Here is a 58,384-nt window from a genome sequence, read left to right on the forward strand (position 1 = left end):
GTGCGGATCACACAGGTCAAGATCTCTCCCAAAACAATGTCGTTCCAGCCCTATATAAAAACTACAATTTCTTATGTTTTCCTTAGAATTGTCTATCCCTTTCTTTCACTAAACTTTTTTTTCCTTTGCCTCTCTCTCTACCCGTCAAACCCAGGTGACTAGAAACTAGATTTTGTCATCGATTTCTAGAAATCTCATTGGGATCTAATTGAAAACTTCAACTTTGACTAAAAATTCAATTGGAAACTTTAAACATTTATCACAATTTCCAATTTTTTTCCAAAAAATTCAAAAAAAAAAAAAAAGAACCCAATCCTAGAATCCAAACGATTCTCTAGAAAACAACTCGAAAATCTAAAACCACAAATAAAATCTAAAACTAGAAAATTAATTCCTAAAATCAAAATTTTATGATTAAATCCTCAAAAACCCATAAGCTCTTCAAACCTTAATATATGCTTTAGCAATTTTTTACTTATTCTCCTCCACCATTTTGGTGTTGGTTTGAATATGATTTATAGGGTTTTTTACAAAAATTTTAGGGATTTCTTATTTAATAACAAAGATTGAATTTATATCAAACAGATTAATCTCATTTATTACCTGATTTATTCTCTTGATTGATATTACCATGTTCCATAACTTGATTTTTATTTTATTCAAGCTGAATTTCTAGAATTGAAACCCGAATACCAAATCAAACTCTTGATTCCTTTTTCTTTTCCTTTTTATTTGTTTGTTGTTTTCTTTTTTTTAATTAATTATCAATTTTTTTTATTAAGACAATAAACCAAAAATGGAATTATAAAACGCCACACAGACCTATGTTGGACTTAAAGCCCAAAATCATTTCAATGCCCAATTATTCAAAGCTAATTTAAAACCCAACAGGCCTTTTGAAAGCCGAACAGTCCTGATAAAATCGGACTCAAGAATTCGAATGCACACCAAAAACAAAATTGGATGTCTATGAGCAAAGCAGTAGATAGAACGGTTGATAGGAACAATTCTCTTCTTTTTTTTTTTTTGTCATTCCAAAAACTTATTTTCACTTTCCAACATACTAAATTCAAATTTTATTCTAAATGATTTGGAATTATCTTCTATAAAATTCACTTAAAAACGTTTTGAAAAGCATTTGTTATTGGTAATAGATATCCCCTAATTTGATTATGAGTTTTCGATTGTCCTAATTTCTTTTTTCAGTACAATTTTGATTATCTTGTCATGTGCAACTGCAAAAAATAATTACTAATGTCATTGTTTAAAGTTTTTCATATGGTAATCTTACGAAGGAGTAGCCCACATCTGGCTTTTGCCTTAATTCTTCCTTTTTTTGTCCAATCAAGATATTAAGTTCAGTATTGCTGCCAATCCCAATTTTAACATGATGCCAACCCTTGCAAACTTCTCAACAACTGTAAGTTTAAGAACAAAAATGCACCTTTCTTCTTACATAATTTGAGTGTAGAACCTACCCAGAAACTATTCCTCTTCTCTAGGCTACAATGAGAAAAGTAGTATGTACTAAAATCATGCAAAGTCACAATCGGAGGGCCAATAATATTTTTTTCATCTTTGGCTCTTCTTGCAGTTTTAGTGTAATGGATAAAACTGCAAGAGCTCCAAAAGTTGTCTTCCATACTTTTTCATCTTTGGCTCACATTTATAAAAGTAAAGTACTTTAATTGTTACCTTGATGTATTTACATGTATGAAGCCTACAACCTAACATCTGCTCCGTCTGCAAGCAAAAGAAGAAGCAGAATTACCCAGTACATTCTGGGCTTTCTGTGATTGGATTTTTTTTTAAATGTTTCTTGTGGTATAGTGTGAGGCTAATGAGCTGAAACTCATGAAGTCTACTGACCACCTTCAGGAATTCAACAAAATTCAAGCACATGGTGTCACCACAATATCAATTAATTCAAAAATAAACCAATTCCCCTTTTCCTCACAACAGTGTTTTCCAGGAATTATATCCAAAAATTGTTTTAATTCATAGTTCTCTTATGCTTTCAATCCTCATTCAAACACGCTCATCCAAAAAAAATAGGCATTAGTGTGCGATAATCTAAAAGGAATGATTCAAAATAAAAGATGCATTCAAGATACACATGCAAAATCTTACATCCAAGTTCAATCCGTCTCATAATTATTCAATGTTGAATATTAATTGTTCCAAATCAAACACTTGAAGATGATGATGGTGGTGATCCAGGATTTTGAGGTTTTGGTGGATAAAGTTGAGTTTTGGAAGATGAGGAAGTGAGGAGAAATGGAGAGGAAAAGAGAGGGCGAGCTTTCAAACACAGCATCAAAATCAACTTGTAGACTAATAGTTGGAGTAAAATTAACATTCCAATGTAAATATCAAAGTGGGATTGTGATAAAAGAAACTATAGTACAATACTAACCAAATTTGTAATGGAATATATGGAAAGAACAAATTAGGCAAATTACTTGATCCCTAATCCCTTGCATGTCTAGCACGTTCAAACTAACCACATGCAAATGCAGATGCCAATGGAACCCTCTTGCCCATTCACATGCTCATTGGAGCTAACCCAATGACTAATCTCTCACTCCACCTGCTCTATATTTATATAAGTTCAAATTCTATCCTACTGCCTATAAAATGATGCATCTGCCTAAGATTTCAACACTCACACTGATATTGGCAAATGAAAATGGCTCGTATCACACTAGTCATATTTGGTAATCAACTAATTGCAATAAATATTTTAAGATTAGCTGAGAATTATCCGCTGCCAAGATTATTTTACAAGATTAAACGTTTATGAGACTTTTTTTTTTTTTTTGGAATTATAAGTAAACCATTGATTTCAATACTGTCTCTTTCTCTTCTTACACTCTTCAAATGCTATTGCCCATTGCCTTAGTGAGTACTCTGCCAGTTTATTTGATCGATTATTCTTTGAAGTTTCTTCAGAGATATATAAATATATATATATATATTGCTTAATTTTTGTTCTGTGTTTATCATTGCTCCTCTGCAAATTGGGGTAACTGTTTTTAGAATGGCTTTCTTTTGTGTTCTTTTGTTGATATCCGTTTGTCTCATTTTTATTTATAGCCTGACTTGCACCTATCGTTGGGGTTTTTGGATTAAAATGGAGACATTTTGCGATGTTGATACCAAATGTTAAATGTTTTGTGATAGAGCAATTTTTGTTTGCTTGGCTGAAATGGCAGTAAATACTAAATACAAAGTTGTTAACAAAGCAATGGGTTTATTGGTTTTAGTTAGTTCTAATCAGTCAGCATCGCATAAGAAGATGCTCATTGTTTTAACTGTTGTTTTACCTTTGCTCTTTTTCATGCATTGCATTTAGAGAGAAAAGTAGCAGGATTTTCTCTAGTTTGGCTGTATAGCTGATGTTTAAACTTCATGATTTATCTTTGTACTGCGAATTCAAATGTTTAGCCGTAGGCTTCCTTGATGGTTTCAGATGTGATCCTTGTTTTTTATTGCTAGATAAATGATTCCTGACACTGGTTTATCTTTTTACTCACAATAATCAAACAATTTTGTAACTTCCTGGAATTTATTGCTTTCATTGCAGGAAGTTACTGATAATTGTAATAATTGAATGATCAAGGAGACAAATCATTGGCAAATTGCAAGTGAGACATTCTAGGACATCCATCATGTCAAATGATTATGGTAAAAGTTCAAAGGAGACCAATTATGGAGCTCTTAACATGCCCCCTTTATCCAAACCTTTACAGGGAAGCAACTACTATTTGAGCCTGCCTTCATACATGTAAGTTTTATTTCTTTGCAGCAGGTTTGCTATATATAGATTAATTGGAACATATTGCATCAGTTATATATTCACAACTGCATTCCTATATTTTTTTAAACGGTTCCGCTCTCTTCCAGATTATCATTTTATACTCTCCATTTATTACTAACGCTGAATAGAACATGGAGTTGTCCTATGTTATTTATGTTGAATTGATAACATGTGTCCTTTCTTTACTGTTTTCAATTCTTGCTGTTTTATTTTTGCTAGGGTCGTTGTCCCTTGACATTACTGCCATCATTTTCCTTTTGTAGAAATGACCATAACTTGCGGGAATTTTGCAAATTTTCCTCCGGGAAAAACAAGTGAAGTGGAGAGATCAATAGCTTCGCCTGTTAAAATTATAATTGCAGATGTGCTTTTAATGAAGCAAATACACAGCATCAAGATTTCAGCATGTAAAGAGAAGCCAAAATAATTCATGATGACCGGGATGTTGCTGGGAATAATCTTCATTCGAACCAAACAGCAAATAAAATTTCAAATGATTCTATAAATGCCATCAAGAAGCACGTATCATTCTTATTATCTCTTGATGCTAAAACCGTTTATGCATCTCATAGTATGTTGCATTACCTCGAGTATCTTTTTCTTTTGGTCTTTTTTTTCATGTATCAGAATGAATTGCTTCTGTTATATCTGAACCTATCTCATGCATTTTCTCTAAAATGATCAAAGAAAGATCCACGCTGGGAACATATGGCAGGCCATGAAGAAGATGAAACTTACAAGTCTATCTTGAATAAAACTAAGGTTAATGCACATATGAAGAGGACAAGGGCAAAGAGAAAGCCCTGCAAGTTTCTGACTGGCCAAAGAGAGGAATGTTTAAAGAATGGGACTGAGAAAGAGATGTCAAAACCTGGTACAAGTGTTCTTGGGAGGTCAATTGTTTCAGCCAATCAATGTGAAGAAACTGTATTTCTAAGGGAGCTTCCTGGTTATTCTCCACGCCCTGTCTGGTTTTGTCTGCTTGCATGTCAGGAAAAGTAAGAAACATTTGAATGACTAAGCCTTCATATCTTTTCTGGCTCAGAGTTAAAAATTTTCTTCTATTCCTGTCAGGAAAGGCATGGCATTGCCTCAGATACCAAAACCCTTTATCAGTACCAAGTAAGTAAAGTCTATTTACAGGAACACGACTGAGGAATATTGCATGGCAGAACAATTCATGCTTATTTCAAACGTCTTCAATCTTGTTATTAAACGTGATTTGGAAATGTCTGCTCAAACTTTTTGTTCGGGATGCTAGGGGTAACTAAATGAAGAAGATTTACACACCTTTGTAACTGTAAATCTCGATGACTACTGATAACTCCTAAATGCTTAATTATCTCAAATATGTAGCAAGACTAGCCAAATTGTTGTGCAGTTGAAACAGAGGGTAGCTTTCATGACAGGGTTTTGATATCAAAATGATGGCTGTTAGTGATGATTAGCAATAAAATTGCAACTGTCCTGGGCTGTTAAATTATTTCATGGTTTTGTTAGCCAAAGCTTATGTTAAGTCGTCATCTTTTCCATGACACTATAGTTCCTGCATATTTATATTTGATATTAATGGGGATTGCGGATTGCATATTAATTTCTCAATGTACTATTGATTTATTTTTAATGTGGTATCACAATTCCTGCAGTTATTTCAGGAATGGAGATTTAGTAGTATCCTACGTGGTCAAGTACCTTGCAAGGAAGCTAAACCTCAAACACGAATCTGAGGTAACGTGGTATTCCGGCATGCTGATTCATATTAACAATACATTCATAGCTAGTAAGTAGTAATTGTGATTTCTTCATACTATGTTACTCAAAAGGGTAGTGATCATAACAATAATCTTGTATAAGCCTAGGTTGGAATTTTAGGATTCTGGAGAGATAGCAACTTTGATTGAAGTTCCTAAAATGATATAGTAAGGACAGTCAGAGATCTGTGGCTTATGGACTTTGTCAGTTGTTTAGGTTGGATTGAGATACTCAATTCCAGATCCGCAAACACGAACAAATGAATAAGTTATAATCGTCTTGCTTAGACAATGGTCAGTTTTAGTTGTCCTGCAGATTTTGCAGGTCTACTAGCTGGTTAGATAGACTATTGATTTGGTTGTCACGTAGGACAAAAAGGGTTAGGGGAAGAGGTGGGCACGCCTAACTTCTCTCCTTCAAAAGATAAGTTTGGAATCATGCTTTTATGCAGGTGGAAGTCAAGTGTTTTTGTCATCCATTGGTCCCAACTTTAATGCTAAACAACCTGATAGACATATGGCTAGAGGCCGCATCAGATATGGGACCAGTGTCAATTAACTGTAGTGCAGAGAACGGTGATGGCAGAAACTTTGTGATGGAAATAACATATAGAAGATCCAAGAAGCAGAGCGCTTTGCAATAAAATTTAGATTTCATGTTACCTAGTATGTAAATTGAGAAAAAGATCACAACCTTGCTACCGGAGTTAAATACCTCCGGAATTATGTTACCTAGTATACAACTGTTTCCGTCAATAATATTTGTCATTTTTTTCTTCTGTTGCTGTGAGGCCTACTGATATCAACTCAGGTCATCTTAATAAGTGCAAACTCAGTAGTCAGTCCTAATGACAAGTAGGTCGGTTATATAATGAACTGGTTTGGCGAAAATTTCATTCAGTTCATTTCGTCTATTTATATCCAGGAAATATAGTGGAGATCAGTTCATTCTCATGACTATTCATAGTTCTTTTGCCCTTCACAATCAGTTCAGTAGATGCTTGTCTTCTGGTGACAATTGTGAAAATATATGAACCATGAGAAATGATTTAATCAAGTACACAGTGAATCCAGAATTAAAACAGAAAGGAGTTAAAGGAAACATGAAGATTGCAAGTATTTAAATTATCCAAAGCTGGAGTCTCAAAGGAGCAGATTCTTGTTATTATTGTTCATCACCAGAAATGAAACTAGATTTAACAGCAATTCAAATACAAGGATGAAGGAAACTGATTAATGTCGAAAAACTGATCTTGGCCGCAAAGCTTGGTCACTCACGTAGCAGCTACACCCTGCAACTCCTTCACTTTTTTGTTATATTCTGTTATTGCTTTTTCTTTGGCCTTCCCTGTGTGAAATACATTCAGAATTTTTTAGATTAAGATAAGCTTTAGGATACAATACACATCATTTTCCATTTTTTCCATTTCTATACCTTCAACTGCTTTCCATGCATCCCATTTAGCCCTTTCTGTGGGGTTGAAAATTCCTGGACGATCTGCAAGATGTATAATAATGATATAACAATATCTATCAATTTGACAAGGCAAAACTCGAAATCAGTAACCATAAGCCTGGGATGATATTTACATACTGGTATTAACATTGCCCACTGTTGCTTGCTTGTAAAGCCCATACAAAATCAGTTTATCTGCATCTTTTGTTGTTGGAGGTAAGGCCTTGGCCTTATCAGCATACTCTTGGAACTCCTCCTATAAAAGTCGGCACTGACAGCAATGAGAAAGAGAACCGAAGCAAAAAGGAAATGAAACATAAACCCTGATGGGGAGAGAAGGAAAAGAAAACACTACCAATAAGGCCATTTTTTGCTTTTGAGTTTGGACTGTTGCCTGGAAACTTTCTCAATCAAACATGAACTTAGTATAAATGGCAAAATGGGCCCCGGTGGATGGGATTAACAAGGAAAATCTGTCTTGTATTGTATTAATGATCACGCAACAGAATAGAGTGTTTGAAATGTAGATGATTACAATGAAGAAATGACCTTCCTTTTAGATGTTGCCGCGTGGAACCCGAAATTTATGGACCACATGTGGATTGATTGAGTCTACTTCCTTGTTTTCCTTGCCTCTTATTAGTAGAAACAACTTGTCATGAATAAATGTCGTGGTCCCAATAAGTATTTGGATAAAAATCAATTTTGAAGGATAAGAAGCCAAGAATAACATTAGAAATGGTGAAATTCAGAAATCAAAAATCTGAGAAAGTTGGGAATTCCTAGATTTTCATTTGATGAATAGACCAACACTACAAAGGGGCAAACCGAACAAAAGTATGGCAGGGTGGACAACAAAATCCAATCCAAATACTGTCTGATGGAGGACCTTATTCTGGCAATAAGTGGCGTCACAGTTTCTGGTCATGAAACTGCTGCTCCCATCCGGGGGCTCATCCTCACCCACTTGCTTTCTGTCGTCACCTTCCATTTTTAATTTTCTTCCACAAAATCCCCACGTGGGAACCCACCTGCATTCAAACGCTTGTCCTTTCAGTACCACTACTCCTACTCTAAATTATTCAAGTATTTCTCAAATTTTCGTTTCCAAATTTCACAATGTCTCCCAAATTTCTAAATTACATTAAAATGTCTCCCACAGAGACAACGTATTATGGAAATTACAGATAATCATTCAAATCATAGGGGTTTTAAATAGTGATTAAACAAATCCTTAATTCTCTTCTTTTTTTTTTTTTTTAAGCCACGAAGCAACCAAGAAAGTAAAATGCCTTTGTGATGAAAAACATAAAAAAAACACACACACACGCGACTCAAGGCCCAAATAGATTCTCCCTTGCTTGACCAAAATTTACTCCAAGACTCTAAGATTACTTACAATCCTTTAATAATAAGAGTGGCCCATGATTCCTAAGACAAGTCAATATTGATGGGTCTGTTACGTTTAATTTTGTTGACATAATAATTTTCTCAGAATAAGATAGGTCGCTTTTTTTTTTTTTTTTGTTCAATGGGCTTGCAAAATTTTGTTAGTTTCATAAGCTTGATAAATCCATTATTGAGATTAAAAAAAAAAAAAAGCTTACGGGAAAGAATTTTTAAATACTGTTAATTAATAATAATAAGAATTAAATTTTAATACATTGATAGTGTAATTTTATCTTCATAACTAGAATTAAAAATTACCACGTATTTTTTAATATATTATAAGAAATATATGTTGTTTTTTAATTTTATTTGTATAGTCTAAAATTTTATAATAAATTAAATAATTTAATTTATTAAGTAATACTAAATTTTAGATCTTCAATGGCCACATATTTGTTAATAAAATTATGAGTTTTTAATTTTAATAATCAAATTCAATTCTTAATAATTTTGCTTTAAAAAAATTTACATTTGAAGAAAGGTACGAGTATCCAATCCTCTTATCTTAATAAGATAAGGTTAGATAGAATATCAAAAGTGTACCCAAAAAAAACTAAACAAATACATAGTAAAAACGAGTAAAGTTGAATTTGTAAATTTTTTGTGGTTTATAAGAATCACATTTAATTACAAATGTAGGAATAGTAACCCATCTACTATACATTATGCTTAAGGACAAATTTGCCACTGTTAGGATGTTTTTGCCACTTACCTTATATGCTTTTTGAACACATTCGATGAAGTCCAAGGATCTACAGGTAAATTCAAGTTATAGTATAAGAATTTATACCAAAATGTCTTATATAGTTAATATAATATATATATGAATTGAAAATTTATTTCAATTGATTTATTAAATCATTTTTAAGATGTGATATTTAATAAATTTAAAACTTTATTTATAAATTTTGATCCTTTTATTTTTTAAATATAAGTAAAAAAAAATACATATCATTATCTTGATTTCATTTGTAAAATTAAAAAAATTCACTATCAATAAATGATAATTTTTTATACATATATTTATAAATATAGTTATTATTTTATTATAAAAATAAATACAATAATTTCACACGAACATAACTTCTTCTTTTAGTCGTGTTTTTATTATTCTCTCTGTCTCAATTTTTTTGTTTATCTTTTTTTTTTTTTTGAAGTTATAAAATTATGTTTTTTTTAATATCTAAAACTCTTACTTTTTGTATTTTAAAGTTATTTTTTATAACATCAAACTCAATCAAATATTTTATAAATAAATAATATAAATATAATATATTTATACTCCAATATTAAATGTATATGCCATTTATTTGAATAGAATTGAAGATTCAAGTTTAATATTTAACATTGTATATTTATTTGTATAAAATATAAATCAATAATAAATAATACATTTTATTTAAATAAAGAATAATAATTTATTATTTATCTCTTTAAAGATTAAATAAATGAGCGAAAAGCTACTAAGGCAAAGGCAACCAAGGACAATGATGAGGAAGAGGAGAGGGGCGGAGGGGTGCGTCCGTATAGGTAATAATGTACCATCACTCAGGGACTGATTGAGGCGCAAAAATATCAGCGTTGGATTGCGTGTCGCTATTTTTATTTTTACAAAGACAAACATTTTAGTATTGTAGTATTATGGCGTGATGGAGCTGTGGGACCCATCCCTTACCCTGGTCCTACCACCAGCAGAAAAAAAAAAATCATTTTAAGGCTTTGATTCGGGAATCTGGGTAGCCTCGGACCCGAACCTCTAGATCTCCCGAGGCTCTCTGACACGCGTCTGTCTTTGATTTGATCAGAACAGTTGCTCTTAAGATTTCATTGTTGGGTATTGATTTTAAATTGCATGTAACTTCCCAGTCTCAGCCAAAACGAAGATTCGTAGTCGGAATTGGGGCAGCCCTCAGCCCTCATTCCACGCCACCCCTCTTTACCTTTTCTTCTTCATTGTCAAATACGCACCATCTTGAAAATTACTTCATTAATTAATTATGTTCTTTTTTGTTTGATATTTTATTATTTCAAAATAAAATAATAATAAAAAATATGGGGTTATAACTTTTGTTTGGACCAATAGGTGATAGCTAATTTACAACATCGAAATTTCAGTTTAAATGTGTTGACGTTATTTATTGTTAAAAAAATTAGTGATTGCAAAATCATTTTCATCCTTTACCTAATAGCTCTATTAATGTCAATCTTTTCAGGCCATCCTCTATTGAATGTTTGGAAAAAATAAATATTCTTTGACAAGTACAAACTAACGGTTCATGACTTTGTTTTTAATAGTTTCCGTGAAGAAGAATTCCAATTTCATTTTATATACTTCTTATTTGTTAGTTTATATTTTGGTCAAAATTATTATTATTTATTTTATTTATTAAATTCGGTCCAAAAAGAGAATAAAATTTCTATAAAATTTGAGAATACCCTAATTATATTATGAAAAACTAATGACCTACTAATTATTATTAAAGAATGTGTCAATTTCTAAGCTTCAAAAGTTAAACCAAGTCTTTGGCTTCTTAGTTTAATGGTCAAGGAGGTGTTAAGGAGGACATGATATTTTCACCGACTTAAACCTTCTCCTTATCCTTGTAAGTTATGCCCTCTTACAAATAAATAAATAAACGCTTATAAATTACTACATTCTGACAAACCTATATTCATTGCATTATCCTAAGTCTAACATTAACCAACACAATCATGTCATAAAACCATAAAAGAGGATCGAGACATACCATTCAAACACCAAGTCTCATTTAAATACTCATTGTTTCTTATAATTTTTTTTTTCAGAATTCTTACAATTTGATGTTAGTTCTATTCATTAAAGAAAAAAAAAAAACCAATATCTTATATTTAATGTCAAACATTTTAAGATAGTTGGCAGAAATGTTCATAAGAAGACATTTTAGTAATTAAAACTTGAAATTTTAACTCAAAAATCTCAAATTTGAATTTGGAAATAAAATGATGCAATTGAAATAATAAAGAAAATATTTTCTTTTATTTTTATTTAATAAAAAAGGGGTTCGATAAAAAAAAAAGTGGAGTTTGTAAAAATGGGAGGAAGATAATTACTAAACTTTTTTTCTGTTGTACAATGAAATCACAAAATTAAATACAAAATTCACTTAAATAGTAATTACAAAAAAACAAATTTTTTTTTTCAAATGGTTATCGAAGTTGTAATAATTATATGAAAAATGGAGTTTTGACCCCATGGATTTAAGATACGAATTCATGAGATCAAAACTCGACTATACGGGTATACGTAAAAATTAGGCATTGCTAAATCCTTAATTTACCAATTTTTTTTTTTTTATATGAGACTCGTATTATTGTGATGTTTTTTATAAAAATCAATTTTGATTTTTTATTATATATAAATAATAAATAAATAAATGGGTGAAAATGACATTCGAAATATTCCTTTACAAATAGTAATAATCATTCAAAAATAATCAACATCAAACTCTATTATATACTATATTGTAATAGTAATTCATAATATAGAGATCTCCATCAACCAAAAACAAACGTGAATGTTGTAAAGTTGTTTAAGATATCTTGGATTGTGGGACCCTTCATCATTGATGGTAATTTCCATCATTGTTCAAGTGCCACGTGGTGAATAATGGATCTGAGCAAAATACACAGAAAGCAATCCCATCCCCCACTGAATCCAAAAAAAAAAAAAAAACAGTTGGATATATATTTAGAGAATATATGGAACTAAAATATTTAGACACAAAGGGGTCCGAGCTTGACTGTCAAATCTACGTATTCTCTCTTTCTCTCTAAAAACTCTCTCTTATAATTCAGAAAACTTTGTTTTTTCGGTTCCTGAGATTCGATTTAACGGCGATCTTTCCCTCTGTTCCTCGGGAATCCCTCTCGTCTTCCTTCTTTGAATCTGTGTCTCCTTCCCAGAATATAATGCTCCAGATTTTCAAGGTATGTATATAAAGAAACATTATGTAATAATATATATTTATTATTTATGTCTATCTAGAGGAAAGAATAAAACAAACATGTAAGAATATCTCTTTGTCTGTCTTTGTTTCCATCTTGTGTAATTAAATTAACGAGTTTTTTTTTTTCAGCTGATGGGTTTTCCTTTCGTACAAGACTTCGATCTTATCAGCTTCTTGTTTTTCTTTTAACGCTGTCTTGTTTTTTTTTTTTCAATCTGAGAATTTTGGAGAGTTTATGAAAGTTGTGTTAGAAAAGATCTTCTTTTCTCAACTGGGTTATGCGTGTTTATTCTTTTCTAACTTAAAGTTTTTTTTTTTTGAATTCCCAATTCAAAGTTCTTGCTTTCTTTTCTTAATTTAATTTAATTTTATAAATAAAAGCTATGTTTTTGTTTTTTATTGATATTTCTAATTTTCATTTTTGTTGTAAACAGATTAATAATGTTGTCTAGCTGCAGCAGGATAGTACTCTCTCATGAGACTAATCTTCTCTGCATCATTGACTAGTCTTTTTTTTTTTTTTCTTTTTTGGTCTTTGAGATTCTTCTTTGAAACTCTGTGCTTTAGGTGGGTATTTTCTGAGTACATTAAAAAAGGGTTCCCTTTTATGGAAATGGGATATGCTTTTTCACATCTCATCATAAATAATAGTAGTAGCAACAATAATATTAAGTACTGATATTAATTTCATGTTTGTTAACTGTTCCTTCTGTGAAAAGTAGAGCCCATGGAGGTCATGATTTCTACTGCAGGCCTTTGTCTCTTATGCCCGAAATGCCTTGAACAATTCCAACGCCTTCTTCATGTTTTGTCTGGGATTTTGCTTTATATGTTAAGAGTTCAGCTATGATTATGGTTATTTATTAAAAAATTAATAAATCAGTAGTGTATTTAACAACTTTTGTCTCATATTTTGTTCCCTCGCATATTCTTCTTTTCTTTTTGTATTTTTTGGTTCAGGACAGGTTTTGATTTGATAGAACTCCAACAAAGAAAGTAGGCGAAAAAATGGAGGATGACACATTTTCAGGGCTTGGCAATGGTACTCATATAGATAGCAAGGTCGTGCAGACATTTCAGAAGAGCTTCGTTCAGGTTCAGAATATCTTGGACCAGAATAGGCTGCTCATCAATGAGATAAACCAGAATCATGAGTCCAAGATCCCTGACAACTTGAGCAGAAATGTTGGTCTAATTAGGGAGCTCAACAACAATATAAGAAGAGTGGTCGACGTCTATGCCGATCTTTCAAGTTCCTTCACCAAATCCATGGATGCCTCGTCTGAGGGGGATTCAAGCGGTGCTATGAGATTAGATGGTAAAGCTGGTCACAAAAGAAACAGGCCTGCTTGATTTATTTAGAGAGAAAATTTGGGGTTTACTTTTTTTATTTAGTAATTCTTTTGCATGGTGGCAAATGAAGAACCTTCACAGCTTTGTTGATGAGGTAGTAGAAAATAGTTAGTTTCTGTAACTCCGCTTGTATCAGTGATGAACCGTCTTTACTTTCCAAACTTACTGCCCACATTTGTTAGAAAAAATAATCAGTCTAAAATTTCTTCTATTGCATTTAACTCTGTGTAACCCTGGATCTAATTGAAATGAAGCGTGTGGTGGTGTTCATTTCTGGTTTTGCTGTTTTCTTGGTCATGGGTAATAAAGGTTACTGCTTTTAAAATTAGACCTTCTCTTTGTCTTTTTCACTTTTCAATGTTATAAATGTCAATTTTTAGTTGTTTTTACAAGGAACTGATAATTTTCTGTCATGCAATTAGGACTTGTTAAATTTCTACTGATAAAGGAAAAAAAAGGCCTAAGAGCTTTTAGTTTATTCAAACTTTTTTCTGTTTGTCAAAAAGGCTGATATCTATAATGGGTCTTTACCAATAATTTCTCTCAGATTCTTTACCATGAAGTTTCCTTATCTACTTTTGGATGGAAACTCTCCATTATACCCTTTATTCCCTTTCCAGCCTCAATCAAAAGCATAATATTTCTTCTAGGACTAGACCTTAGCTGAGAAGCAAAACTGAAGAGATCTGAAGATACTGTTTTCAGTCCTCTCCCCTTCTTCCCTTAGCCGAGAAATCACTGCTCACATTGCTTTTTTTTAATATGCCTGTGGAAAAACTGAAAGCAGGTGCGTACATATCTGTGAAGATGCTCTGAAAAAAGATTGAAGGAAAAGCAGCTTTAGATAATCTTTTTGGTTCCCAATCACACACCACCACAGGAACAGAATCCCGGATAAGAGATGATGAGCTTTTGACTATTTTTTTCTAATTGTTGCAAAAATGGCAATCTCTTGGATGGTATTGGGTAAGGGAAATTAAAGTATTCTATAGAGGGGTAGTTTAAAACAAGGCACCAGAGTAGATAGAGGCAGACAGATATGTGTAAACAGTGACTCGCAACAACATGACAAGGGGCCCAAGGTTCTTGTTTTGGGATGAAACTGAACTTCTCCATGCTTATCCCTTCTCCTCTACTTGGGTTCTTTTTCTGTTTTACTTTTCTTCCCCCATTTTTTTTCTTTTTCCCTTTTATTCTCTTCATGTAATAAATGGCTTTTATGACTTCCTTCAAGTTCATGATTCCCCACAAGCAGCTCCTCTTTCTCTGATTGAGCAGGTGTCTTTGTTGATGGACCCACATTACATGGCAGCCTAATTTCCTGATCTCTGGAGAGAAAAAAAAGGTCCACACGATTGGTCGCTGGAAATGGCTTGTTTCTTTCTGGTTTAGATTTTTCAAATTGGTGGTGAGGGAATTACTTCATCTACCATTTGGTCCATTCTCCAAACACACGCATTCATGTCACTTTGATCTATTATTATTGTTTCTCCTATTATCTTCTATTATTATTATTATTATTATTTTGTGTAAAAAAGTGAAAAATCTGGATCCAAATTCACAACAAATGTACGATCACCAACATAAAAAAAAAAAAAATCTATCCTAAAGAGCATACGTTTGATTATGAAAATTAATTATGGCAAACATATATTTGATTATGAAAATTAATTATGGCAAACATATATTGGTAAAACATCTTTCTCAATGGTGACATAAAAGTACAATATCAAGTAAGATTGTTATTATCGTCAATAATAAGAGACATTTGTGGAGGGTTCACTGTTGAAAATGAAAAGCAAATAATTTTTGCATATAATCTAAAAATGCCACCCCTCATAGATTCTTCTTCTTTTTTTTTTTTTTTTTCTGTTTCTTATTGATAATTAAGTTAGAAAAGAGGACATTTTGAAGAACTAATTCTTTTGTAGAAGTAAAATTTGACTACCAAAGAATCTTATGATTAATGTAATTGGTTTGTACATATATCTTTAAGAAGTAGCATTAAATAGGTATAAAATTTAAAATTTTATAGCAATAAATTTTATAGCAATAATTAGATTTAATAATTTATATATTTATAGTGTAAAATACTAATAATTTGATTATTTGTATCGTATAAAATATTAAAAATTTTAATATTTATATTATATTTTATATAAAAATTATATGTCATAATTCATGTCGATATGAAATATATAAAATATATATTTTTTGTTTTTATTAAAATTTTAATCCATTTTAAATTCATGTATTTTTTATATTAAATTATTATATCATATTTTAAATTATTAGATCTACTTTAATCTCATAAACTATTCCCAATTTACGTATCTTTTATAAAACAAAAAAAAAAAAAACCACTAAATTAGGTAAAAAGATGCAACCACCACATTTGCTCTTTTTCATGTGTTATATTATCTACTTTAGTCACCTTAGGTAAATATAATAAAGCAATAAATGTATTTTTTATTCGAATAAAGAAAATTCAAACTAAGCTTTCTAAATTAAGAAACTATAGATATCTATCACTAAATCGAATATAGTCTGAATACTATCTTAAAACATTAACAAATGTTCAAACATTTTTCTGATAGACATCACATATGACAATGGACATAAGTTCTTGAATATGACATCGTGGCATAAGTTAAAGATTTACTATCTTTTAATTAAAATTTAAAATTTAATACATAAAAAATATATATACTATTAAATAGTAAGACATATAATAAATTAAATCTTTATCACATCGAATCAATATCCTATCTAACGCTTGCCGGCCGCCAAAGCCAGTAGAAGAAATCCCTTTGAATTCCACTGTATCAAACAAATAAGGTAGTATTACAAAATGACGTCAAAATACATTCTTAAAAAAATCACTAAGATAATATTAAGCTTCGACAAAACTTTAATTGACATGTGTCAATTTGAAATTTGCCTTCCAATTTGATGAAATTTACCAAATATTTATTGGCTGAAAAAAGTAATTTTCATTTTTTTCATTTTTAAATAAATATTTTCTAACGTAGTGATAGATTTGTTTAAGGATCAAAGTATCCGTTTAAATTTTAAGAAAATTTTCATAAAAAAAAAATAAAAATCATTAAATAAGTCTAGACATAATTTTTAAATTCGTTTAAATTTTAATTCAGATCTTGAATAAAAAATTTAGAGTTTAAGTTCGGCTCAACTCACCCCAAATATATATATATTTTTTATATATAATATATATATGAATTAAAAATAATTATATTAAATTTAATTTGATCACATTTTTAAAAATTTTTATTATATAAATTAAATTTAATAAATAAATTTAAATTTTTATTTTTTTAATTTGAATCGAGTTTAAAAAAATTTAAAAAGTTACACTGAATCAAATTTAAACAAATATATAAATTATTAATATTAAATAGATCCGATTTGAACTCGATTTGGCCCATAAACATCGTCACATAATAGGTATAATTCTAGTAATACTAATAATTTGGCATTGTTTATGGTAATTAGTCAAAGTGCTAAAAATTAAATAATCATGGTTAGGGTCTAGAACTAGAACCAAAGCCAAGAAAAAGTAAACATGCTATAACATTACACATGCGAGACTTGGAATCTACTTTTTCCCTTTATTTGTCCTTTACATTTCCAGCAAATAGGATGGAAAAGGCAGCCGAGTTTCCCACTCTTGTCCTAGAAACAAACAAGGATCTTGAAAGGGGTTTTATCAACATCATTAGTTGGACTTCACTTACCAACGTTTCCCTTTTGAAAAAGATTAATTATGGCCTAATTACATTTATTTATAATTGCTATTACCATGCGATAACTGGTAACATTAATAAATAGGGTTTTCTGCAAATGCCCATATTTAGTCTTCTGAAAAGATGCAGAAATTAGGGTCTTTTTTGAACATTTCTTTTGAAGGAACCTTTTGGTAGGTGACCCAAAAAGCAGCTGCTTTTATATCACACTTGCAACTTTGATTGGGCAATCTTAAAGAAAATGGATGTAACTGCTGGCGAAATGCATATGATTTGTTCTTCATGGTGTTTGTTGTACAAAGTTGGATTATGGATTCAACTCATCCAGGATAAGGATTCCATTTAAAAAGAGAGTTGAACAGAACCAAATTAGTGAATGGAATATGAGAACTTCAGCTTTGGAATGGATTCCAGTACTACTGAACTAACAGCCTACGAGTAAATAAGTGCATTTGACTTATTAATCACCATAGCTGAAAAGTTTTTAAGCAAGTGGTAAAAATCTCAATTAAGAAAAAAACCTAATTAAAACAATTCAATTGGGTGGACGATGCCATTGGATGTTGACAGATCAAAAATGAAAAAAAACGAGAATGAAGATAATAGGAAAGAAGTGAGAAATAAAAGAAATGTAAAAAAGAAATAAATTTTATGAAATTGTCACATGACAAGTTATGGCTATGAACTACACAATGAATGGTATTTAAAAAATAAAGATTTTAATTAATTATAATGTAGGAAAAATCTCAAACTTTGAGTGGGTAACTCTAACGAAAGACTTTCTTTTTTCTTCATGATTTTGTATTTGAAAAGGATAGGATTGGGATTACGAAGAGATTGATATTGCTAATTTTTTTTACCATGAAGAGAGATTGGGATTATGTTTCATTAAATACAGGAGTAAAATGCACCAATTATTCATAATTTTTAAGCAATACTTCATTTTCATCTATTAAAATTCATTTTGTCATTTACAATCTTCTAAAAATATTGTAAATTTATTCATTCAGTCAATTATTAATAAAAATTAAATGAAATACATCAATATTATGTGGACCGCATGACATGAATTTCAATAAAAACTAAAACAAATTTACCTTTTTTTTTTAACCATGTGAACGTTCATATTGTGGATGTGACGTTTATAATCCATTCCGTCATATTTTAATGCAATGCACAGAAATTGATTAATTGGAAATTTTTTTAAAAAATTAAATTTAAAAAATAGTAAACAAAAATAAAATATTGCATAAAATTCTTGAATGTGTAGGCGTGGCCAATAGCCAGGCAATAGCGTGAGTGGCTAGTGGCTACCATGAACTGCGAGCGAAGGTGTAGGCCCATTAATGGGTGAATGGACCATATTCTGGGGCTTGGTCACCAAGGACGATCATCTAACTTTGCTGAAATATTCGTCCAAAGCCCATCCACCGTTCCGCTGCTCATTGACTCATTTAGGGAGAATTGAATTCCAATGTATCAGAGGCGGTAAATATATCAAAAGAAAACATACAGTTTCTTACAGAGAAATGCAGTGGTTGAGGGAAAGTGAAGGGATGAATGGATGTATTCCTAATGATTTGATAGAGAGATATCACTGATTTATGGTTTGTGATTCTATGCCTAAAAACTAGGATAAATGAAATAAAATCAACAATTAATGAAACTTTAATGAAAATTTTTGACATTATGGAATTAGTATTTTTTTTTTAGTTAATATCATAAATGAGTCTTAAATTATAATAAAATATTTAACATGATATCTAAATTTAAAAAATTTTTAATGTGATATTTGAATTATAAATCTATTAATTAATATGATACTTATCCTTAATTTAATTTATTGTAAATGATAACATATGACGAGTAAATAATCTTTCATATATTATATTTTTTGATAGATTTAAAATTCAAATTCCATGTTAAAAATTTTAAACCAAATGTTATATTAATGTTTTACTACATAATTTAAGAATTATTCATTATAATAATTTTATTTATTTATTTATTTTTTGAAAACTTTCTTTGTATATTCTGGTTGGAATTGATGGGCTGCTAGGTTTTTAAAAGGATGGATTGAATTCTGGCATATCAGGCCTAAATTGTACCCTACTATGGGCCCTTTTCTTATCTTTTCCGATCTTTTAGCCCAAAACCCAACGCTAAAAGGAAGCCACTTGCACTCATACATTTTCCCTAGAAACCCTAGAATAAGGAATCAATACATATTTGTTAGACGCTTGGGTTTGCAGAGCCGTCATCAGATCTCATATCTCTGCCTATTTCCTTCCTTCCCCTCCACTCAAACATAAAAAAACATGGCAGCTACTCAAATCAGCAAAAAGCGAAAGGTATTGTCTACCATCTTTCTTTCTCATTTCTTCCATTTGTTTCGTCATTACTCCAACTGGGTTGTTGTTTCTTCGCGATTACTTTCAGTTCGTCGCTGACGGAGTCTTCTTCGCGGAACTCAACGAGGTCTTGACCAGGGAGCTCGCTGAGGATGGATACTCTGGAGTCGAAGTCAGAGTTACTCCCATGCGCACCGAGATTATCATCAGAGCTACCCGCACCCAAAACGTTCTCGGTATTTTCATAAAAACCTTGTTTACTGGACTGGGGTTACTTCTTTCTAATTCTCGGTTTTAGTTTGTGTTAATTGGGGATTATAGGTGAGAAAGGGAGGAGGATTAGGGAGCTGACCTCAGTGGTTCAGAAGCGATTCAAGTTCCCAGAAAACAGCGTCGAGCTTTACGCTGAGAAGGTCAACAACAGAGGCCTTTGCGCTATTGCTCAGGCCGAGTCTCTTCGCTACAAGCTCCTTGGAGGTCTTGCCGTCAGGAGGTACGTACTCAAAATTGATTTTTTTTTACACATTCAAAACCTGTTAATACTAAATTTATTGTTCAATGTCAACGTGGAGCTTTTATGTGTAATATATGAATTGAATCTAAATAATTCGGTTTTGTTATCAGTTTTTTATATAACGTCATCTACAAAGCAGATTGGTACTTCACTACCAATTTTTGTGTCGGAAGGTGACAAAAGTAATTAGATAATATATTTCCTCTGCTCCATTATCCTGCTGAAATGCATTTAGTTTTTATGCAGTAACCTTGGGGGAGGGAACAATGTAAAAAATTTCTTATTGCCATGTGTAATTAATTTTTTATGCCTATGTAATGTATTTTTTGACGTTGAATGACCTCGGAGTGCATATGTTTTTCCAAAATGAATGTTTGAATTCATTCATTGTTTGATTTAGGCAGCTGTTTCTTTAAAATTTTGACCATATTTTAGTGAACTATAAAGCAAATAGTTTATTACTATATCGATTTTGTGTCGGAAGATGACAAGATTCATTCAATCCTCTATTCTGTCATCCTGTTCGAAATTCACTGGTTTTCCTATAGTAACATCTGGGAGGATTTATTTCCATAGTTTTCAATTTCATTGTTCATTTTTTTTGCAACTATTTGATCTCTCTGTGTATGTGTTCTTGAAGAATCAAGGGGTAACCCTTAGCCATCATATTGAAAGTTAAATATAACTGCATTGATAAATCGGTGAAAGAGATTTTGGAAGTCAGACTTGGTTGATACGTTAAATAAGACTTTGACCAAGTTGCTTGAGTGTGGCCTCATTGTTACCTAAATGAGTGATATAAGAGTTATTTCCACTTGTCCCTCATGTCCTCTCCACAAGCAAACGCTAGTGCCAGACAAACAGAAAAGGCCATTATTATGTACGGTTCAGACACCCCATGAGCATAAAAATTTTGTTCTTTTTTATAATTAGTGTTCAAACACACCATTAAATAAGTGATATAAGAGTGATTTCCACTTGTCCCTCATGTCCTTTCCACAAGCAAGCGCTAGTGCCAGACAAACAGAAAAGGCCATTATTATGTATGGTTCAAACACACCATGAGTATAAGAATTTTGTTCTCCTTTTCTATAATTAGTGTTCAAACACACCGTTATTATGTATGGTTCAAACGTACCGTTAATTTATATGTTCAAGCCTGATACAAATCATGAACTTATGTATTGTCCTCACTCCTTGTTACCCCCCAACTCAGGCTCAGGCACGTGCCCATGCCCAACCAAACACTTGAAAATTTTCCTAATTTTAGCATGTAATTAAAGTCAAACAATTCTCATGAGAAAATATCTTCATTAGATTCTAATTTGAATTTGTGAACTTGTTGATGTTATAAATGGTATAGATTGTTGATTTTTCTTTTTTGCATTCAAGCTGATGGTTAGGATGTTTCTTACAGGGCCTGCTATGGTGTGCTGAGATTCATCATGGAGAGTGGTGCCAAGGGATGTGAGGTTTGTATATTAAGTTGATTTGGGAGTTCATATGATTTCTTTTCAACTTATAATTTGTACTTTCTTGTGCAATAGGTTATTGTTAGTTCAAAGCTAAGGTAACAGTGTGCTAAATCTATGAAATTCAACAATGGATATATGATTTCTTTTAAACTTATAATTTGTACTTCCTTGTGCAATAGGTCATTGTTAGTGGAAAGCTAAGGGCACAGCGTGCTAAATCTATGAAATTCAAGGATGGATATATGATATCTTCCGGCCATCCAGTCAATGAATATATTGACTCTGCTGTCAGACACGTTCTTTTGAGACAGGTTTGCTATCCATTTTATTCAATCTACCATGTCCCTTTTGATTGTCATTTCTGACAAATTTATTGGATGTTAAACACAGGGGGTACTTGGTATTAAGGTCAAGATTATGCTTGATTGGGATCCCAAGGGTAAGCAGGGCCCTACAACTCCATTACCTGATCTTGTCACAATCCACCCTCCCAAAGAGGATGAAGGTACCAAGATTGTTGCTGCTGAGCCAACTGATATTGAGATGCCGTTGGTGGCTTAAAGTTCGACCATTACTTTACTGATAGTCATCTAGTTGGCCCCGAAGACCTCTGCTTTAGTTCTTTTTTTTTTTTTTATGTTTCTTAAAATTTGTTATACTAAAGTTATTAGTTATTTTTTTGAATGAATTTTTATTTTTAAAACTTATAATATTTTCTTCTAGTGATTTGGTGTAATATTTTTCTATGTTGTGGAGCTACTTATATCTTCAAAGAATGTCACTTTTGTTTGAAACTCTTCCTGATTTGCCGATAAAAAGAGATCAGATCAAGAAACGGACGTAAATCTTTTGGGCCATTGGTTTTTTTTTTTTTTAATTTTTTATTTCTGGCTCAATATACCAAGTAAAATCTGCAACGCTGCGTTCAGGGTTCAAACCTTTTTTGAGGCGCCAGCAATGCGGGGTTATAGTTGTCAATTTGTCCTAAAATGAAAATTTTGGTTCCGGTTTCTCGTTTCAAAGATCCTCATCTATCGATCGACTCTCAAGTCTGTTATCTTTTTTATCCCGCCATTACCCTCCAGAAAAAATGGAAAAGAAAAATTCTCTATCGTATAACACGCTCCTTCTCTCCCTCCAATTAATTACCGTTAATCTGTATAAACATTCAAAATTCCTTCAAATTTTGTAGGCTTTTAGTTTTGCTGCTAGTGTTATTTCCTTTTTGGTGTGGTTAGGCCTTTTTGCTCCTGAGATCTAGCTTTAGTGACGAAGATGCCGGTCAATCTCACGCGCAACGCGATTGCCACGATCAACGGTGGCGATGTTAACTCCAAGCCGTTGGTTCAGGTGGTGGATATTAAGTTGAATGGCAACTCTCAGGAGAGACACCGGTTTCTATTAACCTATTCCGAATCCACTCAACACGCGATGCTTGCCACTCAGCTCAATGAACAAGTCAGGACCGGACGAGTCAAGAAAGGGTCTATCATCCAGTTGAGCGATTACATTTGCAGCACTGTTCAGAATCGCAGGTGCAAGTTTCTTATCTCTCTAATCGTTGATTAGATATCAAATTAATGAGGTAGCCGATTACTTTGGATGTTGATATAAGATTTAGTTTGAAAAATCAGTACGAGAAAATTTCAGAAACAAATTTGAGGTTAAACTCTGATTTTTTTTTTTTTTAAATTGAGACCTTTTCATTTTAATATCAAGACAGAGTTCGCCTTGGATTTTTTGGTTTAAGATTACAGAAATTCAAATTCTTATTTATAAATGGTTTAATTTGATTGGTTCCTCGAGCACAAAGTTGAAGGAACTTTTAAGTAGATGAATTATTGATAATCCTATCCCCTCCGAATAACTAAATTAAAAGGTAACGCTACGACCATTATGAAGAAGATTATTCAAATTCAAAATATTGGTTAAAGTAAGGAGGAAATTAAATCATATTTTTCATTCTTCAAGTGTATAATTTGAAATCAAATGTGTTACATAGCTTTCATTAAATTAGGTTAACTTTATATGTTTTGGACAATGATTACCTCTCATGCCTTAGAGTCACTACGAGTCAGCGGAAATTCTGTTTCTCTTAAGTTCGGTTCTTTTGATTGAGAGTTGGTAAAATGCTCATTGAAGAACTCTTGGATAATTTTTTTTTTGTTGTTCTCTCTTTGTGGGATTATTGTTGTGCTGAATATGGAGACTATAATTCCAGAGTACGAAATAATTGGGAGTCCAAAAGTTCTTACGGATTCTGATTCAGCAACTAACAAGTCAGTGCCTAATAACAATTTGGAGCCTTCTGTGAGGTCGAGCAATAATCGGTATATCGCTCAAGTTCCTGCTAATAATGTCCAGAGTTTCTGGTCCACTATTCAACCTGCATACCAGCCACCTCCAAATTACAAAATTCAGGGCTCAATAATGAAGAATGAGGCAGCCGCATGGATTATGCCTATTGCTGCTCTGAATCCTTATCCTGGACGTGGGGCTATCAAGGCTTGAGTGACTGCTAAAAGGGGATGTTCGTCACTACAATAATGCCAAGGGAGATGGGAAGGTCTTCTCCCTTGACATCCTTGACTCTGATGGAGGGAAAATGCACGTGACCTGCTTCAATGCTGTTGTTGACCGCTTCTATGATATTATTGAAATTGGTAAAGTTCTCTTGATTTCAAAGGGTAACCTGAAACCTGTGCAAAAGAATTTCAACCATTGAAAAACGAATGGGAGATATTCTTGGAATCAAATTCAACCGTAGAGCTTTGCCCTAATGAAGATGGCTCTATTCCAAGACAACAGTTCTACTTCAGACCTATCAGTGAAATTGAGAGTGCTGAAAACAGTTCTATACTTGATGTTATTGATATTATGGTAACTGTTAACCCTTCAGTTCCTATTTTGAGGAAGAATGGTATGGAAACTCAGAGAAGAATTCTGAATTTGAAGGATGCATCTGGAAAGAGTGTTGAGCTAACCCTTTGGGGCGATTTCTGCAACAAGGAAGCTCAAAAGCTGCAGGAGATGGTTGATTCTGGGTTTTTCCCAGTTTTGGCTGTTAAAGCTGGAAGGGTCAATGACTTCAATGGGAAATCCATTGGCACTATTTCTTTCATGCAGCTCTTTATAAATCCAGATTGTCCACATTCTCAGGGCCTGATAGACTGGTTTGAAAGAGGGGGGAGGAATACTGCTCTTATCTCTATTTCCAAAGAAAATATGCCTGGAGGATCCAAAAAATGAGATATGTAAAACTGTCTCAGATCAAGGATGATGGTCCTGGAAGATCTGATAAGCCAGATTGGGTCACAGCAAGGGCGACTGTAGTTTTCATTAAAACAGATAATTTCTGTTACACAGCTTGCTCATTGACGATTGGAGATGGACAATGCAATAGACAGTGCAATAAGAAAGTGACACAGTCAGGTAATAAAAGATGACTTTGTGACTGTTGCAACAAAGAATTTGAGGAATGTGATTACAGATATCTTCTCCAGGTTCAGATTCATGACCATACAGGACTGACATGGGTAGCAGCTTTCCAGAAATCTGGGGAAGAGATCTTGGGATGCTTGGCAAAGGAAATGTATTTGTTGAAATATGAAATGCAGGATGATACCTGATTTGTGAAATTATTCACAGCAGACTCTTTCACCAATAACTGTTTAGGCTTAAAATCAAAGAGGAATTCAATGGTGATGAATAGAGGGTTAAAATCACTATCGTGAAGGTTGATAAGGTAAACTACTCTGCAGAAAGCAGATACCTTCTCGATTTGATTACAAAGAATTTGCCAATTAAAAACCAATTCTGTACCTAAGTAATGATTTTAGGAGCTGTAGCTTTGGTTCTATGTAGTTGATTAACATTTCTTTGGCATTACCGGTTATATTATCACTTTTAGGGATTTGAATTTTGAATGTCAATCGATCAAATATATGTAGAGACCTTTGAAGATTGTATAGTGGCTGTAATTCTGCATATTCTTGATCTTGAGGCATAATTTTTTAGTTCATGTCAACTGTTTCAGAATTAAAGCTCAAGTGACTTGAGCTAACAGTATGGTATTTACAGTTTCTACAAATTGCAGCACAAAGTTTCAGTTTCTTTCTATGATTTGGCTGCAGGGGCAGGGGCAGGGCGCAGGTAATTTGGCATTTACAGTTTATCAATGCCTAATAATAAGAAAATGGTATGGCCAGCAACAATTGCATGGATTTGCTATGCCAACGTGGAGGTTGATTATTACTCCTTTACTAGATCAATCATATATTCATATTCATGAATCTTGAAAGATCAACAAGGCTTTGTGCCAGAGCAATGCATCAGGAGATTTGTCCTATTTCTCGAGGGGACAACCGGAAATAATATTCTCTTGCGAGTATTTTTCTTTCTAGCGAGTATAGAGTAGATATGGGCTTGTAGTTAGGATGTATTTGCAATTCATCTAAAATATATATATATATTATATTTTTGTTAAACTTATATATATATATATATATATATATGTCTATATGTATATGATGATCCCCTTTGTATTTTTTTATATTGTTTTCATATCGTCTCATTGTGTTTTCAATTGGCAGCCTAATTTGCTCCGCGGTTGCGTTAAAAGAAAAAGAATTTGTGAATTCACAGGGTCTCAGCCAAATTACAGCTATGGCATCCACAAATTACGCACACAGAAGATGTTCATTGCTGGAAACATCAAAAAGATACATAGAGATTTTTTTTTTCTTTCTTGAAAAATATAAATAGCAGCTCAACTCCGCTTGACAGGGTCGAAATTGGCCACACCAATTACTGCTCCAGCAAGGACAGTAAGCACAACACCACCAGCCACAATGCTAAGCAAGAAGTTCTTGAGAGATGGGGTAAATCCATCAGCAGCTTGAGCCACCTCAGGGAGCATCATGGATGTTGTCAGTGCAGCAGCTGTCAACCCAGTGATTGCCTTCTCCTTAAGTGAAGAAGAAGCCTTGATTTCAAGCCTTCCAGTGGGTCTTGTCATGGCCACCGCCCTTGATGGCTTGACTGGAAGTGGCTTAAAGAAAGCCTCAGAGCTTGGCACCCTCTTTTGGCTAGCATGAGTTAATGGCAGAGCCATTGAAACAGTTGAAGTGGAAGCCATTGGTTTTCTTGTCTCTTCACCCTCAGTCTAAAAACCAACACCTTCTCCTTAGTTTTTACTATGATATAAAGATGGGGGCGTTGCAATGTGTGTTTTTGTGAGCAGGGGAGTGGAGGGAGGGGAATAATGAGAGGTGGAAATTTGAGATATCAGGTGGCCATGTCATCTCTATCTCGGTCCTACGTGGCAGCTTCCCAAGTTGGATTTGATGGATAAGGTTATCTTATTGGTCCAATCCGCATCAAGTTTGAAAATTGCGGGAGAGTTTCTATGGTTGGCCTCCCACTGACCCCAAGAACACTGATTTCTCATTCGCTTATGTGGTTCTTAGCTATTTGAGATGATGTTGGACCTATTAGATGGGCTGTTGGTCAGTTTTTCAGATGCTTCTTTATTGGGCCAATGGTGAGTCTACAGCATCAGAAATTTAGAATCAGAAGACGAATAGGAAATTGAACCCAACCAACCTACCAGACAAGAATTTAAACCTTAGCTTAAAGAATTAAGAGTTTAATTTCGTTGGTTTATACAATTATATTAAAAAATAACATCTAATAACTTTAAAATTCAATTTGAACATCTGCATTACTTTTTTTTATTCTTAAGATGCAATTCTATTTTACTAAAAAAAGAAATTGAACCCAACCAAAACTTGAAATAATTGATAAAAATAATACAAAAACAAAATTTCTCAACTTGAAAAATGAACCCCAAAAAGAAAATATACAAGCATGTTGTAAACAGCTAGAAGAATCACATCAAACAAAAACATTTTTCCTCTATTCACTCGACTGGCCTTTTTCCATGCGTGGCATGATTTAATCAAATCATGCTTGCAGCAGAGAAAGGGAATTTTAGTAAAGTAGAAATGAGACCATCATCGAGTAGGTTGATGAATTGCTGATGCTGCTGACCCAACATAGGTGACCTGAACTTCTTGAGCCAGTAATTATATTTAATGTCTAGAGCTTCAAAAATACTCTTCAGTACTAAGACTAGTTCGGATCTCCGGCTGCTCTTATCCCCATAGTTCTGAAAGTTTATGGTGTGAGTAACATATAGACCCATTTTCATCTTGTTCACATTTTCAATGTCCTTAACTTGTACACTGTGTCCAGACCGCCAATGCTGAGGCTTACTTTCCGGGTACCTGAGAGAGAGTTCCAAAGTCATAGATGCAGTAGAGTTCGTAATCGACAACAAAGATAATCTAACAATAGCTTTAATAGGTTATAGCATTATATTTTACTAACATAGCAGTGAAGAAAGTTTTGAGTCAACATATACTTTTATTTTAGCTTTCAAAGCTCCAATTTGCTCGACTGACGTGGAAACATCAACGGTAAACTCCAAAGAATCACTCATCTCTGGGCTCCTGTAAAAGTTGCTGATTGGTTTGGTAGCTAGAACTGAGTTTGGATAGAATATTTTCTCGTTGTCATATCTAAAAAATACTGTTGTCAGAATATTCATCTCTTCGACGATCATCTGGAAGGGAAAAATATGTCAATCAAGGTGATATTGATATAATAGAGCTAGACGTTTTCTTGTATCAGTCATTCACCTGTACTCCATCAATGACACAGCGATCACCTACATCAAATGGGTGCATCACAAATACAAATATGATGGCTTCAAATACAGTCTTTGCAGTGTTACCAAACATGAATGCCACAAGTAAAAGCTGAGATGAAATGAAGACAAGTATTTGGGTTGTTAAGAATCCCATCATAAGTAGCCATACAATGATGATCACAAGAAGCAGAACCACTGAGGCAAGCTTGTTGAGCTCTTCAATTGCTGTCTTGGTGTCTTTTAAGGAATGCGCCAAAGATTTACGTCCAAGGTAAACATTTATCTGCAAACAAGCAGCATGTCACTCAATAAGCTTAAAGTGAATCCATCTAGTTTAGGTTTTAAGCTTCTAAAATGATGTTCTATAACTTTATGTAAAAACTTATAACAACTATTTATAAGCAAAAAATTTCAAGATAATATTTTCATTTTACCAATACTTGAAGCAAAACACTATTACACCAATCTAATATGCATATTTAAAGCTGAAATGTCGAAATTTGCAGTCAAACAGAGACCCAAAGTTGTTTGAAGTTTGAACCAATACTAGAAGAAACAATAATCCAAATCGTCCAAATTAATGGAGGATACAAAAAATATATGTATCTTAGAAAAAGCATAAGAAACATAAAAGAACTTGCCAGCCAATTCTTTAAAGTTGATCTCTTGATCTTCCCAGTTTCTACAGCTCCTTCAAACAGTGGAAGCACATCCTCCACTTGCTGCTTTTTTATGAAGCGCAAGAGATCCTCCTCTTCAATGTATCTAGTCAATTAATTCGAGAGAGGTGAGACAATACGGACCAAACAATATATAATTGAAGAGTTCCAATAAGTAAGATATGCTCACTTGCTACCAGGCTTTGCTACATTCTTGAATATCTTATAAGCAGCAGCCTTTGCTTCCCACTGACTAGTTATTTCCTTATCCTTTCGCTCATTCTCCTCCTCATCAGCGTCTTCAATGTAATTCACAATAGTAGACAGCCCTGAACCACTTATCACATCAATTAATCCTTCCATGGTCCAAGCAGATTTTTTCTCTTGTTTCAATTTCTTAAGCTTGTCTACATCAATCACATCTGTTTTTCCCCTCCCTTATCCTTTATCAAATTCTTGAAACTCAACTGGCCGATGCTTGTACTGCTCCCAACATTTTCTGCCACCTCCATCACTGGAGGTCCCGAAAGAGCTCGGAGAATGTACTGATGAAAAATCGATTCTTGAATCTTATCAAAGAATCTTGTACGTTGGAAAGAAGCAGCCAATGGCTTAACAAAAACCGTTTTCACCATCCATATAGCTGATGCAATGAGACAGGAAGCAAGAGCTCTAGTCATATAATTTAGAATCCGATTGGCTTCCTTCGATCTCTTAACTCCATGTTTAAACAACAAACCATACTGGAAGGACCAAACCCAACCAGACAAATACCCGAACACTCCCTTTTAATCGAAAAACAAAATATAAAACGTTCTTCTTAAGCAGATAGTTCTTTTCAATCAAGAAAATAACAATATTCATCGTCCATTCAGTAAGCAATCTACCACAGAAAATGACCAATATCAATACACACCATTTCCACAATTCCACACCCCAAATCTTACTTTTTTCCAGCTTGTGCACAGTTAAACTAGCAATCAGAAGCCCCATAATGCAAATAAATGCTACAACCTCAATCAAAAGTAAAAATTTCCACTTTTTACTTGTTTTTTCACTTACTTTAAGATAAGCAGTCTTGTAAACCTCCTCATCATCTTCTTCCTCTACGCCGGGTGAGATTAAAGGTGTTTTTGGGGTAATGGGAGCAGATCTCAAATTCTCTTTAGGAATAGTAGCCTTATTGCTTGGTGAAGCTGCAGCTGGTGAGTTCCTATAAGGTGATGAGCTTGAATTCACCACCTGGGTTCTCTTTTCTTCCACCAATTTAGCATCATTTGGATTAGGCTGGCTCCACCAATCTTGATTTCGGCTTAGAAAACGCTGATCTTCCAAGGGACTTCCTTGGTGTAAGCTTCTTATCAGTGGAAATTGTTGGCGGCTTATTGACTTATCTTTGCAATCTCACTGGAAGGAGAAGGTGATGCTACCGGAGTGGTGACTTGGACTCTAAGATTCTCAACTTGTTTCAACTCAAGATTCTTAGGAGAAGAGTAAGAGCCAGCTTCAGTCATTGAAGAAAAGGCTTTAGATTCATTGTTTTCTTTATTCAAGACAAAAGAATCTTCAGGGCTTGAAATATGGAGGACAACATCGTTTGTTCCTTTTTTCTCCACCAAGCCTTTTCCAGCTTCCATTTCAGCTTTTCTTTTACTCTTGAAATCTTAACTACCCACTTGATTTCAGTCACTCATACAAAAAGCCCGCCTTTGCATTTGCCTAGTGAAAGCAAAGGTTTTCACTTTTCTCCAGGATTAAATTGAAACTTTGCTGCTAATTCAACCAACAAAAATGAAACACAAATACAATTTTCAGTCCAGTTTCAGTCTATTTTGCAGGAAAATTGGAAGAGGAAAAAAAAAAACGAAAGAGAAAAGAAACGGTTAAATTTTTTTGCTTTTCCCCTTTCACAATTTTCTTTTTGAAATTAAGCAAATCATTAACAGAAAGACAATCAAAATACGTGCTCATAATTTTATTTACAAAATATAGGTTATATTTATAAAAAAAAAATTGATCATGATTTCAGATCCATTGATTTTCACCCTCAATTTTTCTTTCTGCACTTGTTCTAAATCTTTCATAAAACAAACTTATTTAAAGAAACTTTGATTCTTTTATAATATTTATGTCAACTTTACATCATTATCATTGAATTTAACTCTTTTAAACTCAATTTTGTTATAATCACTTTTGCCGATAATGATTTCTTTTATAAAATAGATATTCATCTAAAAAATTTCTTGCTAAAAGCCCGTGGAGTTACAAAGCTAAAGTTTTTGGAGACCAACGACGATGTTCTGTTTGAAGCTGCAAGCAGTTGACTGAGAAGAAATACTAAGAAAGAAAGTGGCAGACTTTCAGCTCTGGCTCTGACCCTTTGGCCTTCGCGGGCTGCCCTCCTTTTAAAATAAAACTGCGACATTCCCGACCAGCTATATAAAGACAAGACACAACTGTGTACTTTAAAAAAGTCCTCTATAACAGTAAAGTGATTGAGTAGTTTATTTTATTCAATTATTTATTTATTAAAATAATCATTATTATTAATAATTTTTTATTTTCAATCAATTATGATATTACTTTTTACATTTTATTTTGACTTTATATTAAATTTTTTGAAAATAAAAATACCAACCAAAAAGAATTAAAAAAAAAATTGAAGAGATTAAGTGGACATGGCATGGTCCGTACTATTCATTATCGATTCAGTCCAGATGCTTATGAACTAAGGGCCCAAAACCCTTTTCCCAGTACTTTATGCCATGGCACCACCCAGCTGAGTATTATGCCGACGTCACATATATCCTACTCTGCAGGTGCCCTTCACCTTCTTTCCACCACATGGTTCAAATGCTCATTCCACCACAAAGTTTGACAACAATATCTCAGGTCAGTGTTAGTCTACTATCTGTTTATTATTTTCTGCTGCTTAATTCATTTCTGGATTTAATATCAGCTTTTTATACATTTCCAAATTATGGGTTTGGCCTCTGCTAACTGATTTTTATGGTTTTCTTTTTCTTAGAGCTTATGTTCTGTTATAGGGAGTTCTATCAAATGGGCACTTATGTTATCGAGTTTTAATTGATTTACTAATGCTGATGGTGCTTTTAGATTCTTATTTAAAAGGGTTGATTGAATTTTGGAGTTGTTGAAATTGTGCTTTGATTTTAAGTTTTGAACGATATTTATATGGAAATTCATCTCAATATGATCTCTAATTAGTAGGTACATTGGACTTTTGTTAATTTTACTCCAACTATTAGTCTACTAATTGATTTTGATGCTGTGTTTGAAAGCTCGCCCTCGTTTTTACTTTCGATTTCTGCTCACTTTCTCATCTTCCAAACAACTCAAAGGACCTTTCATTTTATCCACCAAAACCTCAAAATCCTGGATCACCATCATCATCTTCAAGTGTTTGACAGATTATTAACTACAAAGAAAATAAAGTTTCTTGTTTTGTGGAAGCTTTTGGAACAATTAATATTCAACATTGGATAATTATGAGACGGATTGAACTTGGATGTAAGATTTTGCATGTGTATCTTGAATGCATCTCTTATTTTGAACCATTCTTTTTAGATTATTGCATGCTATTGCTAGCTTTTTTTGGATGAACGTGTTTGAATGAGGATTGAAATCATAAGAGAATTATTAATTAAAATAATTTTTCGATATAATTACCGGAAGACACCGTTGTGAGGAAAAGTCAATTGGTTTATTTTTTAAAGTAATTGAAATTGTAGTGACACCATGTGCTTGAATTTTGTTGAATTCCTGAAGGTGGTCAGTAGACTTCATGAGTTTCAGCTCATTAGCCTCACACTATACCACAAGAAACATTTTTAAAAAAATCCAATCACAAAGAGCTAGCCCAGAATGTACCGGGTAATTCTGCCTCTTCTTTCGCTTGCAGACAGAGCAGATGTTAGCTTGTAGGCTTCATACATGTAAATACATCAAGCTAACAATTAAGTACTTTACTTCTATAAATGTGAACCAAAGATAAAAAAAATATGGAAGACAATTTTTGGACACTAAAACCGCAAGAAGTGCCAAAGACGAAAAAATATTATTGGCCCTGCGACTGTGACTTTGCATGATTATAGTACATACTTCTTTTCTCGTTGTAGCCTAGAGGAAAGGATTAGTTTCTGGGTTGGTTCCACACTCAAATTATGTAAGGAGAAAGGTGTAACTCTGTTCTTAAACTTAACAGTTGATGAGAAGTTTGCAAGGGTTGGCTTCATGTTAAAATTGGGATTGGCAGCAATACTGTAACTTAATATCTTGATTGGACAAAAAAGGAAGAATTATGGCAAAAGCCAGATGTGGACTACTCTTTCATAAGATTACCACATATCACAAAACATGTTAACTCTGTTCTATCTATTACCAATAATAAATGTTTTTTTTTTAAGAATTTGTTTATGAATAAACTGACAGTAAAAATTTTTTTATATGTGAATTTAAAAAATTTTTACTATACTTTAGGAGATTTGTATCATTCTATTAATCTTGTTCATGAAATTTAAAAATTATACTCATTAAATGTGATAATTTCTTCTCAAAATATTCTTTAAGTGTTTTTTTTTTTTAATAAAAGTAAATTAGAAATCATGCAACATAAAGTTTGAATTTAGTATTGTTGAAAGGTGAAAATAAGCCTTTGGGATGATAAAGAACTAAGAGCAGCGGATTCCCCTATCGACTGTCCAGTCAACTGCTTTGCTCATCAAGTCTCACAGGTGTAGTTTTATGAAAAACAAACTATAGCAGTTCAGTGTCCTTTGAACAGCAGTCGACTATTCTCACTTAGTTTTCTCTCGATAAAAAAAATGCTTTTAACAATCGACTGTTCTCGTTGGAAAAGTTAATTTTCGATTTAGAAAATTAAAAAAATTAATTTGTTGGACATATTATTTCAATTTTAAAGTGATGATTTTTGTTTAATAAATATTTATTCATAAAAAGATGTTTCTAACACTATTTGAGATATATATATATATATATAATTCAACATACCTTTACGTATAATCTTTTCAAGAATCAAATCGTTCTCATTCACTTAATTTTTGATTTATGATTAGTGTATATTTAAGAGTTAATTTTTCGAAGTACAATCTTAATTATTTTCGTTAAAATATAATATACTGGAAATAACGTTTTTAAAAAATTCATTCACACTATATACATATCATAAAAAAAAGCTCCCTAAAAATGTCTTGAGTAATTTTTTTTCTTCAAATTGATTATATTAGTTACTACCCATAGAGCAACTTTAGGATAATATACAAGGGTTGGCCACAGGGCACAAGCATCGGGGTGAAGGTGTTAAATAGTCTTGGTCGGTTTAAATCCAACCGTCTATATATTACGTCAGGTTTTGTAATTATCATGATTCATGCATGTTCGTATAAAGTTTACCAAATTTAAATATGTTTGCTTAAAAGACTTCAAAGTCAATTTTTTTTTTTTTATTGTAACAAAAAAGCTTAACGTAAAACAGCAAACTACGTTATCTATGTTGTTGTTGTTTTTTTTTTTTTAAAGATTCATTTTTTGTCTTTAATTTGTCATATGTTATATATTACTGAAATGTTGGAGTTTTTACGTTAGAAATCTGGTTCCACATTTCCAGGATTCCAATGTAAGATTCCATCTCTCCCAATCATGCTTCTTGATCGTAAGTGGATCCTGCAGGCTTCAGCTTCTTAGTTTATCAAAAAGGAAGCAACAATTAAACCGGGAGCCAACAATTACTGACAATAATTTGAAAGAACGTAGATTCAAAGCTAGCTACTGTTATTAGAACTTGTGGATCTGTCAGTAAAAGGATAACTTTTTTAAGTCCCAGACTCCCAAGTAAACGCTGTTGATTAAGTGCCACGAACTTGTTGACTTCAAGACAGTAACCCTTTTTAATTTGCCCTAATTGCTTTGGTTAAAAATTTATAATAAAGAAAAAGAAAGTTTGATGAAAAAAAAAAAGTGCACAAAAAAAGAGTTCGAATGAATAAATAAGTACATATATTAAAAACATTTTACATATAGATAATTTTATTATTACGAAAAAGATTTCAAAAGTGTCTTAATATTAATTATTTATTTTTATACTTTTAATTTCCCTTTCCCCTCAAAATTTTTAATTTCATGAAAAGATATAAAAAATAAATTGTCAACGTGCCAAATTGCATATTTTGTAAATGGGTTACCTTAAACTGGAAGATAATACCACGCAAGGTAGTCATGCAACTTGCCAAAAACTTTAGTAATTAACTGTCTCAGATAGATTATTTTGATGAATTTTCCTGTCAACCATATGAATATTGTTTAATTTGCAATATTGTCAAAGGCTTTGAACACAAACCATCAGATACCTGGGGAATAGAAATGGCCCGCGATTCCCTAATTTTATGTAGTTAATCAAATTAGCCAAATTGTGATTTTATTAATTACAGATCCATCAATTAATGTTTCCTTTTTGCAGCCTTCTTTCAGCATCATAGTTTTGCTTTGTTAGGACTGTTACCTATTTATTAAGGAAATTTTTAATCTCTTCCCATGTTTCTATGTTTTGTTTTGGATTTGTTGACGTTTGATTTTAACTTTCAGACCTTTATTCGCACGTACGTTACCATCCTCGAAACATGGTTGGGGGGCGATGGTTTGCATGTTTTAAGCAAGAAATGATCCACTGATCATTTTGTAATTAATAATGCACAGCCAGGCATGCATGCGTCGAAGACTATCAATCAAAATTTAATTACGAGCTAAATAATTAAATTGTTTTGTTTAATGAATATGTACTGTATATATAGTATACTTAAATAGAGGAAGATTATATTTTGATTCATGTCCCTTGATCTGTCTCACAAGGCATTGTTGGCTATACGGGGACCAAAGAAATTGACACACTCAAAGTATTTTACAATATTACTGTGATTCTAACTTAAACACAAAGTAAATGATGAGATCAAGTTTATACATCCCATATCGTTAACGTTAATTTACATTTTGAATTAGTCAATGCTATAGCTATTGATCTCTATCTTTGTCTTTGGAGTGTCTCAGGATTTTAGCAGCTCAAAACTCTAAGGAGAGTTATCTTTTTATTTATCTTTTTTATTATACAGTAATTCTTATAGGAGGAATGACCTTAATTAATTTGTTCATAATACTCAGAAATTATTTGGAATTTTAGAAAATCTTTTGTTAAACATGCATGCTAATTATAACAGGAATATTAATGTGAAATTGTTGTTGTGTTAGTGAGTTTCGTGGTTACAAGAATTGAGGGGACCTTTGGGGTTGAAAAATATTATCGTTTTGTCTCCATAGGGTAACTGTGCAATTGTCACGGCTAAACATTTAAAGGAGGGAACGGGATATATTAATAATTGGCTAAGAAAAAAAATAAGTATTAATGTTACGCATTTTAATATATTTATTTTGTAGAGAGAAAGTAATAATTATGTAACAAGTGATATCATAAATAATCTTTGAATTATCTGATTTTAAGTCAAGCGTTTCGTGAGAATAGATCAATTTGACTATTTAACAAATTTTTAAGATAAAATATTATGATAAAATTTGATCATATCAAATACTTCAATATAAAAAAAAAAAAAAAATAGCGTGACGATAGTGATATAAGACTTGATAGAAGAGAATATCACACCGAACATTAAAATACAAAAAATAAAATATATTAATTCGCATAAAATAAAAAAAAAATCACTAAATATAGAAACTTTTGCGTTGTACATCGTAATATCAGTTTTGCCAAAAAGAGGATTATAGCAACGAGATACAATCAGGTGGATGGACCACCCTTTAAGGCTTTCACGTCAGTGATGTTAGTTACTCGCAATCTAATGCGGGGATTAGTGGTAGGTAAAGTCATGTGGCCATTTTGAACGATAGATAGATAGGTATATGCTATCCAGCACTGAGACATTCTCTATCATTCGTTAATTTTAACTCAAACTGTGACTTCTTTATCCCCCACAAATTTTTTTTCAGTTGTTTCATTTATCGTTTACATTCAGGATTGCCACAAAATTTTGAATTTGTGATTTGAAACTTGAATTTGTAACGTGAATCTCACGGGACTACGGTAATCAATAAAGGAAATCAAGTAATTGTTTTTTTTTTGGTTAAAAAAAATCGTGAAAAATATTATTGGTGTTAAAGATATAAATTCTTGATTTGTTGAATGTTATCTTTTAGAATAATTTATATTAATTAATTCCGTTAAATTTTAAAATAAAAAATAAAGTAATTATTATATGTAAGTCGCATGTATAATTAGTAAAATTACTAGTAATTTGTCCTCGTTTTGAATTAATATACGTTTGAGTCATAATTTTTTAATATAAATAAAAAAATAAATATTTATAAAATAATATCTAATGTCAACAAATTAATAAATTGATTCAATTGGAATTTCATTAATGCATAAACAAAAAATAAAAAATTAATTTTTAATTAATGATTCAAAGTAAATAATTTATAATTTTAAAAACACATTGAGATATAAAAAAATCAAACTGAACTATAATAATTTTAATTTGACTCATGTGTATATATACTATTCAATAGATATGTTAAATTTAAATTATATTAAATATTAAGTACATTTATCCACAGTTAATTGGGTTATGGATATTATAAATTCATGAATAGTTAAGTTCATTTTATTTATACTATAAAAACAAACAAAAAATTATTAATTATACTACTCAATAATAGATATGAACTTATATTTAAAATTTAAATAATATGAAATATAAAGTAATTTACTCACAGTTAATTGAGTCCATAAATACAATATATTCATAAATAACTAAGTTTATTAATAGTTAAATTTATATAACTTGAAATTAAAAATAAAAATCTTAATTAATAATAGTTTTAAACATGCATATCATGCAAGTGAATTGATATATAAATCGAAACATTAAAAACAAAAAAAAATCAAATATTATATTTTAGACAGTTTTTTAAAGAAGGGATACATGTCAATTAAGGAAAACTCTACATACAAAAATAGATGTATGTTATATTATTATTGTACTAATTCTAAAGGATATATAGACAGGAAATTTAAAGTTTCAAACTTAAGGTATTTATAGAAACTGTTAGTCGTAGATCAGCATTTTTATAGTGAAAAATAAAAAAATAAAAAAAGACATGATTCAAGTTGTCTTTTAGGACAAACAAAGCCGTTTCGATTCCTTGCTTTAGTCTATGGCAATAAATGCGTTCCGATTCCTTGCTTGAGTCTATGGGCAATATAATTATACAATAATTCTAAACTACTTAATTAGGTGAAAGTGGCTGTATGCAAAGTTCAGCCCCCATATACGGTATTTGTATAGAAGTGGTTGAGCTGAGCAGCTTCCCTACATTTAGTGTATATAAAAAGGCAGGACTTTCTCCCCTTTTATACAGACCAAAGAGAGGGTTGAAGGCCAAAACCAACAGCAGAAAAGAACGTGCAATAATAAGTTGTAGTAAAAGAATCCAAACTATAGAGAGTGCTATTAGGGAAAGAGAGAGTAGTGATCAGCTATAGCAAAAAAATAAGCAAGGCAAGGCGTACGTAAATGGGAAGGAAGCCTTGCTGTGCTAAAGAAGGACTTAATAGAGGGGCATGGTCTGTGTTGGAAGATAAAATCCTCACAAACTACGTTAACATCCATGGTGAAGGCAAATGGAGAGACCTTCCTCAAAGAGCTGGTACGTACTCATTGATTAATTACTTGATCGATTAGCTTTAATTTTAATTTTGATTTTCTGGTGCTTTTCTTAATTTTGTTTTCCTATTAATCCATTTGTATAATAATGAATGAATGCGATTATTGAGTTTAATTTGTACGTTTAGGGTTGCAGCGATGTGGGAAGAGTTGTCGCCTGCGGTGGCTGAATTATCTCAGGCCAGATATTAAAAGAGGAAACATCTCTACCGAAGAAGACGAGCTTATTATTAGACTACACAAGCTCCTTGGTAACCGGTATTTACTTAAGTCTTTTCCCCTTTAACTGTGCGAGATTAGAAAAATGTTGGCTTGGAAGAAAATGAGCCAATGTACAGTGGTAAATGTAGGTGAAATAGTGCATTAAATTGTTTTTGTTTTTGCCCGTAGAGATCTTTTTCATGAATGAATTTCTTTGATGGACGTCACCATTGATGTCAAATTTCTCAATTATTGTTGTTTTGATGGCAAATTTCAAATTTCTACTTGTAACGAAGACTAACTATAGTTAAAATTAGAAAAGGAAGGGATCCTGATTACCTAATACCTATGGTGAAAGTCTCTGAAGTGTAAAATTCAACTGTGACCTAGCTGGTTCTAGTTCTGGATGCTTTTTAATTAAAGCCAAAGCTAAAAAATTTACATGCAAATCTGGGTTCTTTCAGGTGGTCTCTCATCGCTGGTAGATTACCGGGGCGAACAGACAATGAAATCAAAAACTACTGGAACACCAATTTGAGTAAGAGAGTGCAAGGCCAAAAGATTACTCCCAAAAGTACCCAAGGTTCTAAAATGCAGCTTAACAAGCTGAGTAAACTGGGTTGCTTCAAATCCTCCCCGAAGGGGATCACGACAGATACTCAGCACAAGGTGATTCGAACCAAAGCAGTGAAGTGCACCAAGGCTGTCAATGTTATCCCACGACTGTTAGATAATCAGACAGCTGAAAACAATATTTTAGGCCCCAAATCTGAAAGTAGCACTGCTAGTGAGACACCGTCTTCTTCAGCCATCCATGAGGATAATTCCATCGATTTCTTGATGGACTTTGACATCAATGAGCTTCTTGTATCGGACGCTCCAATCTCATCAGACTTCCATCCAATTCAACAGGTTGATGAAAATGGTGACAATTGGGTAGAGAATAGGGAATACGGAAAAGGTTTCAACTTAATTGATGAAGTTGAGCTTATCACTTCACCACCGAATGAAGCAAGGCCTGATAACTTGGGTGCGACCACCAACCTTTTATTCCAAACAACTGAAACTTTGGATGTCCGAAGTCTAGCATCTTATTTGAATTTAGAAGATGAATGGATTAATTAATTAAAGTTAAACAAAGTTAATAATATCATCATTCAGTTATTTTAAGTTTTTATTGAATTGTCAGAAGAATTAAGGTATGTTGTAATATTTGATTTTGAATATAAAAAACTAAAATCCTTACCTTAATATTAAAAAAGAATTAACAATAGCTATTGGCCCCGTATTATGATCATTCGTGAAAGCTATAATTTCAATTTTAATTAGAATCATTGAATATGTATAGCCTTAAAGCAATACATATATCCTTAATGTGAAAATAACAAAAATAAGTGTCTTCATATGCTTTAATGTCATGCCTCACTAGAGTACGGATTGCAATCATATCAAAATTTACGTGCTTAGTTTCGTCGTCTATATTTTACAACAAAAATATAAAACTAATAATTAACTTTAACGACAAAAAGATAGGGCTATACTGTAAAAGTAAAAAAATGAAAATAGAGTGAATGTATTCATAGTGTTATATATTAGGGCAAAATTTTATTTTATTAAAAATAAGATCGGACAGTATTATGGGTGTATTTTTAAATTGATATAAATAACTTTTTAAAGTTTATATTTTATATGAGTTTTAATATACTTAATATTAATATTAATTGTAAAATACATATGAGAAGTAAAATGATTACCATAAATATAATCTTGATTTTTTTTTAGCTAGTAATATAGTCTTGATTCACTAATAAAAAAAATTTCATGTTACATTATATTTCAATTAATTTTAACAAAAATTAAATTAATCTTAACATTTTAGAAAAGTTACAAATACAACAATTAAATTAATCTTATCAAATTAATCTTTCATTTATCTATGAAAAATGAAATAAATAAAAAATAAGAAAAATTAGATTAGATTAATCTAGGGGTCGGTTGGTATTGTTTCTAGTTTTATATTTTATGTTTTTGAAATTTTTGTTTTATTTTTTTATTTTATTAAAATTAAAAATAGATTTGAAGATTAAAATTTTTGTTGCAAAATTCTTAAAATAGGGGATCATAAAGAGAAGTGGTTAGAGGCATGGATTACGAAAATGGCAATGTTGGCATTTTTTTATGGTTATATATATATGTCATAACGTCTAGATCCGGGGATCTATCGTTAGACATTGACTTTAAGGAGTTGCCATCAATCTTTTTTATCTAGGTGCGATTAGCCACCTAAAGAATATGTCCTTTCAGGGAACACCTAAATTTAAGGGTCCCTAAAAGAATAGGTTCGGGTCTACTAACCAGAACAGAGTTCGGGAGTTCGGTTACGTGTGAGGAAGGTTATAGCACCCTCACAACGCATATAAAAAGATGGTACCAGCTTAAATTTGTGTTATCCAAAAAGCTTTAAAATTTTACCAAGTAATTAATTATTAAAAATTATTCTCAATTGACTCTAATACTTTTAGCAAAAAATTGAGAAAATTCCCTCACCTCAAGAGTATGCAAGAAAAACTATTGTTTCACTTGCAGAGGCTTCGTCGTCGGATTAATTAAAGAAAAATCAAAATCAAAATCAAAATCAAAATAGAAAGGAAGGAAAGGATGATTGTTCTTGTGTAGAAAAAATTGATACTTTCAACTTTTCCCAAAAAATATTTTTTGGAAATTTATTTTTAAGGAAAATTGATACTTTCAAATTTTCCTCAAAAATATTTTTTTTGGAAATTTATTTTTAAGGAAAATTGATACTTTCAACTTTTCCCTAAAAATATTTTTCAGAAATTTTGATTTTCAAGGTAAATTGATACTTTCAACTTTTCCTCAAAAATCTTTTTTTTGAAAATTTATTTTTAAGAAAAATTGATACTTTCAACTTTTCCCTAAAAATATTTTTTTTGGAAATTTTGATTTTCAAGGAAAATTGATACTTTCAACTTTTCCTCAAAAACCCTTTTTGAAATTTATTTTTAAGAAAAATTGATACTTTCAACTTTTCCCTAAAAATATTTTTTTTCTGGAAATTTTGATTTTTATTTAAAGAAAATAGAATAATAAAAAAATAAATAAAAATAAAAAATAAAGAAAAGTAAAACAAAAATAAAAATAAAATAAAGATAAAAAGAATATTAAATAAATCTAATCTAATAAATAAAAAATAAAAAAAACAAATAAACAAATAAATTAAAAAAAATATAAAAAAAATTATAAAAAAAAAAACTGGAGCGGCTCGGATCGCGGCTCGGCTCGGCTCAAGGAAGTGAAACGGCTCAAGGGGGACGGCTTGGAGCTCGACTCGGCTCGGCTTGGAGGGGGCAGGCACGCGCGGGTCAGGAAGCGGGTCGACGCTTGGGTCGGATCGGGTCTCGACAAAACGCGCGGATCATCTGGGTTACTTAAGGCCAAAACGACGTCGTTTTGAGAGGGTATAAAAGGCACTTCCCTCTATTTTTCGACAGAACATTCCTCCCTTCTCTCTCTTCTTCCCTTTTTCTCTCCCCTCTCTCTAAAAGCTGAAGAACTCCGATTGAATATTCGTCGGATTCTGGAAAATATGGTCGAAATCTGAAAAATTTCACCGAAAGTTCGTCGGAAGATCACCGATTTCTGGGATTATTCGTCGGAAACTGGGCAGATCACCAAAAACTTCAAGTTTGGCCGGAATTTTCACCGAAAAATTCAAACTTCGTCGAAAAATTCACAGGAATCTGGAATTTTCAAAAATTTCCAAAAAAAAAAATCGCCAAAAAACTTCAAAAAAATTCTTCTCACTCCCAGAACACTCCTAAACCCTTTCTTAGCTCTCTATACGCCCCTATTCTCTCAATCAGTAGCTTTTGCTTGTTGTTTTCTTTGTGTGTCTTGCATCTGTTCCAGGAGTCCCTTTTATAGGGATTGATCAGGAGTTTCTGATCAATCCCAATTCCTCTTTGGACGGGGTTCAATCTTTGAATCCAATTTAGACTCTTCTGATTGAATCCCCATTCCTAGTAGCATTCTTCAGCTTCAATCTCAGCCCTCAAAAAAGAAAAAAAAATGATAATAATTAGATAATCGATAAAATCAGATAAAAAAATCAGATAAAATTAACAGATAATTTAAAAGAAATAATAAAAAATAAAATAAGATAAACCCAAAAATATATTACAAAATAATAATAATAATAATATAATAATAAATATATAACTATATAAATAAAATACATATAAATCTATTCTAAATAAAATAAATAAATAAATACAAATATACATATATTAATACATAATAATAATGAATAATAAAATACATAAAATACAAAAGAAAAAAAATAATACAAAATAGGAACCGAATTGGGCTTACCCATTTGGGCCAGGCCCAATTGATCCGGGCCTGGACCAAATTAGGTGTCTACAGCTGCCCCTCTTTGCACATTTTCTGTGAAACAAAAATTGTGCGAAGACGTAGACACCCAATCAAGATTCAACTCAACATTTTCATTTTTTTTATTTTTTTATATTTTTTGTTTTTTTTTGTTTGCTTTTGTTTTTGTTTTTTGTTTTTTTTTAACCAAAGCTCCTCTAAACAAAAGGCTCAACAACTTTGAGAAACATAAATTGCTCCTCTAAACAGAGGCACCACGACTTTGAAAAGTAAATTGCTCCTCTAAACAGAGGCACCACGACTTTTGAAAGTAAATTGCTCCTCTAAACAGAGGTACCACGACTTTTGAAAGTACATGGCTCTTCTAAATAGAGGCACCACGACTTTGAAAAATAAATTGCTCCTCTAAACAGAGGCACCACGACTTTTTGAAAAATAAATTGCTCCTCTAAATAGAGGTACCACGACTTTGAAAAATAAATTGCTCCTCTAAACAGAGGCACCGCGACTTTGGAAAGTAAATTGCTCCTCTAAACAGAGGCACCACGACTTTGGAAAAGTAAATTGCTCCTTGACAATCATGTCCAAAGGAGTTGAAAGTTGTGTTTGAAGGAATTTTAGGAGATTATGCCCAAAGGGCTTATAAATCAACCCTGATACCAAAAGACATCCTATTTCAAGGATTCGAAACTTACCTGACAAGCTTTTTCTTTTTCAATTCTGCAAATTATCTTCATATCTATCTTCTCTATGTGAGATGTTGGAACACCCTTGCTTCTTGAATTTATACACTATACTTTCCTGAAAATAGTGTATGCTATGCAATATGCATGAATTTCAATGCATGCTATGGAAATGTTGGCCAATTAATTCCTGTTCAATGTATGGTACTCAAGTTTCTCAAGCTCTTTTCTTAGATATCAAGCCGTTTGATTCCTCAGAGATTCAATTACACTGCTCTTCTGAGATCGAACCAGTGTAGCTCTCAATTATCTTTTTCACTCACATTCTTCCTTGTTCAGTTTCTCAATACTTTGGAATAAGCTTCATCAATCGATCATCACTTGACCATCGTTCAATGAATTTTTTAGCACTAACAAATTTCAAAACAAGTTTCATCCACCATCACTGGGTCATTACTTATAGGTGTCTCAGCATTAGCCATTCCAAAATAAACTTTATCCACTGATTGTTCTCATCATTCAATATCGACCAATTCATCCTTGTACTCATCACTTGGTTATATCACTTTTCAAGATTTGCCATGTTATATTCTTCATTTGATCACATCATATATCTTTTCAAATCATCTCTTTTTAGGTTTCTACCATTTCTTCATCATCTTAGATTTCTTTTCAAATGAATGTAAGATTTTTTTAAGCACAATATTCATTCATTCATTATCATTTCAAATATTGACAAATACAATGCAATCAAGCATTTTTTCAATTCATTTTAGGGGTGAAATAATAAGAGAACACAAGGTGAATTATCAATGAAGATCTATTTTGGTATAAAACAAATGGGAAAGGAAATGAATTGGATGTCATTGAGATGAATGGTATGTCCAAATGATGAATATTCAGACAATTCTCAACATTAATTTAGGATTCTTTTTCAAAAACTCATTCCATTTACTGTTGAAGTCAGCTTGAGCTTGGCGAACTTTACCTCAGTCTTTGAGGGATCTTCAGATGTCTTTGATCTTTCATTCATGTGAGCCATTTGACCTGGATCTTTTTCTATCAACCTTTCAGGTTTTCAATTTCAATCTCTTTTTTCATTTTCTTTCTTCTTTCTTTTTTTTTTTCTTTTCATCATCTTTTTTCTTTTTTTTTTATTCATTGATATCTTTCATACATCAAACTCTAGAGCAATGTAGCATGATTCCATTGCTTCATCATGAGCATACCTTCGCTCAACATATGATCATTCAAATTAAGTATTTACACTTGATCTAAATGGACTTTTCAAGGTTGTAATGTAGGCCAAGGTGAAGGGTCATAAAAAAATGGATATAATAGGCTCAAAACATGTATTAAAAAGGTTCAAAACTAAAGGATCATTTGATATAACTTGGCATTTTACCCCACATCATTTCACTACTTTTTCTTTCCTCACACAAAGGATTCTCATTACTTTACCCCAAATCATGTGTGGCATTTATTTTTCTTTTGCTTTTCTTTCTCTTTTCATCTTTGAGACCTTTTGTGATGTTTTTTTTTTTTCAAAAATTACCCTCCAGTGTAAAGGGTGATCCTTGGTTGGGGTTCCTCTGAAAAAGAAATCATAATAGGCTCAAAGGGGTAGCAATAAATGATTTTTCGAATGGTAAAAAAAAGATGGCCACTTTTCATCTCAATTGTGAATACTTTTCTTGAACATCATCTATTGAACAAAGCTCATGATCCTGTATGAAAGATTACATATCTTCAAGACATATCTCTTTCACCTCCAGTAATAGCTTACTTTTTACTCAAATCATCTTTTCATATTAAATGTGGATGAGTTTTCAAAATTAATCTCAGAATTACTGTTATCATTGTCTAAATATTCATCATCCAAAATTTGAGAATGGGAGTATAAAGTTATGAAAGGTAATAGAGCATGGAGTAATGGTCAAGTGAAAGAGAAAAATGTAATGAAATGCATTAACTTGCCCTTATTAAGATGATAACAAGTGAAGTCATATTGTAAAAAAAAGAAATCTAACATTACTTGAAAAGAAATCTTAAAATGACAAAAAAAAAAAAACCTTCAACCAGCCTTATCTCCATTCTTAAAAATTATCCCCCTATATGATCAGTGAAGAATCTCCATTGACATCTTGCCTCTCAATTCATTGTGACTCTCCGGATCCTTTCTGTTCTTGACTTTCACTCAGTACACTAACATTAGGTGTTGTTGCTTTTCCCTGATCAAAACTTACCATTCCATCATTGATCAACCGTTGCACCTTATGCTTTAAAACAGTGCAATTTTTAGTAGAATGGCCAGTAATTCCATAATGGTAGTCACAGCGAGTTGTAAGATCATACCACTTTGGATAGGGTGGTTTAAGCGGTTCCACATGGCTGGGAGCAATCAAATGGCTATTATAGAGTTCTCGATATAACTTTGTATAAGTCATAGGGATTGGATCAAATACAGGTTTTTCTCGAGTAGTTCATTGTTCTTGTGAACCACTTGCTTGGTTAATATGGTGAATCTGGGTTCTTACAGGAGCTTGAATGTTAAGGCTATATGTAAGATCTTGAGGGCTAAAAATTGATCGGTAAGTGGATGAATAAGGTGGTTGTGGAGCTAGTTGGTATGGGTAGGATGAGGCATTATTCACAGCAGGATAGTATGGAGAGTAATCTTGGGATGGATAGGGTTGATAATCCCTGAATTGTTGTCTATCAAAGCTCACAGCTTGAGCTTGAGCTTCCTTCTTTTCTGATGCCTTCTTGGTTTCTCCTCCTTTTAACTTATCATTTTTTATGGCACTTTCAATAATTTCTTCAGAAATCACCATGTCAGCAAAATTTTTTGTTGCATTCCCTATCATCTTTTCATAATAGGGAGGTTTCAAAGTACTAACAAACAGCATTGTAGTTTCTTTCTCGGTCAGTGGAAGTTGTACCTATGAAGCTATATCTCTCTATTTCTGGGCATATTCTTTAAAAGACTCGTTTACCTTTTTCTTCAGATTCTGTAAAGACAAACGATTAGGGGTCAAATCGATAACATGTCGATATTGACTGATGAAGTCATGTGCCATATCGCTCCAAGAACGAATGTGGGTTCTATCCAACTGAACATACCACCTGGTAGCAGAACCAATAAGGCTATCCTGGAAGACATGCATCAAGAGTTTTTCATCATGTGCATGAACTGCCATTTTCCTGCAATACATGGTAATGTGGGTTTTGAGGCATTTTGTACCGTCATATTTTTCAAATTTTGGTACTTTAAATTTATGAGGAATAACCACATAGGAACTAGGCAGAGTCCTGCAGCATCAACTAACCGATAAAAGCTAAATCCTTCCACAGCCCGTAGCCTCTGCTCTAGCATGCTAATCTTGGAGCTTTTCTGAACTTTCACTCTCATCTTTTCTATCTCTTTCTCTTTTAAATCATCTAGATCAGAAATTGGTTCTACTATTTTTTCAGTGAATACAGGATTTATATAGCTATTATACTGCCCTAGGTTGAAAGCTAATGGCATTCCAGGATATGCGAAATATTGTGGCGGGGCCTCTTGAGCAGACTGGGCTTGAAGTGAGCCAAAACTTGGAGGGTACAAAGGGTCAGCCACATCTTGCTGGCTTGTATTTCCTTCAACTCTTTTTCCTTTATTCATGTTATTAAGAGCCTCCAGAATCTTGCTTAGTTCATTTTCAATCTTCTTTTGTGCTTTTTCTAGCTTTTCAAATCTATGAGAACTTTCTTCCTCCATTTGCCTTGCTCTGGATCTTGTGTTGTATGGATGAGCAGGGTTTTCGCTAGATGAAGCTATCCTGGGACCTTGAGTACCATACTTATGATTAGAAATGTTATGTTATGCTTTATGTATGATACTTTGATGTACGAATGAAATGCACATTTTCCTGAATGAAATCTAGTATGAAATAGATGCAAATGATTGTGTTAAAACATGATCATAAAAATAATGCAGATGCATAAAATCAGACAAACAATACAGTTAGTTTCATGGATAAAATGAAAATGATGCTGATGCATAATATTACATATGATAATGAAAATGATGCACAAAGTTAAACAATCAAAATGATTAGATAAACACCTTTTTTGTGTCTTAATTTCAGGGTATATCTATCATTGGGTAGAATAGGCTCTATCCTAGGCTTAGGCACTCTTAAGGTTCACTATATGCAATTTTAAGGTCAAAGTCTAAAGGTCCTCAAATTGTTCCTTACATCCTTATCCATCACAAACTAGTAAGGTACCCTAATCCTCACCCATTACAGGCTACAAGCGAAAAAGGTTCAATTGGAGTGGGAGTATTTTGCTAGCCACTGCGGAGGCATTATACCTCATTAAAGCAATAGGTACTTTACTCCCTTCTAGAGGGACGGAGCTCGGGTATAGAGCTCATGTTATGCATATGCACATGAATGACATAATTAAGAAAGCAAATACACATGAATGAATAATAACACATATAGTACAACAATGTTCAATTTTATTAAGCTTTTGGATAACACAAATTATTTGCTGGCCTGACTCTCAAATGTCCCCAGCGGAGTCGCCAAGCTGTCATAACGTCTAGATCCAGGGATCTATCGCTAGACATTGACTTTAGGGAGTTGCCACCAATCTTTTTTATCTAGGTGCGATTGGCCACCTAAAGAATCTGTCCTTTTAGGGAACACCTAAATTTAAGGGTCCCTAAAAGAATAGGTTCGGGTCTACTAACCAGAACAGAGTTCGAGAGTTCGGTTACGTGTGAGGAAGGTTATAGCACCCTCACAACGCCTATAAAAAGATGATACCAGCTTAAATTTGTGTTATCCAAAAAGTCTTAAAATTTTATCAAGTAATTAATTATTAGAAATTATTCTCAATTGACTCTAATACTTTTAGCAGAATATTATTCGTATCAAATAATAATAATATGCTTAAAATGTGATATTATTTATGATATAAAAATTTAAAAACTATTTTAATTTATTTAAGAAATAAATTAATAATCATATTTATTGTATCAGTTTAATATTTAAATAAATTATAAATATTTATTTTTTAAATAATTTTTTATTTAAATACTAATTTAAATAATTTTTTGTTTAAATAAATGTATTAATCGTGTCTAATCATATTATTCATATATAATCATATTAATCATATCATGTTGTGTCTTGTTATTTGGGTATAAATTAATTTTAAATGTATTAATTGTGTCGTGTTGCGTATAACATAGATAATAAACATATTATATTCGTGTTTAAGTTATATGTATTATTTAAATATTCATGTCATATTCATGTTAAAATTATTCATGTCGACGAATTTAAAATCATATCTAATATAAATATAATACGATGATATGTATTATCATATCTACTTAACAACCCTTTTTTCATAAACAACTTAAAATTATAAATAATATATTATCGAAATATATTTTATATTTCACTAATCGATCAATCAAAATATAGGTATGTATCTTAATAATATATACTTATTATTTTTAAAAAAACTACATAAGAATATCAAAAATATCTTAATATGAAAAATATCTTAATAGTTGTTACTATTACTTACTAGCTAAGTGCTTTTCCGTTTCCCCGGCTATAAAATATATTTTACCATATATTCTAATGTCATTTCTTTTAAAATAAAAAAAAAATTTAAATTCTTTTCTATAAATTACTTCTTTTTTCTTAGATAAAAGAAATTGAACGGTGGAGTTCATTGTGAATAACATTATTAATGTTAAAAGAACTTCTCTGAACTTTTCATTCAATAAAACATAGTGACGACACGGGTTAAATTGATCGTTGAAATCTTAATTAAGTGATTGCACCAAAAATTTTGAGATTGCTTTAGTCAAATAAATAAATAAATATTATATATATTTAAATGGATTGTTCTCCTGTGTCGACTTAGCTAGCTGGCTACCCATTTAATTATTCACATTTTAATTTGTGATTGGCTATGGAGTTATTTTCCTATGGTCTATGCCCATTAATTATGAAGCCTCTCTATTCCTTTTTTGAAAGCCACACCATTCGTCTTTGTCAAAAATTCCAGCAGATGATGATGGTGCGTCGAGACGTTTAATATCTTTCTATATTTTATTTCATGTTATTCGAAGAGCAACACCATAGGAATATGAACCCATTTATTGGGACATATCTATGCAATTGAATTTTAAAACCCAAATTTCCCATTTTTTTATAACATGTAAATTAAGTTGAGTTTGACGTTTTATCAGTAATATATGCATGCAAATATATTAGGGAAAATTGGCTAAAAAAAGAAAGAAGCTATCATTGTCTACTATGAAAACGTGCTGTTCTCCTGATTAAAAGAGTGGCTCTTGTCCTACTCATCGTATTTTGTTTGAAAAAATAGGGAAGAAACGTAGGAGAAAAAATTGAAACTCCTTTAAAGCTGTGCAAAACAAATAGGCATGGATTAGGGCAGCATGCTAACCCCCAACTTAATTACTCCTTGTTAGTTAAGTACATATATGCTAATTGAATCCAAATTAAATGGTCAATAACACATCCCAATTAACTTTAAACTCATTCTAAAATTATATGTGCATGGTTCAACCTAGCCACTTTATATTATAGCTATAAATCTAGTGTCTTACCTTAATACTAAATTGAATTTAAGATAGAGATTTTATATTTTGATCACTTTAAACCATGCATGATATTCTCCTTTATGCAAAAAAAAATGTAATAATAATTAATAGTACCATTTAATGCAAAGAAAATTAGAAAATTTTCTTTTAGATTGAATCCAAGATTTAACTTAATTGATTCATTCGATCATTTTTAAAAAATAATAACCAATGATTTAAGATTCAAATCTCATCATCTACAATCAATCTTTTTTCTTATCCTTAGACAATAGCCTCTTTAGTACCAAAATTTTTTTTTTTAGATGACAATCTCTAATTCTTCTTTTGGATTATTGCTTTCAAACTTTAAATTTAATATAAACTTTAGTCGGTAATTTTATTTTTAAGAAATTTAAAAACCAATTGCAGGCAGAGTAAGTTGATTTTTTTGTATGTTCTCAGGCCCAAAACAAAAGCTAAAAATGAATACAATTTCTTTGCTGGTTTGTGCACTGAAGACGATTTTGGTAACTGTGATGAGTTTTTGGCCAAGAAAAAAGAATGCATTTAAGAGCCGGGCAGGAGCAAACCAGGCAGTTGTGCTAACGACAATGCATAAGTTAAAATTTGTTATTGCGTAAAACAAAAGCAGGAAATTAGTTTTGTCGATTTCAACCTTTTAACTTCAATCCCCACCCAAAAGTGAAGAAAAAGCCAGCTAGTTTTGGTTAACTTTTACAATGATCAAATACTGGAAACCAGAAAATAACAAGTGACATGCATTGCTACTAATAGTAGGTATACAATTAAGGAAAGAGAAGCTAACAAGGGATATGTTAGAATGCATTTAATGTTCGAAAGGGCCTCATGCCCATGTCTATAGACAGTGAAATATGGTTATTTCTTGCCAAATCGCAACCAAAACATGTTCAACTGTTCATGTATATACCTACAAAATCTCGATGATTTCGTTTTTGTTGGCCTTCAAAGTCAACACATGTCTCCTTTTTGTTCTCTCTCTCTCTCTATATGAAGAGGATGATCGATCTTCCTTACAATCGTATATCTTTCATTAAATATAAACTAAACATAATATAAAATTATTATTATTATATTTTATCCATCATCCTATATATAACATGTCGTAACGGTTTTATATTCATCCGACGAATTTGAAAATGAAATAAAAAAATAAAAAAAGTTGACATCAGTCTTTTTTGGTTAGGTGGGATTGGCTATCTATTAAAATATATCATTTTAATGAAATCTTAAAATTAATTAAAATTTATTAAAAAGATAATTTTAGATTTTACGTAATAGTTTGAGTTTGGGAGTCAGTTACACGTGGGGAAGGATTAGCACCCCACACAGTGTCCGTTTAAAACGGTACCAATTGACTATGTGTTATCCTTTGATTTTGATAAAAAATAGTCATATTTTCGATGTTTGAAAAATAATTTTTTTGATTTTTTTATTTATTAGAAATTTTTTTATTATTTATTGTTTCATTTTTATTCAAGAAAAATAAATTAGAACATTTTTATTGAAATAATTCTTAAAATGTTCCAATACGTTGGTAACATTAGAAGAATTTTTTATCATCTAGAGATTTCTTAAGCATCGCTTCTCAGAATACCTTAGAATCTCATCTTTGGATGCTCAAATTTATTTTTCGTAAAAAATTTATGTCATGCAGGCAATGCAGAACATTAACATGTTGATGCACACATTTTATTTTATTTTATTTTAGAAATTTTATTAATTGTTTTATTTAATTTTTAATTTAAAACTTTGAAGAAAATAGAATTTTTATTATATTGAAGATTTTCTATAAATATTCCAATACATTAGTAATATTTTAAAAAAATCTTCTCACTTAAGGAGTTCTTAAAGTATCTTTACTCATAATACTTTTAGAATCCCATCATTGGGTAAAATTTTTTTTTCTCATTTTTATTACTTTTTTATTTATTAATAAAAGTTAATTTTATTTTACTAGTTTTTATAAAAAGAAAATTTTTATTGTATCGAAAATTTTTTTATAAATACTCAAATACACTTATAGTATTTTAAAAAAATCTTCTTACCTAGAGATTTCATAGGCATCACTACACGGAGTACCTTTAAATCTCATCGTCAGATAAAATTTCCTTTTCTTACATTTTTTATTAATTTATATTATTTTTATTTAATTACAATTATAAAAAACTTTTACTATATTTTATTAATTATTAATTATTATTATAAAACAAAAAATATTTATTCTGGTAAATTTAAACAATTTAACATGTAATAATATCAAGAACAATAATTAAAATAACAAAAATAATATATAAAAAAATTCAAAAAAAAATTTTTTTTACCTGAACCAGACCGGTCAACGATCCGGTCAATGTGCGGTTCAGTCCGACAGTTTGAATGGTTCTGTCTTAGCAGTTTGAGTCAGCGGTTCAGGACAGTTCGGATTGTTCAGCTGGACCAGTCAAAAGGTGAAGAAGAAGTGGGTCGCTAGGTTGGGTGCGCGGATCCCGGATCGGGTCACGGGTTGACACGCGGATCCTCGGGTCTCAAAATGACGTCATTTTGGGCATTATTGAAACGATGTCATTTTGGTCTTTGGTAATTTCTATAAAAGCCAAAATTTTTCTCTTTCTGTCATTTTTTCATTTTTCTTTCTCTCTCTAACTCTCTCCCATTCCCAGAGCCTCTCTCTCTAGGTCAGTTGGTCGATCGTCGATCGTCGATCGTAGTGCCGACTGTCATTGGTGGTCTCGGCTGGTGGTCGAAAAATTTCAGAAAACACTAAAATGCTCCCTTCAACTCCCTAAACCCAAATTTAGCCACTGTTTTACCAAAAGGAGGCTCAAACAGCCTAAATCTGCTCTTGAGCTTTTGGCCAAAACCCACTCTCTTTCCTTCTTTTTATATTTTGACTTGCTATTTATTGCAACTAACTTTGATTAATTTTTTTCTTTTGCAGGTGTTTTCGACGCTGGGTTCCCCTTTCCAGGGGACTGTTTTTGATTTTTTGTTTTTGTAGATTTTTTTTTACAGAAAGCTTTTTTTTTATAAAATTTTTTTGGCAATTTTTTTTATCCTTCCTCCCTCCATTGCCTTACAGGTAACAAGCTCTATTTATAAAGCTTTTTGGGATTCAAATCTCATATTTTTTTAGATTCGAATCCTATTTTTTCATCTTAAAATCTACACTGCCACGTTAGGTAGCGTGTCGGGCAATTACCGGTGGTGGCAGCTGCTGGCATTTTAGACTTTGGTGATGGTGCATTTAATGCACTCATACCTTAGTCAAGCTTGAATCGGATAAGGAACAAGAAGAAAGAAAAAAATAGAAAGAAAAATAATTAATAATAATAATAATAATAATAATAATAATAATAATAATGATAATAAAAAATTTTAAAAAATGATGTTTACAGCTACTCCTCTTTGCCTATTTTTGATAATCATAAATAAGGCAAAGACAAATAAACAACCATTTTGTTCTGAAAGAAGAGACATTGAGTAAAAAAAAAAAATTTTTTTTTAAGGCTCCAAGAGTTTAACAATATTTTTAAAAATTTAAAAGGCTTCCCTGAGCAGAGGCTCAATAACTTTAAAAAATCAATGTTAAAAAAGCTCTTCTAAGCAAAGACTCAACAACTTTAAAAATTCAGCTTAAAAAAAAAACTCATCTAAGCAGAGGTTTAACAACTTTAAACTTATTGAAAAAGCTCTTTCAATAGAGGCTCAATAATTTTAAAATCTCATCTTGAAAAAGCTCCTCTTAGTAGAGGCTCAACAACTTTTGAAAAATCATCTTGAAAAAGCTCATCTCAGCAGAGACTCAACAATTTTAAAATTTAATCTTGAAAAAGCTCCTCTCAGCAGATGCTCAACAACTTTAAAAATCCATCTTGAAAAAGCTCTTCTGAGTAGAGGCTTAATAATTTTAAAATTTAGTCTTGAAAAAGCTCATTTCAGCAAAGGCTCCACAACTTTAAAAAATCATCTTGAAAAAGCTCGTTTCAGCAAAGGCTCAACAACTTTAAAATTCTTATCTTGGAAAAGCTTCTCTCAGCAGAAGCTCAATAATTTTAAAATTTAATGTTGAAAAAACTCCTCTCAGTAGAGGCTCCATAACTTTAAAAAAATCATCTTGAAAAAGCTCCTATCAGCAAAGGCTTCATAACTTTAAAATTTTATCTTGAAAAAGCTCCTATAGGCAAAGGCTCCACAACTTTATAAATTTTAAAAAATGCTTCTCTCAGCAGAGGCTCAATAATTTTAAAAATTCATCTTGAAAATGCTCTTCTCAGCAAAAGCTCTATAACTTTAAAAAATTTTTTGTTCTCAAAACTGAGTTCTCATATTTGAATAAGTAAATTTCTCTCTTTTGAAATCTTTTGTTTGATTATTATCTTCATCTGAATATCAAAATCTTATTTTTCATTAGGAAATAGAAAGTCTCTATCTTTATTGTGATTGCTCATGGATGCATGTACTAAGTACTCTAAATACAATGCATGTAATGTAATTAAAATTATTTATTGTAGTAAAAAAGTTTTCAAAATCTCTCACTTTTGCTTCTTTTATCAGAATTCTCAACAATTGCCATATGACCAATCTGTTCTTAATATTTGACCATTGTATTCTTCCTTAACAATACTTTTCTTTTTTAAAAGTCTGCAACATCAATGTCTTGTCATGCTTTTCTCATCCTTTTTCATTTACATTTGTCAACTTTTAAAATGTAATGCTGAGATCTTTCATGTTTGTTTTCCTTTTCATCATTTTAAGTTTAAGACAAAATGTAATCACACATTTCTCTCATTCATTTGTACGGTAAACAAAAATATCAGATGAAGACAAAGGAATGGATAGGCGTTATTTTTAAAGGAAAGATAGCGTATTTTATCAGACTAATAATAAATGCATGGCAAAGTGTTTGAGTTGAAAAAAATGTGCCCAAATAATATCACAAGATAATCATGAACAAAATATTCTTAGATTTTTTTTCTAAAACTAAATCAGATGACTTCCTTGATTTTTCAGAATTCGTCAAACTACACTTACCCCAATGTTGTAAGTACATCCAAGCTGCATTTTTAGGTTTTCAGCTTAGATAAGTCATCATTTTTCTTTTTCTTTTTTTAAAGTAAAATATTTCTTTACAGCATCTGAATTTATCAGAGTAGGTAAATTACTTTCGTCCATTTCTACTAAAATCAATGCCCTACCAGAAAAAGGATTTTTCACCACGTACGGACCCTCTCAATTTGGTGTCCATTTTTTTTTATTATTATGTTGATTTGGAAAGATCTTTTTCAGCACTAAGTCTCATTCTCTAAAGCGACGATGATGGATTTTCTTATCATGTGCTTTCATCATCATCTTTTAATATAATTGACTATAACAAAGTGTCGTGAGTCTTTTTTCTTCAATGAGGTTTAATTGCTTGTAGTGATTTCAAACCCATTCTGTTTTCTCTAACTCTACTTTCATCAGGACTCTCAGCGAGAGAATTTTCATTTTGATCAGTAGCACAACTTTCATTTCATATACCAAAGAGAATGGGATGGCCCCAGTAGATATTCAGACTGATGTTCTATAAGCATGCAAAGTAAAATATAACTTTTCATGCCAATCTTTGTAAGTATCAATCATTTTTTTAAGATTCTTTTGATATTTTTGTTCGTAGCCTCCACTGCCCCATTCATTTCGGGTGATATGATGTAAAATTATGATGACGGATCTTGAATTGAGTGCACATTTCATTCATCACTTTGCTATTCACGTTTTTGGCATTATAAAAAATAATTATCTCTGAAAGCCCATATCTGTATAAAAAATAATTCACCACAGATCGGGTCACGCTAGCATATGATGTAGCTTCTACTCACTTGGTGAAGTAATCAATCATTACAAAGATGAATCTATGTTCATTCAAAGCTTTTGGAGTGATGGGACCAATGACATCCATGCTTCACATAGAAAATGGTCATGAAGGAGCCAAAACGTGTAATGCTGATGGTGGAGAGTGAATCTTATCAGCATAGATTTGACACTTATGACATCTTTTAGCATAATTAATACAGTCAGTTTCCATTGTCAACCAATAATATCCAGCTCTCATGATTTATCTAGCCATCATATGACCATTTACATGTGCCTCACAAACTTCATCATGTATTTCTTCAATAATCTTTTTTGCTTCAGCTGTATTCACATATCTTAAGAGCACTTGATCTTAACTTTTTTTATAGAAGACATCTTCATCCAGGAAAAAACTCATAGTCAATCTTCTGATAATCTTTTTATCATTTTTTGTTGTATGTTCTGGGTATTACTGGCTTTTAATATATTGCATAATGTCATGATACCAAGGCTTCCCATCAACTTTTTCTTCAATGCCTAAGTAATGTACTGGTACATCTTTCACATTCAACTTTATAGGTTAGATCTCAGTATTCACATCTATTTTAATCATTGTAGCTAAAGTAGCCAGTACATTAGCAATTTGGTTCTCCTCTCTAGGCAAATGCTCAAACTGAACTTCTTTAAATTATTTAACTAACTCAGAGATGTATTTATGGTATGTATCAACTTGGAATCTCTCATTTCTCATTCTCCTCGTAACTGATAAATGACTAGAGCTGAATCTTCAAACATATCCAATACTTTGATATTCTTTTCAATCGTTACTTGTAGACCCATAACATAAGTATCATATTCAGCCACATTATTTGTACAGTTGAAATTCAATCTGGCTGTGATAGGATAATAATGTTCATCGAGCGATATTAAAATTACCCTAATACTATGGCCTAAAGCATTAACAGCTCTATGAAAATACATCCTTCAAGACTTTCTAATAAGTTCATTTTCTTCAATGGCCATCACATCTTCACAAAAAAATTCAGTTTCATTGGCTCATAATCTTTGGTTGCACGATCAACAAGAAACTCAACTATTGCATTTCCTTTAATAGCCTTTTGAGTCACATAAATAATATTATATTCTAAAAGCATAACTTTTCACCATACTATTTTCCCTATCAGTGAAGGCTTCTCGAAGATATACTTAATAGGATCTAATTTTGTTATGAGCCAAGTGGTATGATAAAGCATGTATTATCAGAGTTTTCAAGCTGTCTAGGCCAATGCATAACGTATCTTCTCTAATGGTGAATACTTGGACTCATAATTAGTGAATTTTTTGCTCAAGTAGTAAATTGCCCATTCTTTTCTGTTAGTTTCATCTCTTTGCCCCAGTGCACATTCCATTAAATTTTTATGTACTGTTAAATACAAAATCAAAGGTTTTTCTGGGATTGGCAACACCAACACAGATGGATTTGACAAGTATTCTTTGATCTTATTAAAAGATTCTTGGCATTCGTCATTTCATTCTC

The 58,384-nt window shown here is 31.9% G+C and overlaps 6 protein-coding genes and 3 pseudogenes across 9 annotated transcripts; 6 read left to right on the top strand and 3 right to left on the bottom strand.

Moving 5' to 3' along the window:
* Nucleotides 1-3,665: 3,665 nt before the first annotated feature.
* Nucleotides 3,666-6,345, top strand: LOC149515428 (E3 ubiquitin protein ligase DRIP2-like). Its single transcript, XM_089742067.1, has 2 exons — nucleotides 3,666-5,548; nucleotides 6,024-6,345. Exons 1-2 carry the CDS (start codon nucleotides 5,330-5,332, stop codon nucleotides 6,213-6,215), a joined length of 411 nt encoding a protein of 136 aa, XP_089598193.1. The 5' UTR covers nucleotides 3,666-5,329; the 3' UTR covers nucleotides 6,216-6,345.
* Nucleotides 6,346-6,696: 351 nt separating this feature from the next.
* On the bottom strand, nucleotides 6,697-7,531 carry LOC111303063 (acyl-CoA-binding domain-containing protein 3-like). Its single transcript, XM_022899069.2, has 4 exons — nucleotides 7,383-7,531; nucleotides 7,166-7,283; nucleotides 7,007-7,069; nucleotides 6,697-6,919 (listed from the first exon to the last, which is right to left on the bottom strand). Exons 1-4 carry the CDS (start codon nucleotides 7,392-7,394, stop codon nucleotides 6,846-6,848), a joined length of 267 nt encoding a protein of 88 aa, XP_022754804.2. The 5' UTR covers nucleotides 7,395-7,531; the 3' UTR covers nucleotides 6,697-6,845.
* A 4,688-nt stretch (nucleotides 7,532-12,219) lies between these two features.
* Nucleotides 12,220-14,143, top strand: LOC111303061 (protein ELF4-LIKE 3 pseudogene; annotated as a pseudogene). Of its 3 annotated transcripts, none has more exons than XR_016326615.1 (2): nucleotides 12,220-12,442; nucleotides 12,592-14,143. The product of XR_016326615.1 is annotated as a protein ELF4-LIKE 3 pseudogene, transcript variant X2 (transcript). The 3 variants fall into 3 exon arrangements; XR_016326616.1 differs by having other exon boundaries at nucleotides 13,428-14,143; XR_016326614.1 differs by having other exon boundaries at nucleotides 12,222-12,442; nucleotides 13,423-14,143.
* Nucleotides 14,144-19,769: 5,626 nt separating this feature from the next.
* On the top strand, nucleotides 19,770-22,655 carry LOC111303064 (small ribosomal subunit protein uS3x-like). Its single transcript, XM_022899070.2, has 6 exons — nucleotides 19,770-19,930; nucleotides 20,019-20,166; nucleotides 20,252-20,423; nucleotides 21,862-21,916; nucleotides 22,099-22,230; nucleotides 22,310-22,655. Exons 1-6 carry the CDS (start codon nucleotides 19,898-19,900, stop codon nucleotides 22,478-22,480), a joined length of 711 nt encoding a protein of 236 aa, XP_022754805.1. The 5' UTR covers nucleotides 19,770-19,897; the 3' UTR covers nucleotides 22,481-22,655.
* A 120-nt stretch (nucleotides 22,656-22,775) lies between these two features.
* On the top strand, nucleotides 22,776-26,412 carry LOC111303065 (replication protein A 70 kDa DNA-binding subunit A-like). Its single transcript, XM_089742068.1, has 2 exons — nucleotides 22,776-23,454; nucleotides 26,053-26,412. The coding sequence occupies exons 1-2, from the start codon at nucleotides 23,195-23,197 to the stop codon at nucleotides 26,102-26,104; spliced, it is 312 nt and encodes a 103-aa protein (XP_089598194.1). The 5' UTR covers nucleotides 22,776-23,194; the 3' UTR covers nucleotides 26,105-26,412.
* Nucleotides 23,485-25,940, top strand: LOC149515429 (replication protein A 70 kDa DNA-binding subunit A pseudogene; annotated as a pseudogene).
* Nucleotides 26,413-26,590: 178 nt separating the features above from the next.
* On the bottom strand, nucleotides 26,591-27,212 carry LOC111304170 (uncharacterized). Its single transcript, XM_022900691.2, has one exon. The coding sequence runs from the start codon at nucleotides 27,054-27,056 to the stop codon at nucleotides 26,688-26,690; it is 369 nt and encodes a 122-aa protein (XP_022756426.1). The 5' UTR covers nucleotides 27,057-27,212; the 3' UTR covers nucleotides 26,591-26,687.
* A 152-nt stretch (nucleotides 27,213-27,364) lies between these two features.
* LOC111304171 (mechanosensitive ion channel protein 10-like) lies at nucleotides 27,365-31,080 on the bottom strand (annotated as a pseudogene).
* A 7,670-nt stretch (nucleotides 31,081-38,750) lies between these two features.
* LOC111304172 (transcription factor MYB1-like) lies at nucleotides 38,751-40,451 on the top strand. The gene is made up of 3 exons (XM_089742483.1): nucleotides 38,751-39,040; nucleotides 39,186-39,315; nucleotides 39,723-40,451. Exons 1-3 carry the CDS (start codon nucleotides 38,908-38,910, stop codon nucleotides 40,381-40,383), a joined length of 924 nt encoding a protein of 307 aa, XP_089598609.1. The 5' UTR covers nucleotides 38,751-38,907; the 3' UTR covers nucleotides 40,384-40,451.
* The last annotated feature ends 17,933 nt before the right edge of the window (nucleotides 40,452-58,384 follow it).

The sequence above is a fragment of the Durio zibethinus genome, chromosome 13 (assembly GCF_047325235.1).
Source record: "Durio zibethinus cultivar Kanyao isolate XHJ-2024 chromosome 13, ASM4732523v1, whole genome shotgun sequence".
Taxonomy (NCBI): Eukaryota; Viridiplantae; Streptophyta; class Magnoliopsida; order Malvales; family Malvaceae; genus Durio; species Durio zibethinus.

Bases quoted from the DNA above. Each gene is read 5' to 3' on its own strand.
- LOC149515428 (XM_089742067.1), top strand. From the start codon at position 5,330: ATGTTAAGTCGTCATCTTTTCCATGACACTATAGTTCCTGCATATTTA. The intron at 5,549-6,023 runs GTAACGTGGTAT...GCTTTTATGCAG, and splicing joins ACCTCAAACACGAATCTGAG to GTGGAAGTCAAGTGTTTTTG.
- LOC111303063 (XM_022899069.2), bottom strand. The intron at 7,070-7,165 runs GTATGTAAATAT...TACATCTTGCAG, and splicing joins AGTGGGCAATGTTAATACCA to ATCGTCCAGGAATTTTCAAC. The intron at 6,920-7,006 runs GTATAGAAATGG...TATTTCACACAG, and splicing joins TGCATGGAAAGCAGTTGAAG to GGAAGGCCAAAGAAAAAGCA.
- LOC111303065 (XM_089742068.1), top strand. From the start codon at position 23,195: ATGCCGGTCAATCTCACGCGCAACGCGATTGCCACGATCAACGGTGGC. The intron at 23,455-26,052 runs GTGCAAGTTTCT...ATTTGGCTGCAG, and splicing joins AGCACTGTTCAGAATCGCAG to GGGCAGGGGCAGGGCGCAGG.
- LOC111303064 (XM_022899070.2), top strand. From the start codon at position 19,898: ATGGCAGCTACTCAAATCAGCAAAAAGCGAAAG. The intron at 19,931-20,018 runs GTATTGTCTACC...GATTACTTTCAG, and splicing joins AAATCAGCAAAAAGCGAAAG to TTCGTCGCTGACGGAGTCTT. The intron at 20,167-20,251 runs GTATTTTCATAA...TGGGGATTATAG, and splicing joins CCGCACCCAAAACGTTCTCG to GTGAGAAAGGGAGGAGGATT.
- LOC111304170 (XM_022900691.2), bottom strand. From the start codon at position 27,056: ATGGCTTCCACTTCAACTGTTTCAATGGCTCTGCCATTAACTCATGCT.
- LOC111304172 (XM_089742483.1), top strand. From the start codon at position 38,908: ATGGGAAGGAAGCCTTGCTGTGCTAAAGAAGGACTTAATAGAGGGGCA. The intron at 39,041-39,185 runs GTACGTACTCAT...TTGTACGTTTAG, and splicing joins AGACCTTCCTCAAAGAGCTG to GGTTGCAGCGATGTGGGAAG. The intron at 39,316-39,722 runs GTATTTACTTAA...GGGTTCTTTCAG, and splicing joins CACAAGCTCCTTGGTAACCG to GTGGTCTCTCATCGCTGGTA.